The 69863-nt window shown below is 39.4% G+C and overlaps 6 protein-coding genes across 10 annotated transcripts; 3 read left to right on the plus strand and 3 right to left on the minus strand.

Annotated features, from left to right (window-relative positions):
• Positions 1-2176: 2176 nt before the first annotated feature.
• Positions 2177-11253, minus strand: lonrf4 (LON peptidase N-terminal domain and ring finger 4). Its single transcript, XM_088432191.1, has 12 exons — positions 10486-11253; positions 8909-9027; positions 8492-8614; positions 7565-7738; positions 7342-7468; positions 7124-7199; positions 6881-6995; positions 6675-6796; positions 6427-6585; positions 5529-5691; positions 5316-5465; positions 2177-4816 (listed from the first exon to the last, which is right to left on the minus strand). Exons 1-12 carry the CDS (start codon positions 10781-10783, stop codon positions 4667-4669), a joined length of 1776 nt encoding a protein of 591 aa, XP_088288317.1. The 5' UTR covers positions 10784-11253; the 3' UTR covers positions 2177-4666.
• A 701-nt stretch (positions 11254-11954) lies between these two features.
• med7 (mediator complex subunit 7) lies at positions 11955-13946 on the minus strand. The gene is made up of 2 exons (XM_088430995.1): positions 13827-13946; positions 11955-12983 (listed from the first exon to the last, which is right to left on the minus strand). Exon 2 carries the CDS (start codon positions 12972-12974, stop codon positions 12213-12215), a length of 762 nt encoding a protein of 253 aa, XP_088287121.1. The 5' UTR covers positions 12975-12983; positions 13827-13946; the 3' UTR covers positions 11955-12212.
• itk (IL2 inducible T cell kinase) lies at positions 13523-20459 on the plus strand. Of its 3 annotated transcripts, none has more exons than XM_088430993.1 (18): positions 13523-13600; positions 14706-14832; positions 14921-15025; positions 15109-15190; positions 15294-15419; positions 15645-15682; positions 15931-16082; positions 16175-16240; positions 16411-16465; positions 17368-17447; positions 17552-17694; positions 17839-17913; positions 18578-18746; positions 18823-19039; positions 19124-19188; positions 19256-19374; positions 19614-19771; positions 19858-20459. In XM_088430993.1, the coding sequence occupies exons 2-18, from the start codon at positions 14725-14727 to the stop codon at positions 19921-19923; spliced, it is 1824 nt and encodes a 607-aa protein (XP_088287119.1). In that variant the 5' UTR covers positions 13523-13600; positions 14706-14724; the 3' UTR covers positions 19924-20459. The 3 variants fall into 3 exon arrangements, with proteins under 3 accessions (XP_088287119.1, XP_088287120.1, XP_088287117.1); XM_088430994.1 differs by having other exon boundaries at positions 13550-13801; positions 14803-14832; XM_088430991.1 differs by lacking the exon at positions 13523-13600 and having other exon boundaries at positions 14602-14832.
• Positions 20460-20979: 520 nt separating this feature from the next.
• Positions 20980-37078, plus strand: cyfip2 (cytoplasmic FMR1 interacting protein 2). Of its 2 annotated transcripts, XM_088430990.1 has the most exons (30): positions 20980-21143; positions 25397-25546; positions 25620-25709; positions 26391-26468; positions 26860-26961; positions 27086-27267; positions 27349-27445; positions 27738-27866; positions 27955-28059; positions 28125-28213; positions 28310-28547; positions 28823-28975; positions 29054-29193; positions 29271-29418; positions 29611-29764; positions 30030-30186; positions 30264-30360; positions 30435-30511; positions 30592-30700; positions 30782-30901; positions 30991-31190; positions 31266-31353; positions 31484-31627; positions 31704-31794; positions 32679-32809; positions 33849-33921; positions 34011-34105; positions 34192-34430; positions 35104-35251; positions 35345-37078. In XM_088430990.1, the coding sequence occupies exons 2-30, from the start codon at positions 25430-25432 to the stop codon at positions 35510-35512; spliced, it is 3759 nt and encodes a 1252-aa protein (XP_088287116.1). In that variant the 5' UTR covers positions 20980-21143; positions 25397-25429; the 3' UTR covers positions 35513-37078. The 2 variants fall into 2 exon arrangements, 1 of the variants encoding a protein (XP_088287116.1); XR_015867571.1 differs by lacking the exons at positions 34192-34430; positions 35104-35251; positions 35345-37078 and having other exon boundaries at positions 33056-33921; positions 34011-34091.
• A 254-nt stretch (positions 37079-37332) lies between these two features.
• hmmr (hyaluronan-mediated motility receptor (RHAMM)) lies at positions 37333-44507 on the plus strand. Its single transcript, XM_088431583.1, has 18 exons — positions 37333-37476; positions 38072-38170; positions 38253-38335; positions 38427-38498; positions 38664-38852; positions 38981-39067; positions 39238-39349; positions 39429-39494; positions 39859-39932; positions 40006-40076; positions 40149-40536; positions 40641-40855; positions 42479-42625; positions 42701-43405; positions 43497-43569; positions 43708-43884; positions 43988-44150; positions 44254-44507. Exons 1-18 carry the CDS (start codon positions 37431-37433, stop codon positions 44280-44282), a joined length of 2796 nt encoding a protein of 931 aa, XP_088287709.1. The 5' UTR covers positions 37333-37430; the 3' UTR covers positions 44283-44507.
• A 210-nt stretch (positions 44508-44717) lies between these two features.
• Positions 44718-46946, minus strand: LOC148413530 (insulin-like). 2 transcript variants are annotated; one of them, XM_088431603.1, is made up of 4 exons: positions 46793-46946; positions 46655-46715; positions 45458-45658; positions 44718-44958 (listed from the first exon to the last, which is right to left on the minus strand). In XM_088431603.1, the coding sequence occupies exons 3-4, from the start codon at positions 45645-45647 to the stop codon at positions 44813-44815; spliced, it is 336 nt and encodes a 111-aa protein (XP_088287729.1). In that variant the 5' UTR covers positions 45648-45658; positions 46655-46715; positions 46793-46946; the 3' UTR covers positions 44718-44812. The 2 variants fall into 2 exon arrangements, with proteins under 2 accessions (XP_088287729.1, XP_088287728.1); XM_088431602.1 differs by having other exon boundaries at positions 46655-46946.
• Positions 46947-69863: the final 22917 nt, after the last annotated feature.

Below are 69863 nucleotides of genomic sequence, written 5' to 3' on the forward strand. Positions count from 1 at the left end.
CCTATGACAACAGTTACATTTTTTTTTCTCTCCTGGTGCTGTGTCGCTTTCTTGCTGAAACGCAGACAGCAGGCTCATCTATTTCTGTAGACCGACCCCAGTGAGTTGTGTCATAATTGCATAGAATAATTATTCAACATCCGTTTGCATTTCAGGACCATCATTGAAAATAATATCCTGCAATTCTCACTCTGAAATTTAGCACCCGGCGATTCTAACCCAATACAAAATAGGAACGCTGTCGGGAGGATTTCTTCATCATTTCTGTCTCAGTGAGCAAATGTTCTCTATTTTCCTGCAGGATTTCAACAACAACCCAAAACACATGCATGCACACCAATTCACAGTCAGTTTTGCCCCTTTTGCAATAACTCCTCCAAAACGCCTGTCATCCTTAGTCATACCAGACTCAAGTAGGGAGTCAGCACAAGCCGATGGATCAATTTAGCGGGGAAAAGCTGTGGCTTTCTTCGAATGTAATGGCCTTTGATGTCGATGCTGAGCTGCTTTCCAGAACCTCATTGAAGCCAGCGACACGTCTTTGTCATTTGCCTGCTTCCTATGCAGAGGATGTTGGCTGGAAACACTTGTGCAGTACCGCTTTGCTCCTTGTTCATTGAGAAGTGTTGCTCATGCACACCTACTCGCACATTCTCCTGTCACTCTTCAATTCAGCTTCAAAACAGACTGATATTTTTGCTGTGTGTATTACATAGGCTCTCCCTCTTGGAGAAAAATGGAGGAATAAATTAAAATCTATGACGCATGAGCATTTATCATTTGAAAAGCCATACATATTAAGTGCTTTACAATTTTTGATTGACTTGACGTGTGGCGCATTGCTATTCTTGTGAAGATACAGAGTGCCCCCAGGCGGAGGATTGGCGTCAGTATTTTATTTCCAGTTAGGAACGTGTTGATTGGCGTTAAAGAAAACCTCTGGATTACATTTATAGTGTAAAGGCAGAGAATCAGGTATTCTAGGAATAATCAGATTCATATTATATACAACTGGAGGAATATAATCTGGAGAATGTCTTAAAAACACCATTTTTTTCTTTGGCAAGCAGTCATTCTATTATCCCATCAGTCATCATTCAAAAACAACTTGCCAAAATCATGCTAATTCCCAGCCACAAGAAGTAAGATAATTCTTATTCTTTCACTATTCCAGCAGCAGAACCTCACTGTTCTCTCAGTAATTAAGCGTTTCCATGGTGACCTGTGAGAGGCCTTTTACTCTGCCATCAGTCTTCAGCTGAACCAAATTATATTATGGTGTGTACTGCAAAAGAGCACAGTGCTAACATTTGTTACAAGTTGGAAAAAAAACTTTTAAACGTTTTGAATTGTGTGAAACGTAACGTCAATTTATTAAATTTTATGCAAAAAAATTGCCACTTATAGCTTGTATAACTTGTTTAAATGCCACAATGAATTAAATATTGTATAAACTATCGTGCAACACCTCAATTTTCATTTATACGTCCCCCCCAAACCCTTCGACAGAAAAAGGAGCCCATTATTTATAATGTTAGAATAGTTTGCGTAAGGAATATGACGCAATTATTATTCAGACAAAATGTCTTTCCCAGAATTGGTCCGGGATTACAATCAATTCCAATAAAATTGACGTGGACAAAACTATGACTCATTTTTCTTAAGGCCTACCAAACATATTACCCACTCTTCAAAATAATTCCAAATCAGAAACCAAAATTGTGTTGAAATTGTAATTGTCCTTGTTTGCATGTTTGACGGCAGTAAATGAGGGTTGATTTTGTTTACCCTTTCACAACCGATGTTTTTTTTTTAATCCCAAAAAATTAATAACATATATTACTTGTTTATACTTAATCTAGAATACTTGGAAAACTAGTTTTAAAAATTCCCACTTACATAGATTAGGTTCAAGCCCCTGGTAAATTTTGTCCCATTGGTATTTTATAATAATAATAATAATAATAATACTAATAATAATAATAATAATAATAATAATAATAATAATAATATAAACGTGCCAGAGAAGTGAAAATGATCACCAAACGTTGAGAAAGCACACACATTGTATATATATATATATATATATATATATATATATATATATATATATATATATATATATATATATATATATACACCAAGTTTTCAGAAATGAAGATAAGTCAGACATAAAGACATTTCAAAGTTAAAATCAGTGTTCTTGTTTTATTGCAGTGTCCAAACAAGATTCTCTGTAAAATGAAATACAACTCATTAAATAACACATAAAAATAGTGACCGCAACTCTTCCCAGATGTAAGATTGCTATCAGCTTCTAAACCCACCGAGTATTGCTGAACAATACCTGCTTGAAATATGTTTTTCCAGCCCAGAAGAAAAAAAAGTCAGTTACCCAGTTGTGTCATCCAGGAATAAGTTCCATTGGCGTGAAAAAGTCTTGCTTTGTTCTCTCCAAGAAAAATGTTCAAAAAAATACAAACATACACTTGAAGAGATGGCGCAATTAAAAAAGGTGAGCCTGCAAGTGTGTTTTGCTATAGAAAAGGCATGATTTATCTCAACTTTAATGTAACTTTAATGTTACAAAAAAAAAAAAAAATCAATAGTATGTCTAAGAATCACACAATGTATGGCACATTTTAGGTTTCAGGAAAAAAAAAAAAAGACCCCAAATCCTTCCCAAATAAGCTTTTTACAAATGACCATGCAGCTTTGGCAATTCATGGAATGTAGCACTTTGTCCATCAAATGACGCCAGAAGGACGCTGTATGTTGTCACTTTGTTTCATACAACCTGTAAGACGCTCAAAGGCACTCAAAGCAGTATGATTGAGGGCAGAGGGGGCCCCCCACAAAAGTCCTGGGGCACTGCTTGAGCCAACTATCATTGTAAATTACCCATTGTTGGGATTTACTGTATCCGTATTTTGACCATGGCCATTTTATTTCAGAGTTTTCCCTCAGTCCGTGATGCTGAGCAGCCTCCAAAAGATGGAGCTGACGCGATGACCTTCAAAGTGGCCTTACCACTATAGTAAATAAAACAAAAAGGTTTACAAGCAATGAAAGAGTACAAACAGGGAACCTTAATGCGGATGACACAAATAATGACACCCGCCGTTGACGATTTACTGGCAATGCATGCACAAAAACGAAAGGTTGTCAACAGCTGAAACAATCCGCCACAAAGTGACCAACAACATCAGTTGGCAAACGCGGCTGTTGGCTTTCATTAAAAAACAAACCGAAAATGCATTCAAGTAGGTGCAAGTTTACACACAGAATAACATTAATGCAACAATCACTTTTACGAAACGTGGGTGTTTTTATATTCAAAGGTAGAAAAAACAGCCGCACCAAATGGCTGCCAAGGATAAGGGGGTACTAGCAAGAGGTAAACGTGATCATATGACAATTGGTGAGGAAATCTAGTAACTAGAAATGATAAAGTGGTGAAACAATCAACAATTATTCATTTTTCGAATTAATGAGGCCTTGAAATTTGTTATTCAACGGTATGGTGGATTTTATCCAATTTCGGTAGATCATAAGACCAAGACATTCAATATGTGTTGAATCAAAATGAAATATTTGCTTTTATTTTTGGAAAAAGTAAAAAATACCAATGTATTTGCTTACTAATTGTTAATTATTTGTCAGTATGAATTCAAAAATAAAGGAATGTCAACTAAAACAATTTTTTTTAAGTCAATTCATTAATCACATTGGCAAAATATTTGCCAGATTTATCGATTATTTATAGTTAGTTGCACGACCAATAATGAACGCTTTTTTGTGTGTGTGCATAGAAATCCCAAAGAAATTAGTCATCGGGAATTTGTTATGAAGGTCACCATCATTTCAATTGCCTTCTGTAACAATGACTAATAAGTTTTCTAACTTGCCTATTTATGGATGTTATTTTCGAGTAAACAGCGACATCTAGTGCTCGTTCTCTTTTACAACATTGACATAGGTACTAAATCGGAGGAACTGTTGTCTGCTTATTACAGGGGTGTCCTGATTCGATCCTCCGTTTCTCAGGTTTCTTTTACTGACACCCCTTGTTCAAATGATCAGGATCGTTATCAGGAATCTGCAGGATTGTCCTATCTGATATTTTATGTTAAAAAAAAAAGGCATACAGAAATAGCAAGACACACAAGCCAATGTTAGATAACTTAAAGGGACAGTGTGTAAGATTTAGACTGCTTTTCATTAAAAGGGAATAAATTAAATGATTGCAAATTTCAAAAACTTGCAAATATATGTGTTCTTGATGACCAACAGTACGTTTTACATGTAATCATAGGTCTAGTTATCATTAAATGATATTACATAGGGGCTGGCATTTCTCTGGAGGTGGCCATGTTTGTTATAGCTACGGACAATGCAGCACCTGCAGCACTTCCTGCTGTCCATGATGAAAAACAGTTTTAAAGATTTTGTTATAAATTCAAATTTATGGTTTGGATCATATGATTTTGCCTTGAGGTGTGAATTTACAGTCCCTTTGCTTTCATGTAGTCCTAGAAGTTTAGCCCAAAATTTCAGATGTAAGTGAACTCAATATATATTTTTTTAGCTTCACTCAAATATTATGCAGAGGAGAAAGATTTGACCCTCAGACGTTTATCTCAGAGGTTGCAGCATGATCCTGTGATTAACTCTGAGAGAAGTACTCGAGGATGAGGCGTAGATGACCGAGGCGGTCTTTAAGCGAAGAGAGGGAGAGGACCGTCGTCTGATAAGCGGGGTCCAGCTGGAGAACAGACAGCAGCCACCAGCACCAAGCTGGACCATTGGACGAGGCCTGGAAAAAAATATACACCAAACACTCAGTCAATCAGTACACGGGCACTCCTACAAGACACGTGATAGGCTCCTGGTGCAACATTGACCAATTAGGGCAGGGGATGTAATCCACTCCTGCCCTTATTGGTCGATGGTCGCCAAGATTTTTTTTTTTTTAATTCTTTCTACTGTGCTTTCTCATTCACATATGAGCTTGAGGTACAAAAATCTACAAGGCTGGCAAGACACAAAGTCAATCATTATATGGGCATTCCAACAAGATAGGCTCCCGGCGCGACATCGACCAATGAGGGCAGGGTTTGTCATCCACTCCTGCCCTCATTGGTTAATGGTCGTGCCGGGAGCCAAAAATGCGTCTTGTAGGAGTGGCCGTACGCTGATTGACTATCTGGCCAGTCTTGTCTGTTGCTGTACATCAAGCTCATGCGCGAGTGAGAACGCACGGCGAAAGAATAAATGAATATCGATCTGCATTACTGTATGTCAAAAGCCCCGACCTGAATGTTCTCCTCCACACTAGGCATGATGCCATACTGCCTGTTGATCTGTTCTCTCATGCGGCTGCCAAGGCGCTGATACCAGTCCTGAGCTTGTTGATAGACACTGTCATGGAGACGTTGCAGGAGTTCCAATTCACTCCCTTCGACCTGTATAACAGAAATTTCCATAGATCCAAATCCCATCAACCGAACGCCTTGAGTAAGTCTTACCTTGGTATCCTCCAGATATTCAATATCAGCCGTGTGGTAGCCATCCCTCAAGCCTCTTTTTAATACTCGGAACCTGTTGGTACCGACACTGTCCACATAGGACCGTCCATCTGGCAGTAGCTCCAAGCTAAGAATCTCCAGCATGCAGCCATAGTCTGCAAATCTTGGGAAAAGCAAACGAGAGATGGTTGAATTGAGTCATCAAACTGATCCGGATTTCTTGATAGTCATTGCATTCCCGAGCTGATTCTCTGCTTTCCAAATTGGAAGATTATTTGCTTCTAAAACGGATCCATTTTATTCCAGATCAAGCAAAGTTTGTATGAGACAATGTATTTGTCGCAGGAAAACATCCTGCTTCTATTCATTGATAAGTGGCCGGATTTGAAAACTAGGGTCGGAAAAGATATGGAATTTTGACGTTTCAAATGATTAGAAACTTTTGCCCTTTTACGGCTGGAACCTTCATGTAACCTAGGAACCTCTCAAACAAATAAAAAGAGAGGGTTCAAAGAGACTGCTTCAGAACACGGCACAATTTCATTCATGCAGTCCTTCTACGTTCTCCTCATGCATTAACAGAAATGAATGCCTTTTCTTCTTCTTTGTTTATAGTTTTTCACAAATATCTCTTAGGTGAACCTGACATTTATGCTATCAAAATTTTTCCTGCCGGGCAAGCGGCGCAGACAAACTGAAATGAGTCACATTTGCGTGCGACGGTTACTTTTCTTCTGATCTTAAATTTCATTCTGACTTCATTTTCTGCTTGTCTATCACTGACAGGCATCAATTTATCCTCTACCTCCAATTGGTGTGCTTTACCGTGAGGGGAAAGTACAATAAAAATTCTGATGAACGTTATGGTTAAAATATGGAATTTGTGTGATTGGCCTACCCCTTGCCGTGTTCATAGCTGCACATGCCAAACTTCTTAGTTCCCGTCTCCATGCAGCGACGCATCATCAGTCGGTATCGAGGCTCAAAGATGTGCAAAGGGCATGGCACACCAGGGTAGGCCACGGTGCAAATAAATATAGGGATGTCTTTTGTGAGGCTGTAATGAAGAAGACGGATAAATAGATCCAAAATGCATCTTAAATGATACAATTACGCCTTATGAATTTTCAATTCATTTTCACCTACTTTGACAGTTCTGCCATTTCCGCCTCATGTATTTGTCTCCTTTCGGCCATTTGTGTGGGGAAAAGGCAGTCCATGATATCCAGAACCATAACTGTGACATTGTACTTCCTATTTTTCAAGTACTGCAAAGAAAAAGAAAAGACGGTGTGTGTTTTTGCTATTTTGCTATTACAAACCAAAGCATGCAGCATTTAGCCAGCGGTTACCTCCTGTAGCGGCTGCTTGCATAGGGGACAGCGAAGGTTGTGGTCCAGACTCCTCTCTATGCAATTTTTACAGAATGTGTGACCACATGGAGTGGTAACTGGCTCATGAAACAACCTTTAAAGAGGAAGTCAAGTCAAACATTTTCTTTCGTGTGGTTTTTTTGCACCCCCTTTAGTCTAAACATGGCTAATAACCATATAACCACGAGGACTAATATTGTTTGGAGAGAAAAGGAGGCTGACCTGATGCAGAGAGGGCACTCAAAGTCTGACACAGTGAGAACGCTCAAAGTTTTATCTCTGCAGTGTAAACTGGCACCTGGGATGAAAGCAAGGTTGCGCATTAGGAAACATGAAATATTTTTCTGATAAATTTGAACACTGAGTTGGAACAGAGAAAGAAATGATGTCTGGTAGTAAATGAAGACGTCAAATGACAATATTTTAGTTTATGACTGCACCTCTGTCGTTCACGTCCTCCTTCCTTGTCTCCATCTCCTCATCGTCTTCACTGGCAGGCAGGAAGGCAACAGCTTGGCAGAGGCTGAGGCAGCATTCGGTGCTGGTGTCGTGATTCACTTTGGAGCTCTAAAAAAAAAAAAAAGCACAGTTTTACGACTTAACATTTCAAGCAAACACTTCCCACCATGCAAGCATTCTTCTCACCCGCTTTGGAGCACGCACCTGGTATGTGTCTCTCCTCCCTTTGCCCTCAGCATCGCCATGTGGATGTTTGAGGCCTCCAGAGTGTGTTACCTGGGTGCCGCTGATGGGGTAGGAAGCCTCCAAGTAATCAGCCAACACCTGCAATATGCAGGAGACATCCTCTGGCACTGAGATGCCCTCTGCCTCCAGGATCTGCAATTTTAACCCATATATACTCTGACAAACACATTGTGGTTTTGCAACCGGACTACTGCATAATATTTAAGTACAACTGCAATAAACTCATGTTTGTGTACGTTACGTTTTTTTCACCTTACGACGTGACTGTGACGTGTTTTTGTCCCCGCTTTGCACCATTTTTTTCGCCTTGAGACATAAAAAACAACTTGTCTTCTAAAACATGGCGTATGTGTCTACTAGGGGCAAACATGTCTACTAGGGGCAACGCGCTCATACGTCAATACGTCACTACACGCGTCACGGCTTACGTCGCTACAACACTGGTCTGCTATTGGTCGGCATCACGACTCCCCATAACAAGCTTGTCACGTCGCTCAAAGGTAAATAAACCCTTTCTATATTTTTGTTATGATGTTATTTAATTGTACACATGTATATTATGCATTTGTAGCACTTAGTATTCTATTTTGATACCAATTTTTAATATATATACACAATTTAGATGTTTTTATCTGGGATTTTACACGCATTAGCTAATTAACATAGGTTTGGATTGCCCGCTATACAGCGAATTTGCGTTACGATCCCAACCGCGGAAGGGATTAATCTCGTGAACCGGGGGGCCTTTACTCTTCAAATAGATGTATTTGCTAGTTTAAATAAGAAGTGTTCAGCATGATTTAAATTGTAAAATTACTGTTAGACAAGGCAAATGTTCTTCTGTTTGTTTTACTTTAAAGTAAAGTCGGCTGTGGTGCGAACTACCTTCTTGATCTGATTCTTAGCCGGAGCAAAGTCAGCTTGAAGCTTGAGGCAATGATGAAACTGGGTGAGGGATTCTGTCTGCCGAGCCATTTCCAACAGTATGTTCCCTTTACGAAAGAAGCCCTGTGTACACAGGGGAGCATGATGAGCTGCCTAAATAAGTAGGTTACTGTCGTACAGGTTCTCATGATACAAAATCATTTTCAAGCGATGAAATTACTGTACAAATCCAACATGAAAGAACGATTGAGCAAACAAGACATTTCTCTTTTCCACTAATGTGGTATTTGTAAACAATTATCATTTGAAACATGCTATCTGCATAAACCAGCCAGATCCAAAACATGAGCTGGCGTAGATCAACATGTGACATGTATGAGTACCAATGAACATTTTGATTGATTTTCCAGTGATCACCTCAATCCAAAAAGGCCGTCGAGAGCAGAGGTAGTCAAGATCCGCCAGAGCATCAGAAAAGTGCAGCAGGCCACAGTTTGCTTCTGCTCTGTACAGCTTCAGACTTGGGTCTTCTGGGACTAAAGATGAAACCGGCGATAAATGAAAGAAAAAGAGAAAAAAATACAAATTATTTTGTTGTTAATACGATGTGACAATAGTAGAGTCGTGGTCTTCCAACCAAAAGGTTGTGGATTTGATCCCCAAAATTCTGACCGTGTAGAAGTATGTTTTCTATGCTTTCTGTCTTAAACACACCTGATTCAAATGATTAAGATCATTTTCAAGCTGCTGAGCTAATAATTTGCACGAGCTGTGTTTATGACAGAAGCATGCAGGGTTGCGGCCCTTGAGAAGTTTGAGACCTACTGTGTGAAGAGATTTGAGTATCTATTCAACTTAAACCATTTTTGGTGATACAAATAACATGTTACCTTTAATGTTCCAAACATTTGATGCACTCACATACATAAACATGAAAGAAATAATAAAAATAGAGAGTTATGCATCCACTGAAGAGTGCATTACAGCTGACTTTCTTTTGCAAAGAAAAAAAACCTCATTGTGCAGTCTGAGCAAAGTTACTTAACAGCTGTCATACCAGCCATATTGGTTTTACTTAACATAATATACATATGGGTTCCACCCATACTTTGAAATTATGCATACAGTACATTCTTGCTTATGAAATGAGGATTACGAAAGAAAAGTGTTACATGTTTGCAAAAGCCTAAACCCATGTGTGATACTGAAACCAAGAAGGCACTTATTAAGATGAGGACATAGTATTTAAAAAGACTTACAAAAGCTAGTCATTCATTGCCATGCAGAGGCCTATAGAGGGTAGATGATATAATGGGGAGTTGCCCTTATATACTTCATCACAATTTCAATAAAAGAAAAACAATGACTGGATATGATGAAAATATCATAGATTTTCCTACGCCCAAAATATTGTCTCGAATATGTCATTTTGTATCATCTATAGGCTCTGCATCAGTCCATTGTTTTTGGATGACATGTTAATGCTTTAGGTTCATTCATTCAGCGACCTCTTGACACATCTCACATTGATGCAGGTGGCCTTAAATCAAAACCTCTGCTAATTTCAAGCAAAATATCGCAGTGTAAAACTTGGAACTTTTGACTTTGGCCTGCTTATATGCCCATTTATGGCAGTTTTATTGAATTTGGCTTGGAATATAGCTAACTAACATTACATGAGCAAACTCAGAAAACAGGTGAGGCGTGGTCATCATCTGAGTAAGTGTTATGTCATTTTAGTCGACGGGCAAGTGGCAAAGCGTCTGCCTGCTGAGGTGGATAAAAACGGGTGTGTTTTGTTGCCTAATTCTTATTCCGTAAAAAGCACTATGAATCAGAATGTCATGCTTAAACTAGCGAGGACAGGACAAATGATTGTAAAGAAGATATTTGGGTTGACCTCCCCTTTAAGTGATCAATCGGGGATGATAACCAGGATAACGTTCTGTGTGATGCATGGAAGGGAGGTCGGAGTGACGGAACCAAAAACTAACCTTGCTGAAGTCCGTCACTGGCGATGCGTAAAGCTTCCTGGTACAGGTTGGCGCGGAGCTTCTCCTGCAAGTGGCACTTAATCTTTGCATTCTCGGGCCAGCACTTTTCAATGACACGGATGAGCAAAACATTGTTCTTGGCGTTCCTCGTTTCCCTCTGTTTGAACCTCTCTTTACACGTCGGGCATTTCGATGGGAAGTAGGTCCCCACGCACCTCCTGCAGAAGGTGTGACCGCAGGCTATGGTCACCGGCTCCCACATCGGGAACAAGCAGAGTCGGCATTCCAACAGCTCCATGGTGGTTCTGGTGTGTCAGCACAGAAACCCGAGACTTTCCTCCTCGACTGTATGTCATTTACCGTAGGAATAACAATGCAAAGATGAACGCGTCCCCACTTGAACCGGAGCAGTCCTACTATGTTGAGCCGCTGTTTATCTTATCTTAGCTGCACACATTTTTGCCTATCAAATGTTGGCGTTCTGAGTTGTACACCTTAACAAAATATTACTGTATTTAGCAACCATGACGCGCTTCCTTCACCATCAGGTAACAAAAAAAAAAAATCTCCCTCTTTTGAGTAAGCCCTCAGCGACCCAAACGCAACGAACGACTCCTCAAGCAAAACCGGAATATTGCTGAAAATGTTGTCGTGGGTGCCTTGGTCCGCGGATGACCCCTCTTTTGCTGAATACAACGCACATGAGCATATTTCCAGGTTACTGTGTTACACCATTACGTTACATAAATAAAGACCACGTGACCTTGCAGCGACGGCGCCGATTGGCTAAACAGTCTGCCGTCAGCACTGTTGTGAAACCCACAGCGCCCGAGTTTCATAACATAATTCGGGAGTAATTTTAGATGGAATGCCGAATATGGCGAGTATGGACACAATCGCATGCGTTTTTAAAATTATGATTTAAGTTAATTCCTTTTTGTAACCAAAAACACACAATCGTTTGCGACATGGTGGGTGGAATTCCCAAATCATGATATCGAGGGGGCGGGGTGAAAGATCCAACATGAAAACCAGATTACCGAATAGGTTTGGCCCCTTGCTGTGAACTGCAATTCTAGTGGACAGAAAATGTTCTCAGAAGGACTCAGTAATGACTCTTGTTAAAAAAAAATGTTAGAACATGCTTGGTTCGAGTGTTTCCAGGAATACAAGTATTTCCAGGAAGCTTGAGGGAACATTACTCCAAGTCATTGCTCTTGTCAAAAGCTTATATCTACAATCTATAGAATTGCATATACCAGTACTATGGCATAACTGGATGGTATTTATCATTTATCAAGTGGTGCCTTTTTTTTACGTATATTTCCAATATAGGCAAATTATGACAACACAGTAGAGGTTTTTACAAAAAACTTTGAGAAAATTGTTGGAGGCCTTATGAGAAATATGATATCTGAATTTCTGTACATTACCTTAGAATTTTGTGATAATGACAGTTCAGACAAGTGTTCTCTTTCAGCTGAAAATACTTTTATTAGATACAAAAAGGAACTTGGCCATCCTATTACTCTATTAATTTTCAGTTTACTCCAAATCCCTGCACATGTTGAACATCATTTGGGAACACAAAAGTGGATGGGTGCGTGGTGTCCTTCCCGAGGCCATAAAACAATACAAAGCTTTTAAATAAAGTCCACTCAAGCCAAATGCGTCTTTTAGCACAGTGACAAAGTTACACAATCTGCAGTATAGCTTGTGAGCAAATACTAGGCAATTTTGTCAATGATACTGCACATGGCCGCATCTTTGTCCCACATTCTGTCCTTTGTTGAGGCGGGAGCCATCTTGGTTTGGAGGCCTGCTGCCATGCAGCTTGCTCCTGCTTCTTCAACATCCACGGGTTCCGTTTTCAGCCTCGGGGCCTGCCCAGAAGGCCCGACACTGCTCCCGGCATGCAGAGTTCTTGTTCCATCGCCAGCACTGTCATTGCCCTCCAACTGCGGCAGGTCATCAGGCAGGGAGGCGAGGCACCCCTGGATCATCTCCACTACCCGCTCCAGATGCTTTTGGAACCTCTCTGCCGTATCTTGCCTCTGTCGTTTCTGAACCTCCATCATCACGCGCAAAGTCTCGCGGGCTTGATGTGGTCGGTACTCATTTATCAGGTGGTGCATGTGAACAAACAGAAGTTTCAGGTCCTCCAGCTTTTCCTCTCGCTTTATACTGCCAGGGCTCTTAATGAGGATGTCCAGAAGGTCCAGAAAGTTCACCAGGATAGACATGTTAAGCTTCTTGAGCTCGCGTTTGTGGTCAAATTGCACAGGATGGAGCCTCTCGATGCCTTGGCTCTCCAGTGGCCGAATGATCAAGTCATCACACTGAAACTGGTTACCAAACATCATGTAGCTGTCTCTGATGGGTGGCGGTGGCTTGGGAGCAAAACCCTTGCTGACATTTTCGTCTGTGTACTCTTTGATGTACTGCATAGGTGGAGGAGGCAGGGCGCTAACCTGCTGTGGTTCTCCCATGATGGCGGTCTGAAAGATTAAAATAAATTGCTCTTGGTCAAATGATGAGTTTTCAAAAAGAAAAGAAGAATATCTTTTCAACCTAAAATGGTATTTCTCAGAAGGGCTCCAATTAAATTTAAATTACAACATGTTTAACAAAAAAGGAATGCTGGTACGAGCTGAAACGTTTAACAAGGAAAAAATGCATAATGTATAATCTTAATTGCCTTTAATTTTCAAATACCTTAAAGAATTCATGCCGTAAACTAAAGATGGTTAAACAAGCAAGCACAGCTTCTTGATGCTGCAGTATGCAGTAATTATTTCACATTATGATCCAAATGGTCAACTAATCGCGACTACCAGCGATGACTACTTGACTAGAAATAGAAATCATTTGTGCAAGCCTTAATTCTGGACAATAAACAGAAAATGTTGGCAATAAGCCGTATCAATATCGTTACTTTTTAATTAGAAATAACTCATCCAATGCCGGGGACACATTTGCACGTTTTTAAGAGCTCGGACATTGCAACAACAGCATTATATAAATAGAGATGATGTGAGGTAGCAGGGACTAATAGACATGCAAAATGTCATTCGAGGTAACGAAGTCAACTAATACTTCCTTTGAAACCTACAAGGTGAGACATAGTATGCAAAATGCAATGGCAGGGAATTAAGCCGAGCAATAAATATTCGGCAATAGCATCAATTCAACCGCCAAACTGTTTGAAAGAACTCAGGTTAAGTGAACGCAGCTCGCTTGAACAGCCAGATGAACGTGATTGCGTCTACATAAGAGTCTGGCAATGAATTTAAGAAGAACTAAGAGATAAAAAATGGTGAGTTAGCTATTGTTCTTTTTACCTCCTAAGGGCTCTTCGAGTCTTTTGCGTCTTTGGAGAGAATTTTAAGAAGGACGGGAAATATGACAGAATAGCTAGCAATTCAGCTAGCTTGTGCTACCACGAATATGGTGAATGAGGGTGTTCCGATTTAATTGGCTGAGAAACACTCGTGACTCCATTTGTTCGTTTGTATTGGTCAGATTTCTCGTGACGTGACCTAAAGCCCCTATTGGTTGCTGTCATTGACACGTGACTGTGGCCCTCGCTTGTCTTGAAGCTTGGATTGGAAATGAGATTCTTATATTTAATGTTAAGCATAATGTTCACATCATTGCAAGCAAACGAGATGGCTATGGATTCTCTTTTTATCATACAATCCAAAGTTATGGTTCATGAAATTAAATGCACACATATACCAATTTTGGTCAACACCCAATATAGAAACAAAGATACGTGGTTTAGAATCATGGCAGTACAAAATGTGCAGTTATTGCACAGTAAAAGTGTGACAAATTATTTTTGCGCTCGTTTATTTTATACATATTTTTCAGTCAGTGCCCCTATTTCAATTACTTCAACTAGCGTGACAATCATTAAGTTTTACACACTGACACAACCTACTGTAGAACGAGACAATTTATTATGAGTGAACGCAATAATTTCAATCCAATAAAACGCATTATTTGATCAAAGTTTACCCAAAGAAAGTGACTATGCTTGTGTGTGACGACTTTATGCAGTTGAAGTGTACATGTGCGCTTGTAGTCTGCATCTCTTGGAGTCAGGATGTGGTCTTCTCAACCCAGCAACCGGAAACGTGACGTTATTATTTTTTTTTTTCTGACATCGTTTCTTTCAGTGTTTCTTAAATCTTTGTTAATGTTACCATGTTCTCTAGAGTAATACTCAAGGGTACAATGATCAAAAAATCGCAGCAAAAAAAAAGAACATCACCATGCAACTATAAGGTGAGACTTTTTGTGCTGGACACACAGGAACTGAAGTATTGTGAGCAGCGTCCTGGAGTAAGTATTCTCGGCTAGGTCATTCTAAATTTTGGGGCATCCTCCTAGCCTCCAATTGTATTTGTTTTTTTGTTTTTATTTTCCTCAGAGAAAGCCTGTACTGAAAGGTTGCATCAAGTTATGCAGTATTAAGTGTGTGGAGACAGTCTTTACCGATGTCCCCATTCCATGTGACTACAAGTACCCCTTCCAGGTGAAGTCAACATTTGTCAATACATCACCTAAACAACAGAATGACTTGAATGCCATCTCACACTCAAACCCAAAAATCTACAGGTTTTACACGGCAACCATTTCCTCTACATATTTGCCCCAGACAATGGTTGTCGTATGAGGTGGGTGCAAGCGCTTAAAGAAGGTGAGCAGGTTTGGAACTAGATTTTCAGGCTCCTAAATCTTTTAGGCAATCCAAATCATCTTGGCCTCATTTACTGAATCTATTTTGTTGTTTGCTGTTATAGAGACAAAGAATAACAATTTGGTTGAAAAATACCACCCACAATTTTGGGTGGATGGAAAATGGAAATGCTGCATGCAGTCAGAAAAACTGGCAATGGGCTGTCAAATGTATGATCCAGCACAATACGGTTTGTATGATCCTTTTCTTTAATAATGATATGCAGTCTGTAGGTGTTTTCTTGAAAATATTCCGTCATGTTTAAAGCTCATGAGAAATACAGTTTTGGGAAAACCTTCAGTTTGAAAGCTCCTAGTGTCTAAATTAAACATTCTGCCAAAGTAACTAGATTTGGTTATATTGTTTATGTCAACTTGATCGACAAGTAAATGTCATGTTTTGGATTTTACCCCAGGTTCTAAAAAACCTCTACCCGAGATTCCAGCTGAAGAGGTAACATTTTCTTAAATTGAATACCAGATGCTTTTTTTGATGTTCATTATTTTTGAACAGCCCAAAAAGCATTCATCTCATGCTTCACATTTGATTGAGTTTTGTTTAGCTTTTTTCTCTTTTTACCGTTGATCATATCATGTGCCAAGACTTCATTTTGGTTTTTGTTCTTGGGTGTAATCTCTCAATCGAAAAACTGCGCAGTGCGTTATGAAGCTCAAAATAACTGTCATTTTTTGTCTCATTAGGCTGACATGCAAAACACCGCACATAGGATGGTTATTGCGTTACAGAACTACACGCCGTTTCGAGACAGAGAACTGGCACTGGAGAAAGACAAGATGTACATCTTGACAGACAGTTCCCATCCTGCCTGGTGGAATGTTCAAGATGAAAAGGGGTAAAACAACGTTTCCTATTTTGCTGGACTCTCGGTGCAAATGAATTCAACTATTAGAACCTTAAGAACCTTTGCCGTTCTTGTCATCACAGAAATGTTGGGTTTGTGCCAAGGAAACACATAGCTGATGCATCAGAGAACAACTTTGAAAGATTTGAGTATGTTCCCATTGCAAGTGTTACATGTTATCTGTATTATGTTGTCTTATTCTGTACATATCAACTGCATGCTGGTCTGTTTGTTTTGTTTATTACATTTCTGGGTTGTGTTCATGGATTTTCCTTTATGCAAATGGAAACGTTTTTTTAATTATTATGTGTCCTCGCAGATGGTACAACAAGAACATCGCCAGAGGGGAAGCAGAAGATTTGTTGATCAAAGAGGTAAAATGACATTTACTGCATTTATACTGGGACAGGTGGTGTTGAGTGGTTAACACCTTTGGGTTTGCATGTCACCCCTGTGCATGCATGGGTTTTACAATAGTTTTTATAGCTTTCTCCTACATTACAAAAACATTCAAAACAAATCATTACAGAGGCGGTTGTTTGAGATATTTTATTAGATTTATTTAATACTTTATTTAATCATTTGTTTATTCAAGTTTTGATTCATATTTAAGTTTCAGGCGTTCTGTTGATCGAGGAGAATGAATTCAGCAAAGCTCCCTACTTTATATTATGTAAAAACAAAACAAGTTTATTGTCAAACATTATAGGGAGTTGGTCATTCATAATTAACAGGCAGCTCATTTTCCTGTCTATTCCATTTCACAAGAAAAAAACTCATACTGTGCAGGGATGAGAAATCTTGTGACGTCCTCATTTCGCAAGATCTCATGCATCAAAATGAAGTCAATGAATTGGCATTGTCTTTAGAAGAAGAAATTAAGCAAATACTGTGTTCGTTTTGACTAATGAAAAGTACAAAAATGGTAACACAATTAAACAGAAAAATAACATTTGAATCTCAATATCGGCCTGTGCATAGGAACACATTAGATTATCTACTGCCGGAAAACGTGATAATATTACAGTGAAATAATACTTTGTAACACATTACTGTCATCATTGTGCATAGAAAAAGAAATGAATTGTCGTTTTTTTTGTAAACCAGAGTAAGATTTAGCCCCAACACCTACAAATTCCTGCTGTGACGTTTCGCAAGCATGACTTCAAACTTCAAATCTGTAATGACATAACAATGGCAACTCGCAATGTTTACAACCCAATAGATGTGAATGACCCAATTTTACTGTTTGTGGGTGTGTTTTTCAAATGTCTAGGGTAAAGAAGGAGCATTCATAGTTCGAAACTCAAGTCAGACAGGTGTCTACACGGTGTCAGTATTCACCAAAGCACCAGGGTAATTTCATATTTACTGTGAACCAGCGTTGTCATCGTTATGACATCACTTCACTGTCTGAAGCTACCTAAATGCACCAGATCTCTTCAATGTATTGCCCGCAGATCTAATGGGGAGAAACAACCATGTGTGAAACATTACCAAATCAGGCAGACAGAAACAGGAGAGTCTTCTTTTTACTTGGCAGAGAACTATCTGTTTCGCACCATTCCAGAGTTGATCCATTACCATCAGCACAATGCCGCAGGTAAGACTGTGGCTCAGTTTTTTCCACATGCGACGCTCTCAACATGATTTATTGCTCCAGTTATGCAGTAAGCGGAATGTTGCCGTTTCGTGTCTTCAAGCAAATTAAATTGTTCTCCAAAACAATGCGTGTTTTACTCGGCAGGTCTGATAACACGTCTCAGGCACCCTGTCGCTCAGTCAGGCGGCTGCTCCCAGGAAATTTCTCATCCATCCAAAGGTAATCGAGTACAATACAATAAATTCTAGGACTATTATCTTCACCCAAGTCTTTTTGGTGCTTGTGTATCCCCCAGCATGAATGGGGGATTGGACATTTAGCCATGGACATAATGCGACAATGCACAACAAGGAGCGTGATGTCAGATTCATATCTGTGCAACAGTTTTACTTGAACAAAGCATTTCTGTCTTATTGTATTGATGGATGTTTGATACAGATCATTTATTCGATGTTGTTACGTGATGCAGGCAAACTTAATGATGTGGGTGGTTTGTATGGGATAGATGGTAAATGGTTCCGTGTTTGACACCGGGTGATGTCTTGTCAAAGAGGGCATTGAGCGTATCTGACTGCAGCGTCTATAAAGTGATTGGGGTTTTTGTTTCAAATCAATTGCCACTTGTGCAATGTCTGAGTATGCGTATTGTCAACTGTTCATGAAAAGAATAACATATAACCCTATGAACAGTAGAAGCAGTGACCTAATAGATTTCCCTTGGTTTTGGTGATTCTCTGCTTTCTCGTTCTTTCAGGATACAAAAATTATGATAACAGGGTTCAGTATCATTTGTTCACATCTAAAAACAACATCGCTTCAGGGACACGTTTCTAGTTTAGTAATATTAGAATATGTTCTATCCTGTACACTCAATACTCAACAGATGCATGGGAGGTAGACCCCAAAGATCTCACCTTTGGTCAAGAGTTAGGAAGTGGACAGTTCGGGATGGTGCTTCGCGGACAATGGAGGGAGAAGAAGGTGGCGTTGAAAATGATAAGAGAAGACTGCATGTCTGATGAGGAATTTAAAGAAGAGGCAAAAGTCATGATGTAAGTGCACACCTTGGTTCGTCAGCCTGGGGAATCATCAACTGAGGCAATGTGTGATTCTGTATGTTTCCCATAGGAGATTAGGCCACTCAAAGCTAGTTCAGCTCTACGGCATATGCACCCAGTGTTCTCCTATGTGCTTGGTGTTGGAGTTCATGGAGAATGGTTGTCTATCCGACTACCTGCGAGCCAAAAAAGGGCGTTTATTCCAGGATACAATGTTGGGAATGTGTGTTGATGTCGCTGAAGGGATGGCATATTTGGAGATGTCGAACTTCATCCATAGAGATCTGGTAAAAAAGATTGAAAAAAAAATATACATATAAAAATGTGGTTTGAGTTGATTTTTACCTAATCTATTGGCTTTTCGATTTTAGGCTGCCAGGAACTGCCTCATTTCAAAGAGCAACGTAGTTAAATTGTCTGATTTCGGCATGACCAGGTAGTTCACAACGTCCGTCCAAAGGCAATTTTGCAGCCGCACGTCACTCATACTTTGTGTGTTGTAGATATGTTCTTGATGACCAGTACACGAGTTCTTTGTGCTCCAAGTTTCCCGTCAAGTGGTCGTCACCAGAGGTTATCAAATATTGCAAGTTCAGCAGCAAATCTGATGTCTGGTCTTTTGGTATGATTCAATTCCTCATAAGTTGTTTGACTTTATATTGTTCCATTAACATATTTATTCATCTTTAAAGAAAGAGAGATAATTTGCCAGATTTTAAATAGAGCGCACAAGTTTACTCTGTTCCAGACCTTAGTTTTTCATAATATTTTCCACATAATGTTTTCCGCTTTTTTCCACTCATGAATATTCATTTGCATTGTATATACCGTAGTCAAACAAGAAAGTGTTTACCCCTTCAGGTGTTCTCATGTGGGAGGTCTACACTGAGGGCCGCCTTCCCTATGAGAACCGATCCAATGCTCAGGTAGTAGAGTCCTTGAATGCTGGTATGAGGCTGCTTAAGCCACGACTGGCACCTGATGCTGTGTATATGCTCATGGATTGGTGCTGGAAAGAGGTGGGAGAAGTGATTTAATGTATATTGCAGGAAATCCATAAAATAATGGCGGCTCATTGACTTTTCACCTATGTTTTCTTTTTTAGAAACCTACAGATCGTCCGTCCTTTGAATTGCTATTGCAAGAGCTTTCCTTACTATCAGATTGTTGAACCACATATGTGAGTTGTGGATGCTGAACATTAAATCAAGTTTATTTTCTATGTCTATTTATTTTTTGTTAAATTGACCAATGTTTGTGCAACGTTTTATGCGGTATATTTTACCATAAGTTGTATCCGACCGCTAGCCAGCCGACCCGTCTACTATTCTTACCTGCCCATGTATCAAAATGCCTTTATCCGACCACTTGCCTTCCTGCCTACTACTCCTGCCTGCCCGTGTACCGACCCCACCTGTATCCGACCACCCGACTGCTTGCCGACTACTCTCGCCTACCTGTGTATCGACCCCTTACTACACACCACAGCTGCTTCGGTAACAAAGCCTGTTCCACCTCCCTGTCCCTCCCTCCTTGCACCAGTTCTCCCTAATAAACAATCCGTCCCTGCACCTTTCAACCTGCAATCAGCAATTCTTTGACAATAAAGAGACTCTGTCAACACCTACCGGTCTGTGCATGCTCCTGGGTCCACTCTCTTGCCCCTTGACAAAAAATGTGACTATGAAAAAAAAAATGAAAGGGGCTGCATTAGAGAAAGAAATGGGGGTTGAATATTTTATTTTACGTATTATGGCTATAAATATGTCATTAACTCATAAAATAAAATGAAAAAAATCTTTGGCTTTTTAAGTGTGTCATTTAATGTTTTTTTTTTCCTTTTTTCAACGACTCAAAATGTTCAGTGGCATCACATCTCTTCATACATAAATGCAAAACTTATCCAATAATTTACTGCGAAATCAGCAAAATTTCAAATGCCAATTTTTATTGTTATCCAACAACATTCGCAGGCATTTAATGTGCCTATTACAGTGAATAAACGGCATATCATTTAAATAGAACTGACTTAAAACACTGTATATATTTAACGCACGTTAAATGCCAGCTAATGGTGATGTTAATCGGAATAGAAGATTTAGATTGTGGACAAGAATCGCCGAGAAAAGCCGGTCACGTTTGACTCAGTCATCATTTTCATCCTGCTCACGCCGGCATCAGTGTGACTGTCCCTTTAAGAAACTGCACTTGCAGCCATTTTCTGCTCTTTGTGTGGGGTGGATTAGATCTGGGCAAGCACCCGAGCAAAACTAGAGCATCAGTCGACTCTCAAGACGTGCAAAAAGCATAGAAGAGGCCCGGTCGGAGTCGTGGTCCGCGTCACTGCCTGCCTTGCCCTGCCGTATCGTCGGACGGACATGAGATTTGCAGGTATGCGGCCGACGTGGTGATGAATGGAGCCTCCAAAATGAACGTGGTCTCGCTGGTGATGTGAGCTGTGTAGTGATGATGGTTTAGACTATAGAGAGAGCGAGATCTTCCTTTTCCACCCCACTTCCTATTCAACTGGTGCATCGTTCTCGGCATTTCTTAGTACGTGCACATAATACTCCAAATGTCGTTGGGTCTTCCTGGGAGATTCAGTTCCGACCGAGACTGCTTTACGATGATATCCACACACGGGTTTTCCGTTAGCTTCCAGCAATATAGTAGCTGCTGAGATGGGTGGGGTGAGGAGAGCGTAGCAAGTGCACAGATGAGTGATGGAGGCCAGATGATTTTTTTTTCTCCCTCTCAAATGGAGGGGAAAATGATCAGTGTGGTGTTTTAAAGGAAGGCGTTTTATGTTCGATTCTCCATTTTGTGATGGTAGTAGATGAGAGTGAGCGAGGTGTCAACATTGGAGAAGCTGCACTGCTCTCGTGGTGACACGCCTGCGGGCCTGTGACTGATGCTCAAATGACATTCTGGATTTGCCTACTTCTGCTTCACGTCCAAATTAACAATTTCCAATGATCTCACACGATAACAGTGCATGCAGTGCACCCTATATCCGCTGCATGTTTGCAGGATGACTGGCTTGTGAAATGTAATTCAGCTCTTCACCCAAAGCCGTAATATCATATTTTGTAGCCGACCACATGCTTCAAAAAATGCCCTTCTACACCAAGAATTTTCCTCAAAAGCATACTTCAATATAAGTACCAACTAGGCTTTATACTATGAGGATTTCCGACTTTACAAGGTACTGTATCTATTTAAACAACTTGTTTAATTACTGTACAATCAGTCCCCACTATTCACACATAATTCAGACTGTCCCAGCCAACAAATAGCCAAAATTTGCATAATAATTGACATCTGTCAAAATACAATGGGGAAAAATAATCACAAATAAGCCCTAAAAATTCTCTCGAAAGAATATGAGTGTTCAATACACAAAAACAGCATAGCTGTGAAGCTTATTAATAATGACAACACACAACACAGAGTGAACAAGACTGTTTGCTATAATATTATTTCACATATGCGATAAATAACACAATCATTGCAATACTCACAGGCATGATTTGTTTATCCTGTGTACAGAATGGCAAATATTATTGCTGCACTGAGAAACCCAGCGAGGAGATGAACCGAAGAATCCGTACCGCCCTCGGGTGGCCCCCTACTTTCATGCCTGAGTCATTCATCCTTTGTAAAGAATGACAAATATTAATGCTGAACCGAGAAACCAAAGGAGCTGAATGTAAAGCAGAAGAGTTCCATGTCTTATCTCGTTCCACACCTTGATGCCCCCGCAAAAAAACAAAACAAAACCAAATACATGTCTTAGTTGACCATTTAACTGTTAATGTCCAATTTCAAACCTAACAGAAAATTGTAAGCAGATACTGTAAGAATTTTAGGTATAAATATAAAATAAACAAAACACACACACATTCAGTTTTACAGTCAATGTTGTCTGAAATTATCTACTGCCCGCATAACAATGACTGTAATTTGTTTTGCCCCCATTCGTTCTCTACTTGTGAAGCTTGGTCATGTGAACAAGGCTTTTTTTTCTCACAACAAACATGTGGCATCCATTGTCACCGTTCTGAAATAAAAACATGTCATTGATGTGGTCAGGTGAAACTAGTCAACATCCGATACTTGACGCTTTACAGATACTGCTGGAATATGTGTTTGGAAATACTCTGGATTGGTTTTGTTCGGTGAGGATGAATCAATGTAACAAAGGCAAGCCCGGGGCAGGGGATTCCATTGAGTAGTGCACCCTGGGCTTGACACACTTTACTGTGTACTCTTGATGAGTGCCTAATAACAACCCCTGGCCACAGTTCTCTGCAAAGTAAAAAAACGAAAAAAAATCTAAAAATAATCTTCCTTAGCATGAATTATACTTTGATTCAAAGTATAATTGCAATTGTTTATGTTGCTGTCTCATTGATATCACTGATTTATTTTACTGTTTTTTTTTGTAGGTCACAGGGTCTCTTCCTCATACATTTTAATTGGCTGATCTAATACATTTGGAGTTTGAAATATACGATACGATATAAATATTAAGGCTAAGATGTTCAATTTAGTCATGAAACCAGAATAAATAATTACAGGACCCCCACACATGATTACTGCAAGTCAAACAGGTTTGAAAATGAGTTTTCCAGTTCGGCTAAGTACATGACTTGCTTTTTTTTTCGGAATGCGAATAAGATACGACAAACTTTATTGTTAAACGGAGAAAATGCAAGAACTGAGTTTAATTCCCAACAAATGCAGCCACATTTCATAGGCAAATAAACTGGTTATTTTTTCCACATTAACTGTGATGGGTTAATTGTGATTTTTTTTTTTTTGCTGCAAATGTTCAACTATGGAAATAACAATTAAATTGAAATGAATCTTAATCTTCAACCGAATCAAAGAAAAAAAACACAAAAATAGACTTAGCTCTTATCTGTAGTGTGAAGAAGGGGCCCTTTGCTGTGCAAAGGCAATATGCGCGCACAGACACACACACATACTTTCACAAACTTACACACAAACACGCACGCACACACTCAAATTGTTGCACTGTCGAGTATAGGGTGGGAAAGTTTTTTCAGCCAAGTCCAGCTTTAAAGGGCTACATTGACAAAGGTGAATAGGATCGGAGCCCAGCAGCACGTTTAAAATTCTATTCCCCCTCAAGCAAGTTCTTCTTTCCTTTATTCAAAGTAATAGAAAGATATTTTGCACATATATATGTATTTTTTTGTGTTCACTATACAGTTACTTGCAACGGCATCATTATCTCTTTAATACTATTGGCCTATAAATGGAGTAAATGAAAAAGATGAAAGAACAAGAGTTCACTGCTGTTTTGTAGAACCATTGCACAAGTGAAAATTCAGTCAGAGTGGAGTCACACATAATAGTTCCTGCCTCATTTCTTTTCCACACTTATCTTCTCGCTTCTGGCTGTGCATATTAATCTGATTATTGGCCCTGTCAACTTCGTCTGCTCGGTCAGATGTAAACACATTCCCAGAGACCTATGATGATTATTAAGAGCTTATACATGCTTGTGATTTTCATGAGGAAAAGAGAGCAAGGGCTGTGTATATACAGTAGTATATTTTCAATTTTATTTCATAGTTGTTCCATAAATTGACACCTTGAACAGATACACACATTTGCATTGCATTGTGTGTGTACTCTAATTTCTGTAGAGCCATATCACATTGTTTTTTTTTTATAATTCTTATTGGGGATTTTTTTCATAGACTTTAGATTTTCTTTGCAAAGACAAGTATACTGTTGCCGAGAACATCTTTATTAAAAAGCAAGAGAATACAGCTGCAGGGCCAGTGACTTGGACAAGGGGTTTAGATGAGGAAATGGCAGTGTCTAGACATGCTTCATTACAATAGCTGAAGGTTAAGTCAATCCCCTCCAAATTTTTTTGCAAGAATATGTTCGATGCACTTTTAATCGTCTTAACATTGCATTTTTTTTTCAATGTCAATTTTATAACTATAAACATGTACAGTGTAGTTACTTTTGCTATTATTTGCATTTTTACTGTTTTTGTACAAAAAGGGGACGGTTTCGTGATATATTCATGATATATTCATGATGTTATGAGCCTTTCAAAGTCAGTTTGTTGAAGGTAAGGCCAGGCTAGTGGAAAATCTCCAGACTCCCATGGGTTAATCATAACAATTTTATGTAAAAATTGCGAAAAAGTTACTATATTACAAAAAACAAGCATTTTCAGCTGTACTATGAATTACCTTCGGACCATAAGCAGCGTCAGAAGTAAAGATTGAACGAGTCATTTTTGTGTATAGATCAGTCCCCACAATGTGGCTGATTTGTGCATTGCTTGTTTGTTTTTATTCATTCGTTACCGGATAAATATCAATCAATTAATTATCAGTTACTGCCAAAAGAATTCCTTTTGCTAAATTTAGATGCAAAATCGAGTTTTATCTCTAGGCTCTGCTTCTAGAGGAGGAAACGGCTTGCCCAGTTCCAGCTCTTAGCTCCGGCTCTGGTTGTCATGGCAACAAGAGCCGTATCCCGCATGGGTTAATTGTTGCTCGGGGTATTTTGACAAATGTATGTCACAGACACACCAGACAGAATGTCTTCAAGTGCCATTATTCATCTCTTGTTGTTTAACCATTTTCTAGATTTGGGGGTTATGTGAGTGAGGCTTTGTAACCATGACGACCCACGTGACGCTTGAAGATGCCCTGTCCAATGTGGACCTGCTGGAGGAGCTGCCCCTTCCGGACCAGCAGCCATGCATTGAACCCCCTCCCTCCTCCATTATGTACCAGGTACAGCCTGTGGTTTGTCCAGCTAGCGTTAATCTATTTTATACGTCTCATTAATCTCTCCCTTCTTCCCCAGGCCAATTTTGATACCAATTTCGAAGACAGGAATGCGTTTGTGACTGGCATCGCTCGTTATATCGAGCAAGCTACAGTCCACTCCAGCATGGTGAGGCCTTGCCTTGGTTTTGCAGATGGTTCAACAGGACTTGCCTGCTGCCATAAATAGAATTTAGTTTGGTTCTTGCTCCGTCTGGTGATAAGAGTCACACACTTCAGCCAGGGAAAAGAATCCACTCAAGCGCCTCTTCCGCAAACGACGCTGTGAGGTGACAAGTGTGACTTGACTTGAAAATAGGGAAGCTGTGCTTCATTCAATTCTGTTTCATCAGGAAGTCCCACTGAGGCTCAAGCCAGTCTATTTGAGGACATTTGAGCAAGAGGGACTGAGAAATGTGTCTCGCCTATTTCTGAATGGAGGAAATGTTCCCCTGCTGGAATATTAATAAAGTGCACGTTCATTTTGGAACAGGTTACTCATCAGAAAGGAATACATTTATTATTTTGTGAATGCAGCTTCAACTCAAAATCATCAACCATAAATTTTCAGAAAAACTCAACTCCAGAAACATTGCAAATATTCTGTTTCATGTGATTATTTTAATTGTATGTCTAGTACTTTTTAGATCTAGTGATAAAGTAATAGTGAATACTTTAGTGATACTGTAAATCCCATTTGATTTCTGAAGAAATATTTCTTATTGACTGACATTTATATATATTTTTTGCTTTGGGAACACACTGTTCATATGGTTGAAATAAGACGTTAATACTTGTTCACTTCATGCAGAATGAAATGCTGGAGGAAGGACATGAGTATGCTGTGATGCTTTACACTTGGAGAAGCTGTTCTCGAGCTATTCCGCAGGTAACAGACAGACACACAAGAAATGTTCATCTGTAGATTCGCAACTTTATTTTTAACTACTGCAAAATCATGTCTGCCGTTTATAATGCTGTCATGTTCAATTCACAAGTTCCTCTTTTGATGAGTGGGGGAGCAAACCACAAACATCAAGAAACCAAAGAAAACTTTTCAACAAAGACATTTGATGTAAAAGGTGTATTTATATTTTATTGAGCCAAAGCCGTTACCAATATTGTTTTAGTTATTGGTACGATTTATCATGTTGTCGTTGATTTTTTTTTTTAACATTGCGGTCCTGGATTGACCTTCTATTTTAATCGCCGACTATGAATTTACATTAAACAGCGCTACAAAGGCAAGTTATGAAATGGCGCCCTCTTGTGTTTGTTAGGTGAAATGCAATGAGCAACCCAACAGAGTTGAGATCTACGAGAAAACAGTGGAGGTGTTGGAGCCTGAAGTCACCAAGCTCATGAAGTTTATGTACTTCCAAGTAAGCAATTTAAAAGTGATCATTTAAGCAAGTGTAAGGGCGTAAACAGCTCAATGATGCACTGTCCGTACATCAAAGTGTGCTTCTTGAAAAAGAACTAATTGTCTTTTTTTTTTTTTTCTAGCGGAAAGCTATAGAACGTTTCTGTAGTGAAGTGAAGCGTCTCTGCCATGCTGAGAGAAGGAAAGACTTTGTTTCCGAGGCCTATCTTCTCACTCTGGGTAAATTTATCAACATGTTTGCTGTACTGGACGAACTGAAGAACATGAAGTGTAGTGTGAAGAACGATCATTCTGCTTACAAAAGGTACTGTGCCTTACACAAATGCAACCTTTCCTGATTGCCGTCCTAAAAAGGAAACTAGTAGAGCATTTTTTTTGTCTTCAGGGCTGCTCAGTTTTTGAGGAAGATGGCTGACCCTCAGTCCATCCAGGAGTCTCAGAATCTTTCAATGTTCTTAGCCAACCACAACAGGATCACACAGGTGTGTTTATTGTGACCTTTTAATGTGTTTACTCTTCGGTGGAAAGTGTCTTGACCTGCTTCGTTATTATCGCTAAAGGGGAGGTCAACTAACAAAGTTTCTTTAGAAAAAGATGTTTTATGCACTCTCACGAGTCTAGACACCAGTTCTGAACCGGAATATGAATTCAGCAGCGAAAACATCTGCTTTTAATCTAGAGCAGAGTATTGTAGCTAGCTTGGAGTACTGTAGGTACTTCCTACAGTATATCTGCAGAAACAAATGGGAATATTCTCGTTTGTTGTTTTTGTAGTGCCTGCATCAACAACTGGAAGTGATTCCAGGTTACGAAGAACTTTTGGCAGACATTGTCAACATATGTGTGGATTATTATGAGAATAAGATGTATTTGACTCCAAGTGAGAAACACATGCTTCTCAAGGTACGCGCTTTTAATGTTTTCTTATGTTGTTGTCATGTGCGTTAGCTTGTGTTGTTCCATAAAAACAACATTATTGTGTATGTGTCAGGTGATGGGGTTTGGTCTGTACCTGATGGATGGGAATGTCAGTAATATCTACAAACTAGACGCCAAAAAGAGGATCAACCTGAGCAAGATTGACAAGTTCTTCAAAGTAAGGCTTTGAACTTTTCAGTATGTCCAAAATCTAACAAGAGACCTTCATTTTGTTCCTTTAAGCTTCAAGTGGTGCCACTATTTGGAGACATGCAGATAGAGTTGTCCCGCTACATTGAGACAAGTGCTCACTACGAGGAAAACAAATCCAAGTAAGGAAACCGGCGTAAACTACGCATTTTGAGATGAACTGATTCCCATTCTGAATGAATCATATGAACCTTCCTTTTTCTCCTGGGTTTACAAAGGTGGACATGCACCCAGAGCAGCATTTCACCGCAGTACAACTTGTGTGAGCAGATGGTGCAGATCAGGGAGGACCACATTCGCTTCATATCTGAGCTGGCGCGCTATAGCAACAGCGAAGTGGTGACAGGCTCAGGCCTGGACAGCCAGAAATCCGACGAGGAATACAGAGAGCTTTTTGACCTTTCATTGAGAGGCTTGCAGTTGTTGTCCAAGTGGAGTACACACGTCATGGAAGTTGTGAGTACAGTGCATCAAAATCTGTAAATTCCCATAAGGTGTGAAAATGAGTTTAGATGGCTGTTTGTATAATCAAGTGACCCCTTCAAGTCGCACCTTGCCTCTTGTCAGTTAGCCCATGAACTGAGAATGATTATTTTTGTAAAGGCATATTTTTAATAAACATCTTATATTATAGCTCATTGTACTGTGTAGGTGTGCCTTGCAAGACACTGTGGAGTGTATGTGAATTTGAGAGGAAACTCAAGTTAATCAAACTTTTCCGGTTCTTTCAGTACTCATGGAAGCTAGTGCATCCCACGGATAAATTTTGTAATAAAGATTGCCCTGGCACAGCAGAGGAGTATGAACGCGCTACGCGTTATAATTACACCAGTGAGGAGAAATTTGCTCTGGTGGAAGTGATTGCCATGATTAAAGGACTTCAGGTATAAAAGACCCATAAAAGAGCAACTTTTATATTTTGTTTACTTGCGCTCATTCTCAGATTTTTTTTTGCCTATCAGGTCCTGATGGGGCGAATGGAGTCTGTATTTAATCAGGCTATTAGGAATACCATCTACGCAGCGCTGCAGGACTTTGCCCAGATGACCCTCAGGGAGCCTTTGCGCCAGGCTGTGCGCAAGAAGAAGAACGTCCTCATTAGGTAAATAAAGATCATTTGATCAAAAGTATATCATCTTGCCTTATGTCTTTCTATCATCCCGTTTTCTTTTTCTGCAGTGTTCTCCAAGCCATTCGAAAAACCGTTTGTGACTGGGAGGGAGCAAGGGAACCTCCAAATGATCCCTGTTTGAGGGGGGAGAAGGACCCGAAAGGTGGTTTTGATATCAAAGTGCCCCGGAGAGCTGTGGGACCTTCTAGTACTCAAGTAAGCACAAATATGCAATAAGAGAAAATGATTTGTGTTTTTTTTTTTTTTGTCAAGGTATGCTTGATTGCAAGTGATGTAAACTTGCATCCATTTCATTAATTACATCAGTACAAACCTTTTAAATTCAGCTTTTATTCGTTCCTTAATTGGTAATACAGACGCTACTCTCCATATGAATGTTCTCTGCAGCTGTACATGGTGCGCACTATGTTGGAGTCATTGATTGCAGACAAAAGTGGCTCTAAAAAAACCCTGCGCAGCAGTCTGGATGGACCCATCGTGGTGGCTATAGAAGACTTCCACAAACAATCCTTCTTCTTCACACACTTGCTCAATTTCAGCGGTAAGGAAAACTCCTCTACTTAGATCGTGAATTAACTCATTCATCAGGGCAGTCGGGGTCCTTGCCCTCGACCAATCAAACGGTCAATCGGAGGCGAATGATAAGGCCACCCTTATTCTCGATTTTTCATTTTCCCGGCCATTTTGGAGACTTAGATGTTTCCAATTCCGTATGCTCAGTTTTGAAAGGCTTTGTCTCAATACTTTTGTCTGTTAAGTGCATGGTTACAAAGCTGAGCCATTTTATTAACTTCGTGTGTGTCCAGAGGCCCTGCAGCAATGCTGCGACCTATCCCAGCTTTGGTTTAGAGAGTTCTTCCTTGAGCTGACCATGGGTCGCAGAATCCAGTTCCCTATCGAGATGTCAATGCCGTGGATTCTCACCGACCACATCCTGGAGACAAAGGAACCGTCAATGATGGAGTTAGTTTGATTTTTTTTGAATTGATTGTTTTTTTGGGGAAATTATCATGGATTTCATGCTATCCTCATTTTCCTAGGTATGTGCTGTATCCGCTGGATTTGTACAATGACAGTGGCTACTACGCTCTCACTAAGTTCAAGAAGCAATTCCTTTATGACGAAATTGAAGCAGAGGTAATGTCTTATGGTCATTTACATTCGAATGCCTGTTCCTTGAAATTAAAGTGTTTTCTCCTCCTTCTTTGCAGGTAAATCTTTGCTTCGATCAGTTTGTGTACAAGTTAGCCGATCAGATATTTGCCTACTATAAAGCAATGGCTGGAAGGTAGGAAGCGTGAATTGGTCTTAATATGTTTGATGTTTTTAGCACAATATCACAAACCCATTCAAGTGTTTGCCCCGCAGTGTCCTGCTTGATAAGCGCTTCCGTGCAGAGTGTAAAAATTATGGTGTGATTATACCATACCCTCCTTCAAACCGCTATGAGACGTTGCTTAAACAGAGGCATGTGCAGGTACTGAAAATAACTCTAGTATATACCTGCAGTTGTCTTTATTTTTGTATTTATGTCCTCGCTTTTCTCTGTGGGTTCCAGCTTCTGGGTCGCTCCATTGACCTGAACCGTCTTATCACTCAGAGGATCTCCGCCGCCATGTACAAGTCTCTGGATCATGCCATCAGCCGCTTCGAAAGCGAGGATCTGACATCAATTGTGGTAGACGTCACTTGCGGCGCCCAGATAAAACGGCTCAGCTTTAAAGTATTTCGATTGTAAACTCAAAGATTTGTATCGCGCTTGGTCAGGAATTGGAGTGGCTCCTGGAGATCAACAGACTCACCCACCGGCTTCTGTCCAAGCACATGACCTTGGACAGCTTTGATGCCATGTTCCGTGAGGCCAATCACAACGTCTCAGCTCCTTACGGCCGAATTACGCTTCATGTCTTTTGGGAGCTCAATTTCGATTTCCTCCCTAATTATTGCTACAACGGATCCACAAACCGGTCTGTGTGCTTGCAGATATGACTTTTTTAAACGGTGAATTGATATCTTGTTTTAATTATTTTTTTCTCCCCCAGTTTTGTACGCACAGCCATTCCTTTCACCCAGGAGCCTCAGAGAGACAAACCAGCCAATGTACAGCCTTACTACCTGTATGGGTCCAAGGTGGGTCATAGTCTCACATATGTTGAATTGAATATTAAAAAAATACTGTTCAACTACATAGGCTGAAATGGACTCTCTTTAATATACTGACTGACAGTGATTCTTTCTTTGTCCCCTCATTTCCTCCTAGCCTCTGAACATTGCCTACTCTCACATATACAGCTCCTACAGGAACTTTGTTGGCCCGCCTCACTTCAAGACTATTTGTCGTCTTCTTGGTTACCAAGGCATTGCTGTTGTGATGGAGGAACTGTTAAAGATTGTCAAGAGCTTGGTATTCTTCATCATTTTTCACTTGGCCTTCCTCCACTTTTTGGAGGGGATTTCAACAGGACTTTGTGTCTTCTCAGTTACAGGGCACCATTCTGCAGTATGTAAAAACACTCATCGAAGTCATGCCCAAAATTTGCCGCCTTCCCCGCCATGAATATGGTTCCCCAGGTGAGCGTTTGTCCTCTGGGATAATAACCACATGAATAAAGACAACATTAGAGACTACAAACATGGCCCGCCTTGCTCCATTGTCCCCTCCCCCAGCCATCTCCATGTTGGTTGAGATACTTGATATTGTTTTTTTGTTGGTGCATGTGCAAGGTTTTTTTTCAGGCTTGTGCTATGGCCCTTGTTTGGGGCATGACCAAAGACTTTTTCCCTGATGGGCCTTGTCATCTATCTCCCTCCCCGTTGGTCAATTGTATTTTACCTATGTGGGTGTAATGATCTATCTATCTATCTATCTATCTATCTATCTATCTATCTATCTATCTATCTATCTATCTATCTATCTATCTATCTATCTATCTATCTATCTATCTATCTATCTATCTATCTATCTATCTATCTATCTATCTATCTATCTAATTGCGCAGGAGGACAAATCCCATAAAAAGCATATTTTGCAGATTCAATAAAAGTGGAAGTTCAAAGGTGTTAGGCATTTAAAGCATGAAAATATGGGTCACTTTGCAATGAATTCTGGATGTCCTTCTTGCATAATGACTAGACCTGCAAATTCAGATTAGATTTTTGGCAGCCGGGATGTCCAAATGAGTCCAACTGTTTACTAATCCTTAGATTACTGATGTACTGTACCACAAGTTCTGACCCGATTTACTCGCTTGAAATCTTACTACCATGAGTTATCCTCTCATCCTCTGGTGCCTGGTGCTTGGCACAATGTGGGTCAACAAATCCTCTGATATCTTGATTCATCCCCTTAGTTTTGCATGGGTGTACTTTACCATACCAACATTTTGTTTGAACATGTGGGTGCAACAAATGTAAAATTTGGGGGTTTGTAACATTCATCATATGCATCATTGCAGGGATCTTGGAGTTCTTCCACCATCAGCTGAAGGATATTATTGAGTATGCTGAGCTTAAGACAGATGTCTTCCAGAGCTTAAGGGAGGTGGGGAACGCCATCCTCTTCTGTCTGCTCATCGAGCAAGCTCTGGTAAGATCACAAATCTTTATGCTGTCATGACAGTTTGAGCTGATATAATATGATCCGCCAGCCTGGACTGCCAATGTATTGTGTAGTTTGTCTGGAAGCCTGAATTTTTCTGCCGATTTAAGTTGTTGCTTTCCTCTAAATCAGCTATCACAAACAGAATCTTTCAGGCCGCAGTCTGAGTACTCCAGTGAGTTTAATCTTGAAACTATGATTCTATTTTTCATTACACGCTGGCATCAACCACAGGTGGTAAGGACATGGGTTTTGTTTATTGCTATCTAAACAACTTTTAGATAATTTCTTTCTTTCAGTTTCTCTTAATTTGGTTTGGCTTTCTTGTGTTTCCTTTTTCCTTCTATTTTTGTGTTTGCATGACATGATTTTATATCCCACCAGGCCAATAAAAAACTATGTGGCATTAATTTATAACTGACATCTCAAGAAAGACAATTAATAACGCAACAAAGCAAGAATCCTAAAGTGCTTTGTGCCTATTGAATACATTTTATTCGACTTTTAGTGGGTTGCTGTTGAAGTCCTGTGCTTCAATGTATTTTTTCTGATTCAAGTGCATGTTTCTCATTTGGAGAGCACGTCACTTTTCTTCAAACTGTCGTCTTTTTACATATGGGGCGTCTGTGTGTGTAGAGATTACCACTTTAACTGATGCATGTGACCCGCTTTTACTATTGCATGGCTCTTTCTGTGATGAATGCACAGACTAGGAAAATGGTTAACATTCCGCTTCTCTTCATTTGAAACTGTGTGAAATCCCAAATTTGTTCATTTGGACTGTCATCTTGACAGTAATACTGGCACCCTCAGAAATGCATTTTGCAAAACTGACAAAAAACATACACTAGGGAATTCGATGTTTCTGATGTAAGTATCTAATTAACACAGTATACAGACTATGGATAGGGAAGTATGGTGAGTTATGAGAAATTAACATCACTTCATGGCTTGCATGCTCTCAATGTGTTTACTTTACATCATAATGCACTGAAATGATATTTTCTTGTATATTTTTTCATCTTAGTCACAGGAAGAAGTGTGTGATCTTCTTCATGCAGCCCCATTCCAAAACATTCTGCCGAGAGTATACATCAAAGGTAGAAATCATTCCATTTGAATGGATGGTTATTTTTAGCGTTTCTGTCGCATTGGTCACATTGAAAAATGTGGTTTATGTGATGTGTAGAGGGCGAGCGTCTGGAAGTGAGGATGAAAAGGTTGGAAGCAAAGTACGCCCCTCTTCACCTTGTGCCTCTAATTGAGAGGCTGGGAACCCCTCAGGTCTGTTGGTACTCATACTATAAGAACTTTGTTTTACTTAAAGTTCGTGTTGTAAAATATGTATGATTGTTTTGTCTTTCCTGTAGCAAATTGCCATTGCACGTGAGGGAGATTTGCTGACCAAAGAGCGCCTTTGCTGTGGCCTTTCCATGTTTGAGGTCATCCTGACGCGCATCCGCAGCTTCTTGCAAGACGGGGTGTGGCGCGGGCCTCCTCCAACCAATGGCGTCATGCATGTCGATGAGTGCATGGAGTTCCACCGCCTCTGGAGTGCAATGCAGTTTGTATACTGCATTCCGGTGGGCACTCATGAGTTCACGGCTGAGTGAGTAACACCAGATTTTTATATGTTAAAACTGATCATCCCAGGATAAAATGTCAAGGTGAGGACATATTGAGCCATTTTCAGCAGAAAAAAGGTAATATTTTGTCTACAATTAATTTGATAACTAATTATTTTTCACGTACAATTGTTACCTCTAAAGCCACATTTCCCTTTTTGCTGCCAACTGAAAATTACATCACATATGCTCAAGTCCCAGGAAACAACCAATCATGCATCACCTGTTCTGTGCATTTTTCTTCATGCCATTTGAAAAGTCATTTGCAGCGTACAGCAAGTGGCAGAATCTGTTAATAAAGGCGTTTGTTGTACCTGAAAATAGTTAAATTATTACATAAATTGGAGATAAACATGAACTTTTTACTGCTGAAAACCGACTGTTACTTTAACCGAGAAAAACGAGGGATTACTGAAATAAATATCACAAATGAATTAAAAATCCTAATCTGGAGATGATATAATTTGTCTTTGACCAGATAAAAATAACAAGCGCTCATTTTGACGTTGTATTGGCAGTGCTTTAGATTACAACCCCACCTTGGTTGTAGTCATCACTATTTTGGTACTTATGTAATACGTTATGCCCAACGCACACAGTTGTACTTAATCACAACAGAAAAATTTTTTTGCATGACTTGTGCACTTTGACCTTTAGGCAGTGCTTTGGGGATGGTCTAAACTGGGCCGGATGTGCAGTCATTGTTCTGTTGGGCCAGCAGCGTCGTTTTGATCTGTTTGACTTCTGCTACCACCTTCTCAAAGTCCAAAGACAAGATGGCAAGGATGAGATCATCAAAAATGTGGTGGGTATCTGCTAACATTAGCAGGAATTAAATACTAAACATCTTATTTTCTGATCATTACAATTCACATGCTCACTATTGTCTTTTTAACAGCCTCTAAAGAAAATGGCAGACCGCATCAGGAAGTACCAGATCCTTAACAATGAAATCTTCGCTATCCTAAACAAGTACATGAAGGCTGTGGAGACAGACAGTTCCACTGTGGAGCATGTTCGTTGTTTCCAGCCTCCAATACATCAATCCCTGGCGACCACTTGTTGAAATAAGATATGCATACAGCACACACTGAAATACACACATTCCTCACTGATGTAATGCCATTCATTGCCGGTTTCTGGTCTCTTACTGTTGCAAGTTAATGAAATTTCTCCTCCCACTTGCTGAAGAAACTTAAAATGAATCATCTCAAACTATTCCCCTCCTTGAAATTTCTGAGATTGCTTGCAATAATTGAGTCAGTGAGACCAGAGTTTGAAGTTTATCTTCACATCTTATTTAGTTTATTTTAATGTATACGTAACTTGCAATCGGACACATGCATGCCTTTTCTTATTCTTTCAATTGTACACCAGATTCAATCCTTTATTTAGGCATTTGACAGAATTTTAGTCAATGCCTTTAAACTGTGTGTTCTTGCATAAAGTAAACAATTCCTTTCTCATTAAATGGATGCTCATCATTCAAGCGGAACAGAACAAAAATAATCTCTGCAAAACCATAGGCACTATTACAGATGGGCTCACATCTGGTTAGTGGAATATTTTTCCTTTTCATTTTGTGTAATTATGTGGTGTCCTCATGATCACCCTTTTGTCTTTCATCATACATTCAATTATTATATATTTTTTTACTTATTCCATCTGCTTACTTTTAAAGGAATGATATTACCTGTCTGGATTAATTTGCTTTTAATTATCGAACCCCCTCGAAACACATCCGATTATCTTGACACATTATTATTCAACGCAAATTTCAATGTAAATTTCACAGTCAAGCTAAGTGAAGTGTTGGGTGTTGTGATTGTTGTTGTTTTACAATGAATATTTTTATTTACACGTCCTTGGTATGCTTGTCTGCTACTGACTGGAAACTTCTTTTTTTTTTCCTTTTGCCTGTTGGAAAGATTTTTATATTCTGTTCACAAATACAGTGATGATATTCCTTATTCAGAAGAAAAATGTTAAGGTTGAATATGTTGCTCTTTTTCCTGAACTTTGAACAACATCAAAGTGAGTAAGTAAATAACCTCTGGGAGTATGATTACAGTGCTGTAACTAGATTAACTTGTTTGGGGAGTGCGTGGATGATGCTGCCCTAGTATATGTGTGAAATGAAGAAAAATTCACTTATAATTAATTGAGGATTTGTTGATTATCATCAGTATTAATTATTGTTGTACTTTTCCTTTGGCAGTGCAATCAAGGTATGCTAAATCAGCCCCTATTTTTTCACAGGAATAACTAACGACTTATTCAACAGTTACCCCAATATGTGATCGTTTTCTGCATCATTTTGAATTAAGACAAATGTTCTTTTGTAACTTTTTATTATATTTATTCAACTTTGATCTATTGTTCATTTACAGGTTTATCTAGTTAAAACAAAGGCACAAATGTATCATTGCGAAACCTTAGCATGAAAGTGTAACTTATTGTCATCAATGGCTCCATTTGTGACATGAGGTTTTGTTTATGTAATTGTACAAGTGACCATGTTTTGAAGTACTAAAAATGGGAAAAAGATTATAAAATGTACAAAACGGTCCTGCATAGGATTAGAAATTATGTTGTATTTCCATAAAATAAAACATGTTTAACTGAAAAGAAATGTCGTGCACGAGTATTGATTTTAGTCTGTGAGACATATTTCAGATGTGAAATCCCACGGCTAAATTCCACCTTCTGCTCGCAGTTACTCAAAAGAAATCACGTACGTAAAACATGTGGCTGTTGAATTGTTACGTTCCACTTTGACCTATGCAGTATGCACAATCTGCGTGACGTCACAATTATTCAACGTTCATTGGTCAAACATCCGGAAATGCGCGCATGACGTATATTTGAATTTTCAGCGCTGAAACGAACTGAATAACAAATTTAGCTGCTGCCCTTGTAAACTTCGCAGTTGCATTTTGGATACGATTCGGGTGAAAAGGGCGATCCAGATATTTGGATTCGAAATGTCTTTCTCAAGAGCCCCTTTAAAAAGGTTCAACGAAGCTGTTGGTAAGTAATAACAATCGGCGTGTTGGAATTCGGACTGAATCACATACTAGCATAACACACGAAACTAGAGGACATTTTTGGGACGGTAACGTTTTAGAGGGACCTTCATTTGTTTTCTAGATAAAATTGTACACTTGATTGAGCGTGAATGTTTGTCAATGTTCGCCCTGTGATTAGAAAGTTACCAGTTAATGGTGTACAGTACACAACATCCATGCTAGGCCTGTGCTCACCTGTACACAATCGAAGATAAGCGATATATATAATCTTGCAGTACATTTTGTTGGTCATAAACGGCATTAACAAGAAAAACAATTATGCGGTGCTCAATAATGATTCATTACAGTATTTCAAATAATATTTGCAATGATCTTAACCACAGCCACTGTATTGTATGGTGTCTCGGGACGTCTATAATTTATATGACAAGTGCATCTTTTGCATTTTGTGCATAAGTTGCTTACAATGTCTAGGTTGAGGTGGGCGGGGGTTGTTTACATCAAGAATGACCCATATGCAAAAACCAAAATGATTCTCGATTACTGCCAATTACCAAAGAAGTGTTGTGATTTATCAAAGTGTTCTATTATCCAAGGTTGCGCCCCTGCACCGGGTATCTATGACATCAAACCCGTAGAACCTAAGGGAGCTGCATCCTTCGAGAAAGCGGATAGGTTCAAACATGCTAAGGCAGGTTGGTGACATGTTACAATTCTGATATACACGATACCGTAGTGATGGAATGAAGTGGTTTGTAATGTAGTTGTTTTCATCAGCTATGTGCTCAGTGCCCCCATCGTCACCCTCCAGAATTACACTGATATCTCCAGTAAGAAGAACAGTATCAGTTGATGGAATGGTAAGGAGTTACGGTTGGCATAATAATTTAGTTATATTGTCATACATAAAATACACATACATTTTCTCACCATTTAAAATGTATTTTTCAGGTTGGGGTGTCAAGTACAAAAAAGAACAGCATGACCTTGGAAATGAAGGAACGTGGATTATTGGAGAAAGAGGTTCTTTTTTTTTTGTTCAAACTAAACTTCAAGCAATGTAATATCTACAAAAATACGGAATCACTGTGATAAACACAACAGAAAAAGAAAACTATTCTGCAACTCTCAGTCGCTGAGATTTATCCTCACAGTTGTATTTACAGTCTATTCTCCTCCTCGTTGCAGATCCGCTCACTGGTCCAGCAGAGAGGAGAGCAGGATCGACGGTTGGTCTCTCTTGAGGACGACCTCAAAAATGTGGAGGCCAAGCTCTTGGCAGCTGTTAGGGAAAAGACCAGTCTCACTGCTAACATTACCACCCTAGAAAGACAGAAAGCTGAACTAAAGAAAGTCAACGAATTCTTAAAAAACAAGGTATGTTCTGCATTGAACCTTTGTTTTGTTAAAGCTGTTTAGAAATTGTCACACCCTCAATATACTTTATATTTCAGAGATCATTAGTGCTGCTTTGACAGTGTTAGTCAGTCCATGTTTCTTCCCAGGTTTCAGCTGATGCCACAAAAAAGAGGATCAATTCACTTACACTGGAGTTAATGGAAGCCAGGAACAAATTAGACAGCAAAAATAAGGTGAGAATGGGGAAAAATGCATGGTAAAATATTGGGCTTCCAATATTTCCAAAATTGACAATATTTCCATTTTTGAAAGGCTGTAAATGAACCAGACATTGGCTAAATTTGACATCTACGGGGTGTACCGAGGGTGTACTGAGATGTTTACTGTATATTTCTGATTGCAGGAGATAAGTGTTCTACAGCTTAGTGCTGACGGTCAGCTGAAGATCTTAGAACTGGATCTCCGAGCAAGCAAGGATACGATCAAAACTTTGACAGACAGAAATAATGACTTGGGTAAGGATGACTCGTAACAGATCACCCTGTTTTTCTCAGTAGTTAGGTATGCTATATTTAATGTGTGTGTCTTTCATAGAGGACTTTTATCAAGTGATGAAAACCCAAAATGAGGAGTTGGAGCAAGAGAATGACAGGTTACATGGTAAGTTGATCCCTTATGCAGAGTCCAGGTTAGATAACGTTTGAAGTCGACATGAATTCACCAGACACTTCATGAGGTATTCAAAGGACAAAAACATTCAGTTCCATCTCTTACCAGGATGTAAATTCATGTTGACAGTGGGGAAAAAAAACACAAATGTATGATTCTGTTATTCTTTGTGTCGATTATAAAAGAAATATTATAAAATAAATTATTAAAAGAAATATCTCATCAAATTATCTCATCAAATCCAGCGGCATAGCCCCTATCCCAAAGTACAGTATGTCGTTAAATTATTACTTGCATAAACCCATCAAATCTGAACATTACGGCATTATTATCCAATATTGTAATATTTTTCCAGGTGAAATTCAAGCGCTACAAATGGAGATCAAGGTTGTCCAGGGATATCTCGATGCTTCCAATGAGCAGATTCAAGTGAGCAAGGAAAAAAAATTGCACACTGATCCACCGTGGGCATTTTTTAAAATTCACGTTTCATTCTTGTTAGGATCTCAACCTCAAGCTTAAAGAGATGACACAGCAAGACACTGTCTATACCGCCAAACTCCAGAACATGAAGTAAGTCGATTTTGTTCTAAAAGGGTGTTCGATTTGAATCAAAATCACAGATATCTGTCTCATGTTTTGCAGGCACCTAGAGCAGGAGCTACAGCAGTGCAACACAAAGCTTGAAAGAACCGAAGTTGCTCTGAGGCAAAAGGAGGAGGATGTGCTAAAATATGAACATGAGATGCAGGTCTCAAAGGACGCGTTAGCAGAAGCAGAGATGACGTTCCAGAACCAAGAATTAGCACTTCAGAATTCCCAAAAGTTAGCTGGTGACTTGGAGACACAGATAAAATCCACCAACCAAGAACTCCTGGACTCCCAAGCAACTGTTGCTCAGCAGGAGGCTGAATTAGCTTTGCTGCGAGAGATGCTCCAGAGAATGAAGGACTCGAACCGAGATGAAACAGAGAGGCGCGTTCGGCTCCAGAATGAGCAAGCTTCTCTCATCGAGGAGCTGACCAAAGAACGGGTCAGTCTTGTATATTGTTTACTTGATTTTTGGCACGACACTTCCTTTTTACTTTTAGAACTTTCTTCCCTGCATTTCATCCTTTTCCTTTTCTAACCTCTCAGGCTCTGGTGGACTCTCTGACAGTACTGCTTGAGCAAGAGAGGCAGGAGTCTGAGGAATGCCGGAGTAAGCTGAAAGAGGAGTTGGAGGAGGTGCTGGGAGAACTGGCGCTCATGGAGGAACATGTTCAAAGTCAAGGTAGAACAAGGGATCAGAGTCAGGAAGAAATCAATGCCTTGGAGAGACAACTGAGTGAAACCCGGGAACTTTTTGAGAGGTGAGTTACAGAAAATATAATAATAAATGTACTACTAATAAAAACAAAAACAGGAGAACCATGAGTTTCCTTGGTTAGCCTACAAAAAAAAAAAAAAAAGTTTCTACTTGATTTTCAAACCGAATTTTGATCACAGTGGCCTCTTTTGGCCAGACAAAAAAAGGCACATTTTTTTTCTATTTTTTAAAAGTGTTCAGATTTTAGAGAAATTTAGGGGTACGTTAGAATTCAAGCAATGGCTGTTACTGACGCTTTCCACTGTTTTGCCTGTTTAAATTATCAGCCCAAAGTGGCCGCTGTTTCCGGTAAAGGGTTGACAATGCAAATGTATCTAATATCAAAGCACTGCTGGGCTACTATCAGGAACTAAATAACATGCATGCATGACAGACACGGATTTTCTGAATGAACATTGTATTGTCATGCCCATGAAGATGCCATTTCTCAAAGTGTATCCATTTTTATGTTAATACTTAGAGTGTATGTGTGTTGTTACCAAATTTTACCAGCAAGGTCATAATCTGCATTAAAACATGTTTTGAAAGTGAGGGCCTAATCACCAATTTGTGTGTAGTAATATCCTGTCTCAAAACTAAATGACATCTCTCAAATACAGGATGTCACCTCTTGCTTTAGGTCATAATGCATAATGTCAGCAAACTCCATTTTTCAACTCAACATGGGTTTAAATTCCCGAAATCCAGCTTATTTGACATTCACCGCCGCCAACTCCGCTGCTTCTAGCTGAGCAGCACATCTGTTACACAGGATAAATAACAACATTAGTGTCCCACAGGCTGGCCCATCTTTCCTCTCTCCTAATCTCCTTAATGAAGACAAATGTTCCGGAAATATTCCTGACACTGTGTAGCTACAAAGCTAACTGATCAGGAAGGAATATGTTCATCAGTGTTGGTATAGTATCTGCGTAACAATTGCTATTCTTAGTTTGGAACAAGGTCACCTATTTGTTGGCATCTCATTTTCTAGTTTATTTGAAGATGTAGATACTCACCAGCTTAAGTTTGAATCAAGCACTAAAACAAACAATAAATACGATTGACAAGTTTGGACCGTTTTAAATAATGGTGACTTCTATATACATTGCAAATTTGGCACAAAAAAAAACTTCACTCTTCATCCGCAACAATTTATTCCTTAAAATTGAACCGATTGAAAATATGCTGGCTTCACTATGACAGACTTTTCAACATTGCCAAGACTTTCAATAAACATGTTAATGCATGCCCACTGTCTTTGACAATGTCCTCGATGCGCACTCAGGACACTTGTAGGCCGTTCAAAGGAAGGTCACATACAGGTCACATTTATGTGGAACAAACTCAGAAAGAAAAAAAAAATCAAATTACAGCATTACGCCCTGCAGCGTGAACCTAGCTATACATTGTTTGAGTCAGATGACGCTGTTTGTGGCAGGAGAAAAATATTGATTGCTGATTGGCTGCCAGTTTGTAATGCATTTAAAACAAAGACAAAAAGCACATACAAACACCTTGAAGAAAATGGGAGCGATGGCTCCAGAGTTTAAATACTGACTTGTCACAAGTGTCGTGTGTTACATTGCAATGTTCTAAGCGTTAAACATTCTCTTGTCTGTTAAAGCACCAAAAAGGCTCTGAGGGCAGCAGAAGAGAGCCATAAAAAGTTGGAAGAGGAGAAGGATAGAGTCACCCAACAGATGAAAGAGGAATTGGACAAAGTGATTCAACAAAAGGATGAGGAGCATCAAATAAGACAGAAGAACTCAGGGTTTGTCTCTTAATCGCATTGGTTTTCAACTTTTTTCTTTTTCTCATTTTTTTTTTAACACTTATCTTGATCTAGAGTTTTGCAGGAAATGCAAGCTAGTCTTGCCCAAAAAGTTCAGGAGATGCAAGCTTTGGAGGCCACCCATGCAGCGAGAGTCTGCCAGTTAGAGCAAGAGCTACAGCGGCAGACCAAAGACAAGGAAGAGGCATTGAGGCAAGCCGAAGAGCACAAAGTGCAAGGAGTTGTCGAGCTTCGGTCTCAGCAACAAATGGCGATGAAACAGCTCGATGAAGTCCGCCGGGAAAAAGCGAACGTAATGGAGCAACTGCTACAAGAAAAAGAGGAGAAAATTAACTATCAAGCAGAGCTTCAAGTGAAAAGGGCAGCACTAGAGGCTAAAACTGAAGACCACCAACAGCTCAGGTCAGAGGTTCTTAGACTACAAAGTGAGCTCAATAGATTCGTCGAGGAAAGAAGTCGACTCCTGTCTCAAGTCGAACTCTCAGAGCAGTCATCGTTGAAGGCACATACAGAGAAGAGGCAGCTTCAGGCTCGCTTGGATGAAATTCAGCTGGAGTGCGCGAACCTTCATGCGCAAACAGCACTCGCAGATGAGAAGCTGATGGGTCTTCTATGCCAAATGGAAGACCAAGAACAGGTGCGGCAAACTCTGCAGCACCAGATAACTACACTGACTCAGGAGAAGGTCACATTGCAGTGGGAGATCGATGAGCAGCGGCAGAAGTTCCAAAATCAAATAACTGAAGCACAGGCAGAGAGGTACCTTTTTGTTTCATGAATGAATGCTTTTGTATTCTATGCTATCATTGCATACGCTCCTTGCAAAAATCCTTTATTTTTCCTCTCAAAGTGCTTCGGATTCTGAGTTGGAACACTGGAGGTCACTGTATGAGGAGCTGTTTGCCAAGGTTAAACCTTTTGAGGTCGGTGTTTCCCAAACAGCTTTGGAATACTCCCCATTATTGCATTTAGTTGATTAAAAAGATGCTGAAATAATAACAATTTAATTTATAGTGTTCATGTGTTCATCTTTACATATCCTCGTACTGTGGCGCTTACAGGAGCAGTTGAATTCCTTTGCTGCCGAACGAAATGCACTCCTCAACGAAAATGGCGCAAACCAGGACGAGCTCAACAAGCTGGCAGATGCTTACGCTCGTCTGCTGGGTCACCAGAACCACAAGCAGAAAATTAAACATGTGACGAAGCTAAAAGATGAAAATTTTAACCTGAAACAGGTAATGCAATTGAGCAGAATTTCACAGTACACACATAGGAATCTGAGTAGTAACTTCTAACCTTCAATAACTTCTGGCGCATATCGCTCTGTGCGTCTTCTAGGAGGTGAAGAAGCTTCGTTCCCAGTTGAGCCGTCAGAAGAGTGATCTGAATTCCCTCAAATCGAAGCTCCCGGGTGAGTCTCAGCGCAGGTTTGATCCCAGTAAAGCGTTCCAACATAATAAGGAGAACAGGCACACTGAGAATGCGACACCCCTGAAAGAAGGTGAGCAGCTATTCGCTTGTGTTCGACGACTTTCGCAAAGATGAAATGATAAAATGGGGAACTGGTGAATGACTGATTTGTATTTTCAATCTTTTTCTTGTAGAAAATCACACAACAAAGAGATTCTACTAGACAGGAACACCAATTATTGAGCTGAATTCTTAGGTAACATGTGTGCCCCCTAACGTTTTAAATAGATGCTCAAATGTTTTACTAGAATTCCAATATTGCATTACCACAGAAAAGGTCACATTAAGTCTGTCTGATTAGATTTCTCAAAGCCATTTTTAATGTGCTTTTATTCGTGAGTTTTTTCTTTTGTGGGGTATTTGGGTGCATATATGTCTAAATTATCAATAAAGCCACTGTATCTTTTAACACTTATTCATGGTGGTTTCATTGAATTAGTTGGATTTAATTCCTTTTGGCTATGTCTGTGTCTATCCAGCAGAGGGCGCTGTAGCGTTGCACCACAGGTTAAAATGATAGAACACACAACGTGGAACATATTGTAACGTCTAACATAGTCACGTCCTTGCAGAGAACCTAGGGTTATGGGTCATGAAGCTTTATTTCCTGTTGTTCAAACACAGTCAGTACATCACCAAACATGAATTTCAGGACTGTTTTTCAGTAGCGGTTCTGTATGTGGCGTTAGGGGATCAGTTGCAGTAGCCTTCCAGGTGGTAAATGCTGCAGGGCTTACGACAGCATTGCTCCACGATGCCTCTCTTCACTTTGGAATCATCGCCTGAAGAAAATTTTCTCCACAGCCGCTGTTCTTGTCTGGACCTTTTAGACAGGAACCCTTAGAGGTGGACAAAGTTTCCAAAACTGAGTTAAGTCCATTTGGTCCGCAGTGAGAACCTCAAATTTCTCGTACCAGCATTTGGACTCCTCACACTTTAATGGAGCCTTAATGGCCCGGCGAGGTAATCTGATCACTTCAATCCATTTAGACTCGTTTGGTCTTCTTTCAAGGAGGGGGTCGGGGATACAGTGGCGTTTGAACAGTTTCTAGCAAAGCTGTCACATCCAAGCTTCAAAGCATCACTGTATCGCTTGAGGCCCAAGTAATGTTTTGTGAGTAAGTTAGTGAGGATCTTCAGGGGACACTCTTGAGTGTATTTAACATTCTGGTCCGCTCCACATATTGTATGTGCACTGTGCATATAGAAATGAATGGATGCTAGAATGCAGATACAAACCCTTCCAGAAGATTCGACAGAATTCTACTCTCCTGACCACCAGGTTTCAAAGGTAACAATTTGAACATAGTCAAAATGCAGGAATTTGCGCGGCCTTACTGAGCAAGTGGTCCAAATCTCTCTTGTGAAGCCGTTTCGGACTGTGGAAAAAACCCCTCTCTCCGCATACGAAGTACAAGGCGTCCACAAGGTGGGATCCGCAGAGATGCTGGGTAGGTACAGGGCCAACCCATGGAACGGGGAGCATCAGAAGAAACAGGATGGACAGCACCCATGACGCCTTGGCCATAGAATGGAGACCTGATGGAAAAAAAATTTCTTTTTTATCTATATATATATATATATATATATATATATATATATATATATATATATATATATATATATGCAAAATTGAAAAAGAATGTTTTCCAATCCTCAAGATTTGACATTCCTTTGACTTTTCTTTGTTTCGGAAACCGCACAAGGGCAGCTTGAAATTTTAGCCACGATGCTGCTGCCAGGTTTGTTATTACAAACAACATTTCTTCACTGAATTATGCACAACAGGCTGATAGCTCCTGTCAAAAGCATACTGGAGACGGTCCCGGTCACTGATCATCTCCAACATGCTTGTCACATTTCCCCTGTCCTGGTATGAACCCAGCAGACGGGTCGGCTAGTTCGGGATTAGCGGGTCTTGAGAAAGTTGAACGTAGTACATTAGATAAAAATAAATCCATCACCATGTTCAATAACTTTGTAGTAAGTTAGCTTCATTTCATTCATTTAATTGATATTGGTCGGTGATCATAATCGTTAATTCATTTTTTTTGTCTCAGATTCTTCTCAACTTTGTTGAAATCGTAGCCTCAAGGTCACATCGCTACCTTAGCGCTTTACCGAACATACCGGTGGTACAGAATTGATATTAGCGTCGTCAATTAAATCACATTTTGTGATTAATACACAATATTTTTAGTCCAGCCTCTGTTTCAAGGTGAAAACATATTTAGCAGTCATTTAGAAACTACAAAGAGCCCTTGCGGAGGTCCTCCAACGTCCTGCAAATAATCGGCTTGAAAATGACTCATTTTAACAGTAATCTTTAACAATGCACCAGCGCCAGGCACATTGGCAATGAGTTCTATCTGGCCCGACATTCCGCCATCCCATCTGGCTGGGTGCCAACCTCTTGGCACGGTGGACCGGCTGAATAATAGATCTGCCCGCGCCGCCCATTACTTTCATCCCGATTAATCTACATGTACGTTTTCAAAGTTGAGCTCTTAAGGGAATACAGAGAAACGCGCTTACCTTCGTTTGAGGCCCCGGAGCACTCGGGCGGCTGACGGTCGGCGATAAAAGGGGAGCGGACCTGTTGGGTTATACAGGTACAGAGAACATCTCCACTTGGCTGCATTTCCGAGACGTACAGTTCCTTCTCACACACACCTGTCATTAGTCAGCTTCGGCGTGACACTCTGGGCCTCTTATTAAGACCGTGACCTGTAGCTATGCTGATCTGCTCCTGAGTAGGACTAAGTCATTTACTCTGTATGGACAGGCAGCAGAGTTCAGATAAAGTTGAAGAGTGACACCCTATTCGGTCTTGAGTGATGGCCAGAATGGCAGAGTTCACTGGGTGACAGACAAACACCATATGTCACGTTCTGATCACGTTGGGTAATACTTGTAGATTAAAGGATTTCCTTTACCGCTTGTGGTCAAGATATAGTGCATTTGTGCACGAGAAAAAAGCATTTCGAGGTTAATTATGGAAGCAGAAGATTGTTTCTTCCCCTATGGTAGATTTGCACATACATGCGTAGACACGTGCATGAAGTATTTAGTACGATAATGCTCACAATTATGTTACAAAAGTTACAATTAAAAATGTATTCATATTCATGTCGTATATTGTTCAAAAATAAATATTTCGTTCATAATAAATAAATATATCCCTCCAGCTATTTTCGAGAACCGCTTATCCTCACGATGGTCGCGGGCTTGCTGGTGCCTATCCCAGCTGGCTTCGGGCAGAACTGCTTGCCAGCCAATCGCAGGGCACACAGAGATAAACAACCATATACACTCACAACTAGGATGCGGTGCTAGGTCCAGGAAGGCCTCTGCTGACCAAAGCATACTTAGAAAAACACATTTATTCATAAATATTTTAATTTTTTTTGGGGGGGGGGACAAATTAAGTGAAGCACATTGCAAATAATGGCGTGAATTCGAATAATTACTGTCACATATGACGAGAATGCCGGTGAAAGGAATGCAGGCGCATTAAAATCTCATAAATAAATGTCAGAGCCTTTGCACGTCGGTAAAAGTTAAGGCTTTGGGGAAAAAAAAAAGCTTTCCGGCCCTTGGGTACTGGCGCTTTAAGAAGGTGTTAAATGTGGAACCAGGAAAGGTCAAATTGTGCCACGCTTTGAAGCTCCTTCCTCGGGGGAGAGCAGCAGAGCATCGCGAGCTGTGAACAACAGCCGCATCCTCCTTGCCCCAGTCACAGCGGCGGCTTCAAACACGCACTTCAAAAAGCCGCATTTTCTCTCTCAGACGGCCCAGACACGAGGCTGAGGCAAAGTTGGGCAGAAAGTCGGCTGGGTCCCCGAGGTGGAAGTTACGTAACTTGTCTTCTCTTCTTGTGCGTTTAGAAGGAGTCAAGAGTTCGGCTTTGTGAGATGTTTTAATCAGCTTTTACACCGCGTCTTTATTTTTGCCGTAATTATCCACGACACTCTGAGGAACGAATCAGAAAAGCCTTTGAACGCGAGGGAAAAAAAAAAAAATATGACTGACGTGGCGCCCAACAGAAACGGCTTGGATCAGGACTTCTTTTTTTTTTTTTTCATTGGAGTGATTGAAGCACAAGAAGCCCGACGTAATTAGAGATCTCAGCTCTAAGAACCGGATCGGCTCCGTAAAGATCCGACCTCAATCAACGCCATTAAAATAACTTCATCAAAAACAGCCAAAACGAGGAACTTGAAAGTCAAGGGCGAAGATTTTTGGATTTCTGCACATCAAGCGTCCCGTCTTATGCAAACGTTTCCCCATGCGCGTGTGGGCGCACGAGCAAAAGACAGCTCGGATGCGTCCGTCTGTTCCAGACACTGCCCTTTGTGTGAGTCATGGCCTGCTGGCTTCTATCCATGACAGAACGTCACAAAGTTCCACAAAGCACCTGCCCGTGTCTATGTGTGATTGTGAATGAGTGGGAGGGGGCTGCCAAGGCTTTGTGCTCTGCTGTCCTCCCGGTGACAGTCACTAATGCAACAGTAACCTCTGCCATGACCCGCTTTGTACGCAACCTCTGACAGGAACCCTGCGGAGCACCCGTGCCGATTCTACAGTCATGCACACGCACACTCTCAGTAATGAGCAGCATGAAATTTAATGAAAGGTATTTTTCATAGAAACCGTACACATATAGTGGGTAACGTGTAAGAATTTGACAGGTTGGGTCTCAAAGCAGAGCTCGCTTTGACAGCTGAGAAAATGACTACATGCTAAAAATGTGACCGGCTCCCCAGATAGAAGGACAAAGGTTAGGTGAATTTCACAAGGCCTGAAAATAGGAGCGCCGCATCACAACAAAAAGATGGCCTTTTTAGTTTTGAGCCCCGTTTCAGATCTTAGCTTCGACTTGGCGCGTTCTGTCTTTGAGACTGACGGGGGGTCGAAAAAGGCTCACCGATGGTCAGCGGTTTCAATTTAAAAACGATGCTTTGTTACTCCAAGGGAAAACTTTTGAAATATGAACTTTTCCGAAAGGCAACCGTCTCTAAATTAGGCCTCATTTAACCCTTTTAATCCTTGTGCATTCATTTTAAAAAAGACTATTCTCGTGTTGTTAGTACCAACTTGGTAATACTGTAATACTGTATCCTCCTTAACATTAACAGAAGAAAAAAGCAATAAAAATCAACATTCAGATACAATTTTATGTCGTGGAAACAACGAATTACTTTAATCTATCTGTCAGAATAACATATCAACGTGATCAATTGATTGAAGTCATACAAACCTGACAGACTCCTGTTGTGGGTTGGATTGCAAGTTCAGGGGCAGAAGGAAGACCTGAAAATGGAACAGCTCTTAATATTACCGGTGACCTAGAATATAAAATCTATGAATAAACGCAGCCGCTTCTCCAGCTCTTTTTGTGCCTTGCTGATTTGCAAATACATCAAGGTATTTACTTGTAGAAAACGAAACAATGACTCTCCCACCCTTCCATTAAAAGGAGATTTGCTTTAAGCATTGCATTATTATTGCTTGTGCCCTGAGTGACCTGAAAAAATATCCCTTTGACCACAGTCATACATTTAAGGAAACCTTTGCGGATTTTTATTCGTGCACCTCTGGCCGGTGTCTTCAATTATCAAACACGGTTCGTGTTAACCTCAGAACCTTGGATTACATGTGCTGACAACTCTTCTATTCAGGGAAAATTGTATCTTAAGTAGGTCGAAACTTTTTTTTTTTTTTAATAAAGGATGTACTTTCTCTTTCGTACCCTTTCATTATCAGACTTACATCTAAAAAATTGTGAAACTGATCATTTGGATAAAATGACGAAATGCATGCAAGGATTTTTCTATAAATTGACTGAGGGCGGGCCAGTGTTTTGTTTGCGTGTTCTCCCCGAGCCTGCGTGAATTTCCTCCAGAAACATCGGGTTCCTTCTATATTCCAAAAACATGCATGGCAGGTGTATTGGACACACTAAATTGTCCTTAGGTGCGATTGGGCGCGTGAATGGTTGTTGGGCTTTGTGTGCCCCGCCATTGCCTGGCAACCAATTCAGAGTGTACTACTGGCCTCGACACAGCTGTGACGGGCACGCCCGTGAGGATAATCAGCCTGGATAATAGATGGACGGATGAAAGAGGGCATTTTATTAGATAAGAAAAAAAAAATACTCAAGTGTACCCTTTGTTTTGTCACATTTGTGCATCCAGACGTTATTGCCGCCAACATTATGACACAAGCATCTGTCATAAAAGGATACCGCATTGCTGTCAAGACTCCGAGGCAAATGTTCTCTTCTGATCAGTTTGATATGTTTTTCAAATCAACTTTGCATTTGCAATTCCATATGACACAATACGCATGAAAACAATATAAGGACAGGAACCAGAATGTGAATCAACTGCGGTTAGGCTTCAGTTTAAGTCCAAAAAAGGGCCAAATATTGGACACGATTCACAAACAGCTCAGCTTTATGTACGCAAAGCCAAGTCTGATAAAGCAAACCGTGAGTATGATTTAACGCAGCCGGGCAATCCCTCTGATAGAGCTAACGGATTTATCACTGGCTGTTCACAATAGAGAGCGTAATGGGCTTTATTCCATTTTTATTTTATGAAACGCGGTGAAAGAGGTCGCGGTGGCCATTAAGGGGATTAATGGTACGTGTTGGGTAAAGAAGATGCAATAAAGCCTGAAAAGTTAATGCTGCCATATGAGGACTGCTATTCTGATCGAGTGGGAGGGGCCACTGGCAACTAACAGACATAATTCAGCCAGGTAATTTCGTCTCGCCGGGACCAAGATGGATAACGTTTGGCAGCGTTATTGGGTGTGTCGCGGCGTGCCGGCACATTTACGCAAGTTATTTATGTTCCTTAATGAAGGGCATAATGAAAATTGGACACAACGATAAATATGAGACGGGAAAGCGTAATGCCGAGAGATAATCATTGATGCAATTAAGGTGGCGTACACACACACGCGGCGTGAGCCTGGCCTCTCCGACTAACTCCCTCGCCTTTCACGAAAGCTGTATTTTATTCCAAAGAAGCGCATTTAATCAGCCCGGTGGGTGTCAGAGTAAATCCACAAGTGTTGCACAAAGAGGTTGGCATTTTGAATATGTTAACGTCAACGCAATGAAGTCTCCGGTTAATATATCACTGAAGGTATTGGCAGCTATTGTTACAGTAGATTGTAGCCCTATTTGTGTCTTGTCAATGCTTTTGATAAGTGAAAGCTCCGTTTACAGCGGAGTTTGTAGTAAAAACAATATTTGTGGTCATGGGTTGGGCATTTCAAACTGCATTTTTAATTACATTCATCTGAGGTCATTTTCAAACTAAGCAACAGCATTTCCGATTTGCAAATTACTCGGTATTGTGTCTAAATGTGTATCTTGATGCAGCCAACGCATTTGCGAAATATTGGGCAATTTCATGTATATATTAAGAATGATCGAATAAAAAAGGAACGGAAGGAAATGATTGAAATAGATACATTTTACTTTTTGTTTATTTATTAGAAATGTGTCTTTATTTAACATGTAAAAAACAATTCAATGACAAAAATCATGATGAGAAAGCTATTCTGGAGGCGGATTGATTTAAAATAATGAAAAAATGTACATATTATGAAAAATGATGTGTCTAAAAACTGATACGCGATATATCGTTGAATTACAATATGCGTATATATATATATATATATATATATATATATATATATATATATATATATATATATATATATATATATATATATATATATATATATATATATATATATATATATATATATATATATATATATATATTAGGGGAGGTCAAGTCAAATTCTATTCGTTTGTGCTACTGTAACAGGTGAAATGGTTGAATCCAATGTGAAGAGTATTGTACAATATACACTATGACAATAGGACACAATGGACTTGCATGCACATGTGTATTTGAAATAAGTGCCATGCCCCGATTGAAAGAGAGAAGAGAAAGCCGGATAAGGATGTGAGATAAAAATAAAAAAAAGAAACAAACAAAAAAAATAAATAACTGGAGACAGATGCGCAAGCAATCTCGGGACTGGAATTGACCCTTTGGACCCGATCCTGACAAACTGCCATTGTGGAGCTTTCTGTCACTGTCTGCAACCATTATCTTCTCGTCTTGTTCTTGGAATTCTTTCCATCTTTTATTTCAAGCCACTCCGCTCCTTCTTGCATTCGGTAGCCGATAATGGAAACTGTCAATGTGGGGTCGAAAAAGGTGTCAAAGAAAATGAAAGGGGGGATGGTAAACATCTTTTTTTCCAAGACTGTCAAAGTCATTCCATTATGCAGCAACGTCTCCAATCTTGTGAATGACAATCAAAAACATTAATGTATTTTCATATATGATATACAGCATAGCAGGGTTTACCGACTGTAAAAAACCAAGATATTTTAGTTTGACATGTGACGCCTTTAATCTAACTTCCGATATTGTGTTACACGCTTTTTTATTTTTCTTCGCAATTCCGGTATCGTAATATAGATCTAATTTTGATTTTAGAGCTTTTTGTGATGGGGGATTAAATATGAGTGCAAAAACTGATATTACTATTCCAGAGACAAACATCCCTTTGACACCTGTTACATTATCTTGAGTGTGCTTCAAACATTTTCTTTTATACACTCGCATTTTGACTGTCACATCCTATAATAGTCATCACGTCTTTTAATTGATCAGTCATGATTGGAATGTGATTTCACGTTTCACTTCAGGAATGAAGAACATCTTGTCCAGTAGAGAGAGAAGTAAAATGATTCTGGGAATATCTTCAAAAGAGTTCCAAGGCATTTGCGTCTATATATTATTTGTATTGGTTGAAAATGAGTAAATTTATGCAGCGCATTTTACTGCAAAATCATCCGCAAACCTAATCAAGCACTTTTCCATCCTACCACTAGGGGACACTGTTTACCGACTGTCAATCGTGACCCATATTTGAAAAATACGATTGGCTAAAAAAATCGTTTGAAATGACCGAAAATAACATTTTGACTGCTAATTGATTAAAATTGATTGGTTGTAAGTATGTTTCATTTTTTTCATTGGTTCACCGTAAGCAAGTAAGTTAACTGTGTTGACCTGTGTGCCAAGTTTTTGCCATGCCTGTGACGGAATTTGTTTTATTTACTTCATTTATTTTAGTTCATTATTATTATTTGTTATTATCAAGCCTTGAATTCTTGTTTCCATACCGCTTGTTTAGAAAAAGGGCAATGAGTAGAAACTAGTTCTGAAGCATTAAGAAGTTTTCTCACAATCCACTCACATTAAGAGATGTGCTACTCCGTACCACCGAAGGAGCGTGATGCAATTTTATGCTCGGCGCCATCTCAAACTTCTTTGATGATAGCTAGTGGAAAAGCTGAAGTGAAGGAGAGTGGGTAGCTGCAATGACAACCTCTAGGCAACAATATTAGACAGGACATTTATACACCCCTTACTTACCAGAGCCTCCAGTCAGAGGAAATGGAGGGTACGCACTTACCATCATTCACGGGAGAAGGTTGTGTCTGCCCATAGGGAAGTCAGACGATTATTACTATAGGTTTACGACAAGAAGAATGTGCTCCAAGTTTATCTATTCTCACAGCAGGCAGGGCTCAAAAGTCATTGGCGGCTCGTCAGTCCTTGACTTTGGGGGTTAACATCTTGCTTCATCTTATTTATGGATAAAGTTTATATTACTTGAGGTCATACGTGGAAAAGTAAATGCCTGGAGGTAACACTATTTTCAAACTACTTGTCATACAACTATATTAGCCAATATGAGCTTTAGAGAGAGCGGTATACAAAATGGAAGCCGATCACATGGCGCAAACAAACCATTACTATTCTCATTCCCACCTATCTCAATTTTGTAATTCTTATTGCACTTTTATATTTATTTAAGAAAACATGAACACTGACAATTGCAGGAAAATGTGCGTCTATATTGGCTCCCATTTTATAGACAAAGAATGATGAGCTGTAAGAGAATGAAAATGAAGCAGTAAACGTGTCAATTCTTTAATCATTATTGTTATTTGGTAGAGAACGACGAGCTTGTCTGGTGAACGCTGTTTTTAATAAAGCAGAAAATACACTTGTCAATTTAGTGCAAGCAGTCGGGCAGACATAAATGAATGCAAGACACATTTGATTATATTTTGCGAGTGCAGTGAATTAAAAAAAAAATGGTTTTGCTCTAAAATTTGCGTTTCTTCAATGTGCCAGCAGATTGCTTTTATAGCTTTCTGGCAATTGATTAAGCAAAACCTACAACAGGATGTATGCCTCATAAATCACTCACCTTGAGATTGCTTAGGGAAAAAAAAAATCATCTCTATTAAATCTGTGACTACTTATCGTCAGCTTGCCGAGAAATCCTGCAGTTACAGTGAACATATGCTCATCTCCCTGAGCGACACAGCAGCCGAATTAGTGATGGTCTCTTTTAACCGGAAAACACAATATGACAGTATTTGGCAAGGCCTGTTGTCTCCTCCTAATAACGCAGGCGTGATGTCAAAGCCTGTCTGTGGGTCAGAGCGCAGCCAACAGTAGGGGGCAGTGTTGCTCTTCTTACGCGTCTTCGGTAGATCTCCTGCAGACTGGCGTTTTGTCCGTTTTGGCTCGCCACATTTTTTTTTTCCCCCAGACAGATTAAAATAAATGGATAGTCATAGTCTATATTAATGTGTGGCACATTTGGAATCGATAGTTCTTGTCCAGTAATGCCATTAAGGAATGTTTCTTTTATTAACGGAGGGATTGTGGTATGAAACTGTTAGGAAAATAGTTTTAAGGGGAAAAGAAAAAACAAAGCAAATAAATACACGATTCATAAATCACAATTCTGAAACAATTAGACTTTCAATTATGGTTTTGATTTTGAGGATGGAATTTGAGAAAAAAAAAACGTTAATCACCTCTGTCTGGTTACAAGAATAGTGTGACTATACTATAAAAAAAAAAAAATCTGTTTTCAGTTCGAGTGGCACGATCAACAGATAAAACATATCTTATTTCTATCTTTTTCGATTTACAGTAAAACCTCCATAGTTGTAGGATGCTAAAGGGTTATCGTTCGTTCATCCCATCACACTGTTGATGCATTTTTGGAGTTAATAGTTTTATATTCTAATATTAAGAAACACCGCACATCCTTTTTATTAGGTCATAATACTTTTTCTTAAAAGTCAAATTTCTATATTCTGTTACTGAATTTCATTGCATAAATGTCGACCCCTTTCCTCAAAGGGAAAACACCTGCTCTAAACTAAACATTTTGTTAAATCAGTGGAATATAAAGAATAGAGCAATTCTAATTTGATTTGGTCAACTAACTATGAATACCTAATTTATTATACTGTAATCCTTAAATGTGTATTGATTAGGATTGGACTTGAATGAATGGTTTACAGGCTTAAAATAAAAGACCGAATAATAGGTGCAATACTACTGGGAAAATGACCCCCAAAAAATCCCTTTCCTTAATGATTTGTGTTTCCAGTAAAAGAAATTAATTACATAACTAAACAGCTCTGATTAAAAAGACAAATAAGTAATACTCTTGGTAATTTTCCGGGTTAGAGCGTGAATGAAAAACCCAATGAAACGTTCATTAATTAGTGAGAACAATTGGGAGTATTTAAAGGCTGCAGTGAATGATGTGCATAAGTGATTACAACTTGAGGTATCGCAAAGTTTTTTTTCATCATGTCACATAATAACCTCTAAATAAGCTCAGTTAAAGAGTCTATATTGTGCTATATATATATATATATATATATATATATATATATATATATATATATATATATATATATATATATATATATATATATATATATATATATATTCTTTACTTCAAATAAATGCTCACAAAAAATGTAATCACATCAAGTCACTTTGAATCCTATGGGAGTCTTTTTGATTATGTTTTTTTTTTATTTGAAAATGGGAGATTGGACACAAAATGTTTGCCTGGGAACCTTGAGAGGCTTTGGGCAAGAAACTGTGGGTTGTTCAACATCCCCAGAGACGGCTTGATCGTGTTTGGAGAAACTGATGCTGAAAAATCAGTGATTTTAATTTGTCAATTTTGCCTCATCTTGAGCTAAATATGCATCACGAGGGGAGAAGAACTTTGTGTCTTTAGAACGTGTTATACATGCAGCAGAACACGCTGCTCACTCTCTTTTTGATTTTTAGATGAGATCCGTTCTGCGGGCTGAATTGAAAGGTTGTCAGGGTTGGGAGTCACCCAGGAATTTGAATCAGGCCTTGCTGCAACCATAATTAATTACAGCCAGGAGGGCAAGACGTCAGCAGAAACACTTGAATTTTTCACATCAACAAAGGAAAATTACAGTCTATCTTTAGGATGGGATGCTGAGATAACATTGCATAATGATAACAAATGGCTGGAGATGTTATATTTTATTATATAACATTTATATTTTATAACTCGTGTTTGCTCCCAAGACACAGGACCAGAATATCGCAGGGCAACCAACCAACCAATCACGCTCACAGACACAACTAAGGACAAATTGAAGTGAATAATTGTTAATATAAACATTACACACCATGCAATACACACACAAAAAAAGTAAATTTGTACTTGTTACAAATGAGAGTAACGCAATGCATTACAATGCATTTTTAGCCTGGAAAAAAAAAAGCAAAAAATATATGGACATCACCGCCTTGATAATTTTGAAGGAGACTCATCGCTGACGTCAACAAAATTACGTTCTGAAATCAAGTTCAATTGCTAATAATGCCAATTAAGGATGCTATAAAAAGACTTAATTACACTGACATTGTGATTAGTGGAGGGTCCAATGTTAACAGCTAGCAGCAGCGAGCAACACCAGATGAGAACAGCGTAAGTGGCTAAACATTTAGTAGCCTCATCTAGGCTGATGTGAATGACCTAAATGAACCAGTTGCCCTTTATATTTTAAATCTTAACCAGCGTCACTTTGTCAATGTTCTGTTGGGTTTCGGTCGTGGATTTTTTTTTGGGAGGTTCTTTCCTTTTCTGCTTGTGTGGTTTCTGTTCTTCTCGCCTCAGCCCTTTGTTTAATTTTGCCCACCTTTTGTTCCCTTCCAACTATTGCACATTTGTCTAATTAGCGTCCATGTATTTAAGCCCCAGTTTTGTTCCGGCTACTTCCGAGTCATTGTCAATGTCCGATGTGGTTGCGCGTCCCATTCCCGAGAAGTCCTTTGCCTCCCTGTTGCTGTCTCTGGTGTCTCGCAGGAAATTGTCAGAGCGAAACCTACTGTCAATTTTTTGCTTGAAGTCAGAATCTACTATCAGCCCCCAACAACGCATATACTTGCATCACAGCCTTCTACTTGTATCATCCTACTTCTTTAATTTATAGTCATCACTAAAGAACCCAGTCCAATACTTAAGCAACTTGTGAAGGAGAATATTTCAGGGCTGATCACAGTCTTCCATTTTCAGACAAAGAAACAGCTTTAATTGTCCCATGAGGGGGAGAAAAGTTTGGTCTGTGCAATTTTTAAATTGGGCTCTGGTGTTTTCGAGAGGCCACTATGGGAGCTGTGATTGGCTGTAGAGAGGGCATCCAGAGGCTTCCAGGGCAGCGCGTGTGAACAGTTGGAGAAGCAAAAGTAAGCCATATAAGGAACTTTTGAGTTTCAGTGTATGCATACATAACAGCGTGGCTGTCAATTAGACAAAGATGAGTAAAACTGCGCTGACCTAAATCTGGAAGTCAGAGTCGTAGATCATCGCATGGTGTAAACAATCGCGATCTTTGACAGCCCCCAGATAAAGACGGACCGACAAAAAAATCTGATTATAAATGATTGACTAATAAAAAGGATGCCCGGTATGAATATGTTAACCTTGAGTTGAACATTTCGACCCAAATGCTGACTGGGCGAAAAAGACTTACTTGCCTTCAATAATGCTACGTTCCCAAACCCATACTGATGCAAAGTACATATTTTCCTAATCGATTTGGGTGCAAATCCTCCACTGTAGGCAAACAGGACTTAAGTATTCATGAGGGCATGCGGGTGTCTCACTATGTTAATAATGCTATCTTCAGACAGGCTCAGACTATAATGAGGATTCACAAATTCAAATCACTATCTACATATTTCAAAGCCATCAATATCCTGCAGCTTGAGTGCTACAGTGTCCACTTCATCTCTAGCACGGGTTGACATTTTGACCCCAAACACCTCACCAAGATAGCTTCAAAGTTATCGCTGCTCCTATCACGTAATAACAAGATTTTTACGGACCTTTGCCCCCCACGTATAACGCCGTGGTTTACAGGAGACATGCTAGCCGGATGGCACGACGGAGTAAACTTGCCAGGAATATCCGTGTCAAAACGTACATATTGTGGTCAACGTGAAATTTGTAGCAAATAACACATGTGGTAGTAACATCTCAATTGTAATAGAACGTAACGGACAATGGATGCGTCAAAATTATTGCAGAAGGGTTGGTACGTAAGTATTTTCCAACCATCATTTTTTTTTTAATGGCCGCTTATCCTCATTAGGGTCTTTGGCTTGCTAGTGCCTATCCCATCTGTTTTTGGGCAACCTAAACTGGTTGCCAGCCAACTACAGAATGTAAGTCGATTCATTTATTAGTGGTTCATTCTTACTGCCCTTATTGCTCTATTACTGTTTCTTTTATTTTATTGCCTACTTTATTATTTGCTTGATTATGGAATGTAGTCTGCTTGGAGAAGGGAACAGAACTAGAATTTCATTGTGTGGTATTACATCTCTAAAATCCTGTCACAAGATGTTTAACGATTCTTATCTGTAGTTCAACTTGGACTTGGGTGTTTTGATAGACTTGCCTATCAAATTTAATATTGACCAGCCAAGCTCGTCTTAGGGATTTTTTTTTCAAACCTTTCAGGATATGGTTTGGATAAATAAATAAGAGCACACACTTGCACAAATCAGTTTTCACTCATGTTACGGATTCCGCAAAAGGCAATTAATTTGTCAGAACAGCGACAAATACATGTGGACGGAGCAAGCGAGGAAACAATAGCAATGCTGCCGACCCGCTTCATTGACGAGCAGGAAGAAGTAGTCCGGGCCTATAAAATTGGATGTCTTGACATTTACATACAAAGCTATTACACTTAAGTGCTAATGTTGAAGCCATTCAACAGCCCTTTTGATTTACAATTAATTCCTAGTGAGCGTCCTGTTCCATTATGTACTTGGTGCACTATATATTCCATGCATCTAGAATTTGCTTAATAAATGTTCAGTACAACGATAATGTGAATGGCAATCTATGTTGTCCAGTCTGTCCCTGCCAAGTATATTAAACAGAAAGTGTTTGAAGGAAAGCTGGCTGGTATACTCTCAGCAAATACAATTGAACCTCCCCGGAAAAAAAGAGACATTAGATTACCTTCGTAACTTGGTAAAATTGGATTTGGAATATTAGGAAAAAATGCAGCTATTTCCATCTAAGTGTAATTTAAGTCCTAACTGCGCACTTTTTTCATTCCAATGTCTTTTAGCGTATTTCATTTTTTTTTAATGCACTCTGCATTCAAACTAGATATGGGAAAAACTAACTTTATGGTACCCAAAGCGCTATGCTAAGTTTTCGGTGTACCGCTTATTTTCTGTTGTATTTTAATTTTTTTTAAGCAGCCCATCTAAACGGGGTTATATCTCGTTTAAGCACCGGTTTGTGCTGAATAATTGGTTCGTGGCTTTGAGGGTGCGTTTGTTTAAATGTTTGGATCGAATAGTGCCTGGGGGGTGTTTACCTGTGAAGGCCCATTCCCCCCACTACCCTCCTCTTCTTCCTCTCACCATCTACTAGCTTGCTCCTCTCTAATCAGTTCAATGAAGGATATCCTCTGCAGTCCCAAGACAATCCTTTGCAACAAAGGATTAAAAACTCACCACATGCACACACACACACACACACACACACACACACACACACACACACACACACACACACACACACACATTGCCTGCTTCAAAAGATGGTGGGCTGTGGGAAATAACCAAAGACTGACACAAAATGGTGGGTAATGATATTCAAAATATGCATGTGCCACTGTTTTTCGTATGGGAGAAAGTAGGATATTGTGTTTGTGTACCTGAGGAGAATTCCCAGCAAATATGGGCACTTGATGACTGCTTTCTGACTAAATGTTATGGCTTGAACACATCGTAAAGCGGAAGAGCACATTCATTTGTTATTCTAGTGGTAGTGTATGGAGACTGTTTGCTCATCTGTAAACGGCAGCCAAGGTGCTGTCAGAAACATTAGAGTTGTCGATGTCGGACATGTTTTATTTTCCTTGAACAGGAAATTAAACCACTCAAGCTGTTTGACGAACTCAAAACCTTCTGATTTTGTTACCTCTTAGTAACACGTAGACGTCTCCAAAAACAATGAACCAGAAAAATACACGTTCCAATGCTGCAGTATCTGAACCAAAACAATGATGCTTTACAAGAAATTACCTTAAGAATTTTATTATACCAAGCAGCCGTAAATACCATTCGGAATGCAAAAGAAAATGAATTTTGTCATTGAATGCACCCCCTGTACTGGTAACTAGCTAATTGCAGGGCACATATATGAGAGACAATATAATAATAATACTTAGAGACTTGTTTGGACAATTTAGATTTTCAGATGAACATCCCATTGTTAGACAATAGGAGGAAACCAGATTACTCACACAAAATCTGCAACCTGCAAAAAAACTGCAATGAAGAAATCACAAGTGTTTGAGCCATCAATGGAAACAAGACAGTTGTAGTATCTTTATATCACTACAATAATGACACCATTAAACATACATGAAGAATTGTTTTCAATAACAAATTAACAAACCTTTTCTAAGCATTTGTTTGCTTGAAAATTGAATTAAATAAACGATTCCTGAATCTTATCACACACCTCAACCTCAGGTGTACAAAAAATATACAAAATGTACACATGATAACTATAAAACTGAATTACAAAAGCTGGGATTTTTAACGGAAATACTTGGCACAAACGAAAATGCAAACGAGCACGTGGGGCACAGGGCAGCACTACATAACATGATGAAGATAAGAACTAATATTAGCTGTCATTTTTACCAAGAAAGTACAACTTAGACAGTCGAGGGCCAGATATCACAGAGACAAAACAACGTGTGCGTTACCGTCTCTCAAAACCACGCCATCCTTCTAACTAAAACATGTAATACCAAAATTGGCCAGAGGCGGCGCCAAAAAGCAAAGATCAAGCCAAACAAAGCACACATATCTGAAGTCAAACTAAATCAGTTCCGAAACGGTACCAGTTCCGTACAAGTTGATCAAGTTGAAGTGTAAGTGCCTTGCTTTTGATGAGTTGGGGTCTTTGCCTAAGCGCCATTTAATACCAATGAAAACCCCCAGCTTCCTCTTATATCATAGAATAATTTTTCATCAGAAATTGTACCGCACAAGCATCAGGGAAGGAGTTGTTTTCAATAACTTCAACATCATCAAGACATTCTCCAAGGTGCCATTTCCCGGCCCCACAGAGACACCCTGGGTCCCACTCACGGCTGAGATTACGGAGCAAGGTAAATCATAGGATTAGTTTTGTAAGGTAAGTGGGCCGGTGTCTTGAAGGCAACCATTTTGTTTTCCTTTGTCTTTACGCTCCCCTTCCGTTTTCTTTATGTTCTTTCTTGACACCCTGTTGGGAGCGGCCGGAGAGTGATGTCTTGTTTGGCTTCTGACAGCACCACTTGGAGAGGAAAATGAAAAGCGATGGTGATAACATGGAGACTCACACATTCACATACACCTCCTGCCGGCCTGTCCACCCCACACTGTTTGTGGGCAATTCAGGTCTGGCAATTTAGGGTCGAATTAAAGTCGAAGGAAAAGGCTGAAATTGGGACATGAGGCAAAAAAGGGAGAGAAGCTGGGAGAAAAAAAAAGTCCCTGGAGTGATTGGTGGAATGGTGGGGGGCAGATGTAATTTTCACAGAACGACAGGGAAGTGATGTCATTTTCAGGGTGCAATTTATATGTTTGAGTGTTTTCTCTGCATGCGTGTTTGAACAATGGAGATTCCAAAGCCGTACTTTGATGCGGGATGGTTTAGTCATCAACCTCGAGGCACAAAACGGTTCTTTCAGGCACTTTTGTGACAAAATTGATAACAACTTTTTGTTATGCATGCTGTTAAAATAGAACCCCTTTGGGCTTAGTTTAGTCAAACCGTATGTTTTTTTTTTTTTTTTTTGGTGGGGTTCAGATTATTCTATTACATGAGACTTCATTTGGAGTGTTTTTCATCTGCATAGCCTTTGTGATAAAGTACAGTATTTAAAATGTTGGATCTTAAGTGAATAATCTTCTAAAAGTAGTTGTTAAACTAGACAACCTGATAAGAGAGGCAGGACACCATTGGTGATGTATTACGGTGTTTCTAGGCTGACTTGGTAGACAATTAGTGTGACAGATAAATTAAATATTACGAGGCCATATTCTGCAGGAGATGGATTCCTCCTGCCTCAGTTTATATGAATTTATGGGGTGTGGTGGGTCTTTTCAGATCAGAAGATGGGAATGCATTAAATGTTTATGTCTTGATAATTGAATGTTTTAATGGCAATTTTCTCAAAGTGAAACAAGGACTTTTTGTTTCTGTTTGAAGTTTGATGCTAAACTTTGTTACCAATGGTACGTATGAAGCCACAATGACAAACAAGTTTTGCAAGATAATAACACAGAAGGCTCCACCGCATTATGAATTGTCCATTTTGTAAATGGTTTTCAATTAATAGCAGTATTCATGAACATATGTATTTTTATCTGAATGTTTAGTATGATGTAGCTGAACCAAGCTAACCAAGTTACTGAGTTACCCATTTATTTAATTACTAGATTTTGGAACAAATGGGCGGTAATCTGGTCAATTTGACTGAGTGGATGTGGAAAATTAAGATTCAAATCATAATTTGCGGATAATTTGCATACTTTTTTCGCATTTTGGCAAAGTCAAACCAACTAGAATGCCGGTTGACGAAAAATGTTTTGGACAAGGAACCTGATGATAAACAACGTGAACGGATGTTCTATGTGAACAATAGCAAAGAAATTTTTTTTTTTAAAGAGCCATTCAAGTAATAGTCAAGAGATAGATGAATTAAAACCCTTTGAGACTGCTGGAGAGCAAATCTTGAGGAATGAAAAAGAAATGAAGACACATTTGGGACAAGCAACTTGACGCCTCCTCTTCTCATTTCACGCCCCCGTTGAGTATAGTTACCCAGACATGCGAACCACATTGAACTACTGTCAGTTCACCTTTACCGCCGTATGAAGCCGAGCACACAGACACGCCAAGACAAAGGTAATAATACACATGAAAAGACATTTGAAAATGCTATGCGATCATTTAGAAATAGGAAGCTTTTGACGTACATTTCCTAGCAAGCGGTTGACCTCATAGAGATCAATACATAGATTCTCACCTCTGAGCGGCTGCTGTTTTTTTTTTTTTTTTTTTTGCATGTACCGTAATTCTCCTAAAGATCATATTTCCAGATTACACATTCAGGTTGCATAGCTGCATGTCTGACGTTTGAAAAAGCAACGAGGAACAAAACAGCGAAAATCAAGGAGTGACATCATCAAGCTAAAACTTGCCCTAGAGTTCTCTATGATGCATATCTATGATTTCATTTTCAGAATATTGTGTTTCGATGATTAGACCTGCATAGAACATATTGTCAATAAATAATTTTGTCTATTTGTAATACGCCATTTACTCTGTATATTTTAGAATAATAAAATGTCAGTCTCTAGAAGCGCTTCCTTGCCCTTTTCAACTCAATCATTGTCCAACTTTTAATCAAAGTCAGAAGCAGAGGTGAATGTCACATTTAATTGCTTCATCTACAGTAAAACTGAGAGCTGGTGCTGAATTAATTCAAGTAAAGCCAATTATGCCTTGTGTTCACAACAAACACAGCAGGGAAGGTGCTCATTTTTTAAATTCATTTTTCTCCCCATTCTAGACACTATACACATTCAACGAGTGTGATGTCATTCATGGCAAGGATCCTCGGGAAAAAGTTTAATTGATCCAATTTTGGGCAATTGCGAAATGCCAACATTTGAATCTGTGTTACATGGATTTTTTTTTTCTTCAAATTAACATCATGCACGCTTATTGTGAGTTAAAATAAATTGAAAAAAAATCCTTTCTATTTCAACAATTTTTCCTGCTCGTTTTCACATAGAACTAAAAGGGAAAAAAACATTTATCCGATAAAGTTTAAATTGGATTTAAAAGTGTAACAGATTGCTGCCTCTAAGCTCTAAGGTTCTGGGCTTTCGTATTCGCGGAATTTCACCAGTACCTCAGCCTTCCACACTCTTACAAAAAAGTGAATATTCGATTTATTGAAGACAAACTCTTCTCGGGAGTGAATTTGAGTGTAATTTATTGTCTATATGTGCATGTAATATATCATAATATAACATGTGGATTGCAATTGAGTCACCTCCAAAAGTTTTTTCTGAATACTCCACTTCCTCCTGCATTTCTAAAACAAATTATTTAATTACAAACATCTGTGAAAATAAGTTCCAGTTCTGGACCTTTCTGTTGTATGACATTCTGTTATAACATGATTATAGGTCAATTTTCAGGAGATGTATTATTAGTTCAGATAATAAGATATTCTGAAGTGATAACGGCTTATCAGAGACGTAATTTAATTGTAAAAAAAAAGCATACCTTAGAGTCTAAATCAAGCCCAAATTAAATCAGTGTCTGTGACCTTGCTATGTTTATTTGTGTATTCACTCGTAGTTTATTCATCGTCTATTGGTGTGCTCCTCACTTGACCTGTTTGCCTTTGTGAATCTCAGCAAGGCTTGTATTTTTTTTTTTACTGAAGGTTACCTCCATGTATAAAACACAAGAACAAATTTATAGAACACTTGTGAGAAGGATAGTTTACAAGATGATCGGCTATGTGATTTTCAATTATAACACTGATACCAAACGTATGCCCCATGGACCAAATCCGGACCACGAGGTTTAATCCGGCCTGAAAGATGAATTTGTGAAACATTTAAAAAAAAAAAAAAGAATCAGACCAAACTCAGGTTCCTTTTACAAGCAATGCCCAGATGAGCACTGCAAATTACCATTGAAAATGTCCAGTTTATCAGTCAGAGGGCACTTGGTAAGAGTAGCTTTGTAGTCTGTGAAAATATCCTATCCAGGAGAGAGTGTCCAGATAACAGTCGTTTTGGGAGCAGGCCAACAAACAATGTGGTCGGCCTTGAGTCCATACCATGAGACTGTGAATGAGGGTTTCAATTAGCCAAATTAGCGATCAGTTACTTGAGGCAAAATCCTACAACCGCGTCCAAGATGTAGTTTGATCCACTCGCCACATAAGTCCGAGTGTTTCGCGCTTGCCCGGTCTCCAAAGAAGACGCACAGTTGTCCAAACCAGCTGGACTCTCCACTCTCCGTTCATTTTATGTTGCTAATGAAACATTATTTATCATTTTTAATTGGAGTCATTTCATTATTTTTTGTCGACAAAAATGAACCATGAAATAAGGTACCATTGAAATCTCTGAGGACTTGCATTCAGGAGGCAGTGGGGATATTATCTTCATTACTCTGGAGAAAAAAATTGCAAAAGTCGCCAAGTAGTGCTGGAAGAAAAAAAAAAAAAGTTGTGAGTTACTTTGAGCTATCGGGCTGATTTTAATGGCACATTATGTTCAGCCATAATTGTTGGAATACGTAAGTGATAACGCTGCAGTAATTCCAAAGGAGCCATTAGATTTGGCCATAATTAGTTGTTAAAATGATGAGTCAACAACACTTGTCCAGTGTTAATACTCAATTAACAATAAGTTTTAAGAGGCTACTAAAACTTTGCCTATATGCATGCATTTTGCATAGCAACATTAGCAGACTCACAGAAGTAGTGATAAATATTTTTAGCAAGAAAGGACTTCTCAGAAGCACAATTTACATTCTCTTGGGTGTATTTAACTGCACGCATGCTTTTGCGTTAGACTCGATGGTTTTATGACTGCAACTAATGCGGAAATAAATGAACCTCATTGCATATATAGGCAAGCTTACGTGTGTGTATTACATTACACATGTAGGTCCCCACCATGCATGTCCTGCCGACTTGGCTTCTCATGCTGTTCTCGTGCCGCCTGCCGAGGATGCATTTTCATTTGAGGGTTGCGGGAGGTCACTGTCTTACAGTGCCCACACAAAAACATACTCCCCCAGACTCGCCAGTGCATGGTGGACTCAAATATGGATTTTGTTACTGCTGTGGAAAGTCAATCTCCCTGGTGACTTTTACCTGGGTCGCTGTAAATTAGTAGTCATGGTCAGTTTCATAACTTCTGGATTGTGCTTTCTATAAACGGGAAATGCCACGGGGCTCTATTATATACATAGTGATGTGGATATATTGATGAAACAAAACTGTAGAATGGTCGTTTGATGTAGCCTGTGCGCGGTAAATGTCTCTAAACGCAACGCTAATGTCCTCTAATTGAGCTGTGACAGCACTGCTATTAAAGTATTGGATTTTGTTTACTTGCACCCATGGCACTGTTATCTTGTTTGCACTTAATCTTGAACGCTTTATTTTTGGGTCTTTTGGTAAACTTTCGAGATCCCCTGAGAGGCTGGCTCCACTTTCTCTTAAAAAGTTAACGCTGGAGAATATTCGGGGAAATCAACATGCTCGCTTTGCAATTGCGAAATGCGCACAAGAACAAGGTTGTATTGCGTCTCTATAGACAGCGGAGTTTAGTGACTTGCAGAGGTCTCGCCTTCTATTTTGCATGTCAATTTTCTATATACCTCATTGAGGCAAAAACCAATTCATTGCTTTTTTTTTTTTTTTTTACTTTGTCTTACTGTTTTGACACCAAATGCAATTCATCTAAACACACCATCCGTTAGCTTGGGAATTCTATGTACAAGCAGTTTGAAGAAAATGGATGAAAAAAACGCATTCCCTCATTAGAAATCAGCTGTAAAGCGTAAACATTTGTGCAGCAGTAGCAAATTGCCCTTCACCTTTTCAGACATAAAAACCTTAACTAAACAAAAACCCATCTCAAGTGTCAATGGAGACTCTTAACTGTTCAAGGTCCCACGTCCTTTGATGGCACTACTGTGACTTTACAGCATAGTTTAATTATCTCTCCAAAGAAGTCAGTGGAGATGGAAGATAAACAGCAGGATAGAAGTAATACATTTGAAGCCAAAGCTCTAGTCTGTGATGTGTGCTTTCATCACTCTTCACACCTATACAGGTAAAAATGCGCTTACTTTTAAGGACACTGTAAAATTAATTTCTTCATTTGTTTCTAGGTACATTACACATGTTGGAAGATAATAGTTCAAAATGTGTTCACTGTTCACTATTTTAGATATTTATACTTGCTCATCAAGCACCTTCATAAGGTGTAATTGTGAGCAGAGGGGTGGGTGGTGGCCATTGGGAATTTGGGGCAAAATTATGGATTTTCCGGAACGGTTGGCTAGATCTCGTCAATTCTGTCAAAATTTGGCCTTGTTTCTTTTCCTCTGTTTTCAGTAGACTAGCTCCGGAGAGTTAGTGTCACGGTGGACTGTTTGGTTTTAATTGCAGAAGCAGAGGCTAAAGCTTTGAAAAAAAAGCAAGCGCCATGTAAGATACCAAAATTTTGTGTCAATATGATACATGGAAACATCACAAAAATGCCAATAAAAGATTACCATTTCCTCAAAATGTTATTTAAAACCGTCCAAGATTGTCAAAAAACTGTAGTAAAAAGCAAAAACAGATGTTTTCAAATGGGTATGCTTTAATAGAGGATGACAGAAATTGGATATTTACACATAACAAGCTGAAATTCATAGGAAGTTAAATGCTATCTAAATATCAGATGCAATAACATTAAATAATTTTGTTGGTTGTGGCAATAAACCGCATAGTCACATTTCAGTCAATGATACGAACATGTAAATAAAATTTTGTCAAAGATGTGTTGAACATTGAATGAATGCCTGCCAAACACGACAGATAAAATTAAATTCAAATCCATTCAGGCCAAAGCAAAATATGCCCGTACAATATCTCGTAGAATGATGTTTTGATTTTCATTTGAACCACTTTAAAGGATGTTTCTTTGACTCTACCTAAATTAAAAAGGGAAGATATTCCAAAGGCACCTTTTCATCATCTGCTACAATGTAAAGTGTTTTAAACGTTCATTCAGTAAACCAAAACGCACCATTCAAACTTGCGTAGCGCTTTGCCCCCGGACCTCTCTCCTTTGTTCTTCACAGCTGCAAGATTTTTATTTTCTTTTAATAGACGATATGTTCATAGTCACTATCCACCCAAATAAACACCTCCAATTCCAAGGTCGGAGGGTGACTAGATGGTTTCGGTTTAGCTTACATCGTGAATCGATATATTGGAGTACCATTATGATTTGGTGTCGTTATTGTTGTTGCGTTAACGCACGCGGTTATCTCAAGGTGAACACACTCATCATTGATTGAAACCAACTGCTTCAGTTTAGTCGTTCTACTCAAAGTTTCTCATGTCGGTATTCGAGTTTAGCCTTAAGGTGTTTAGCCTCAGGGTTTGTTTTTTTTTGAGCCTATTTACTGGCCTGTGCCAGCGGTCGTTCGTTGAAAGTAAAAGGATAATATTTACAGCACTGTGCAACACCTACAGAACATGCGTTATTTAGGGGGAGCATGACTCATGGTAATGTGGTTGGCTCTCAATCGGAAGGTCGTGGGTTCAATCCCCAATGATTGTGACCATGTCATTGGATGGTGCTTTATTAGTAGGTAGTCAGTTTAAATCACTTTGTGTACTTAAGGTGAAAAATAGAGGATTTACCATGCATAAATTGAGATGTTCAGGACTAACTTCGTTTATGAGCATTCTTACAAGTGTCTTAGTACACACTTCAACTTTTTGTGGATACAATCATTTATGAATTTTGTTTGATGGAAAAAACAGCTAGGTTTTCCTTTAAGAAAGTATTTGTTAGGTGAAAAGAGTTTCAGAGAATAGGTTGTTATTATGTTAAATATGATTCATGGTTTTGAACCTCAGGTCAAATATGAACTGGAATGAGATATTCTATAAAGAGATAGACGACATAATTAGAGCATCACACCCAGAAGGAAATCTATGATTGGTATAGATTTCAATAGATATGTTGTTGAAAGACACAAGTAACAAAAGCGTTGACGGGTTGGATTTCCATACAATGGAATTAAAAATACAAATTGTGCTATCCTTTGCCTAAAGGATAGAAATGGTTGTGGCAAAAGCTTTTTCCGAAGATTCAGTAACCTAGGGTGCCCAATAAAAGCAGAGGTCAATATACACATGTAGGTTATCTTGTGCAGACAATGTAACATGAAAGAGATTTGCGATTGTAAGGGAGAGAGCGGCTATTCAATATAGGAGAGTATAAACTGGACTGAAGGGAGCAAAAATCTGCGGTCTATTTTTAAGAACAAGGAAGAAACAGAATATATGGAGTTGGTGGAACAATAGTGGAAAAAAACCCGTCCATGAGACAATGTGGTTACAGGAAAGAAAAGTAGAGGTTTGACTCTGTAGTGCATTAGTGAGCAGCAATTGCTTCCTTGCTGAGAA

Source organism: Hippichthys cyanospilos, chromosome 13 (assembly GCF_059441005.1).
Source record: "Hippichthys cyanospilos isolate Australia breed blue-spotted pipefish chromosome 13, RoL_Hcya_1.0, whole genome shotgun sequence".
NCBI classification, from domain to species: domain Eukaryota; kingdom Metazoa; phylum Chordata; class Actinopteri; order Syngnathiformes; family Syngnathidae; genus Hippichthys; species Hippichthys cyanospilos.

Bases quoted from the DNA above. Each gene is read 5' to 3' on its own strand.
- lonrf4 (XM_088432191.1), bottom strand. From the start codon at position 10,783: ATGGAGCTGTTGGAATGCCGACTCTGCTTGTTCCCGATGTGGGAGCCG. The intron at 9,028-10,485 runs GTTAGTTTTTGG...TTTCATCTTTAG, and splicing joins CAGTGACGGACTTCAGCAAG to TCCCAGAAGACCCAAGTCTG. The intron at 5,692-6,426 runs GTAGGCCAATCA...GCTTTTCCCAAG, and splicing joins AGCTATGAACACGGCAAGGG to ATTTGCAGACTATGGCTGCA.
- med7 (XM_088430995.1), bottom strand. From the start codon at position 12,974: ATGGGAGAACCACAGCAGGTTAGCGCCCTGCCTCCTCCACCTATGCAG.
- itk (XM_088430991.1), top strand. From the start codon at position 14,695: ATGTTCTCTAGAGTAATACTCAAGGGTACAATGATCAAAAAATCGCAG. The intron at 15,420-15,644 runs GTTTGTATGATC...ATTTTACCCCAG, and splicing joins GTATGATCCAGCACAATACG to GTTCTAAAAAACCTCTACCC. The intron at 19,772-19,857 runs GTGGGAGAAGTG...TTTCTTTTTTAG, and splicing joins TGGATTGGTGCTGGAAAGAG to AAACCTACAGATCGTCCGTC.
- cyfip2 (XM_088430990.1), top strand. From the start codon at position 25,430: ATGACGACCCACGTGACGCTTGAAGATGCCCTGTCCAATGTGGACCTG. The intron at 28,060-28,124 runs GTAAGGCTTTGA...TGTTCCTTTAAG, and splicing joins AGATTGACAAGTTCTTCAAA to CTTCAAGTGGTGCCACTATT. The intron at 28,548-28,822 runs GTGAGTACAGTG...CGGTTCTTTCAG, and splicing joins GTACACACGTCATGGAAGTT to TACTCATGGAAGCTAGTGCA.
- hmmr (XM_088431583.1), top strand. From the start codon at position 37,431: ATGTCTTTCTCAAGAGCCCCTTTAAAAAGGTTCAACGAAGCTGTTG. The intron at 37,477-38,071 runs GTAAGTAATAAC...CTATTATCCAAG, and splicing joins AAGGTTCAACGAAGCTGTTG to GTTGCGCCCCTGCACCGGGT. The intron at 43,885-43,987 runs GTAATGCAATTG...TGCGTCTTCTAG, and splicing joins AAAATTTTAACCTGAAACAG to GAGGTGAAGAAGCTTCGTTC.
- LOC148413530 (XM_088431602.1), bottom strand. From the start codon at position 46,799: ATGACAGGTGTGTGTGAGAAGGAACTGTACGTCTCGGAAATGCAGCCA. The intron at 45,659-46,654 runs GTAAGCGCGTTT...TTTTTCCATCAG, and splicing joins CTCCGGGGCCTCAAACGAAG to GTCTCCATTCTATGGCCAAG. The intron at 44,959-45,457 runs GTAAGGCCGCGC...TCCACCTCTAAG, and splicing joins AGATTTGGACCACTTGCTCA to GGTTCCTGTCTAAAAGGTCC.